This window comes from Plectropomus leopardus, chromosome 15 (genome assembly GCF_008729295.1).
Source record: "Plectropomus leopardus isolate mb chromosome 15, YSFRI_Pleo_2.0, whole genome shotgun sequence".
Classification (NCBI taxonomy): Eukaryota; Metazoa; Chordata; class Actinopteri; order Perciformes; family Serranidae; genus Plectropomus; species Plectropomus leopardus.
Genome location: NC_056477.1, coordinates 4,453,416 through 4,525,504, shown reverse-complemented (window position 1 = coordinate 4,525,504; position 72,089 = coordinate 4,453,416). Strand labels below are relative to the sequence as shown.

Here is a 72,089-nt window from a genome sequence, read left to right as displayed (position 1 = left end):
CAGATAACAGTCAATGTATAAAGCAGTTGTTATGGTATGTATCATAAAAATTCTTTATACAAAAGGAGCAGATACACAAAAATATTTAACACATTCAGTGCATCAAAAAAAAAAAGTCAATGGAAATCAATGGTTCCTTTTATATAAAACCAACTGCAAATCATTATTTAGCCCACAATAACTTTATGGAAAGATCTAATCTTATCGACAGAATCATTCACCATTATAAGTCGTGGAATAAGAATGTGCTTTAAATTAAAATGCAAAATGTATCAGCTGATCTTTGCCAGACTGAAATTTCACCACTGAAACTGCTGCAATGACAGTTTTCTTTCACCTACATTTACCAAAGCCATACTTAGTGAGCAGTTTTCTGTCATTGCGTATATATAAATGTGTATTGTAGGTAATTTCCTAAACTAGTCTGTGATTCATGTCCTGTTGGCTTTGTCAAAATCATTTCACTTTACGGTAACCATGGGAGATTATACCAGAAACACACTTCTCTTTTTGACGGGTAGTTCAGTCTCATGCTTTCATCACAAGGAAGGAATTTTTTTTTTCTTTAAGTTAAAGGAAGTTTTAATCTTCAATGGTCAAGGCTGGCGATAGCAAACAGCACCAGCTAATCTCTTTTACGTCAGTTTAATTGTAGTTCTTTAATGCAGCTATTGTACAATTACAGCCACAGCAGTAATGTAGTGGTGGCTGATAAGGTGCATCACTAGATCAATGGGTAGGAGGAAATACTCTCAATTATACAGTTGGTTCCAACCGAGCAATTTGATTGGTCAAGAAGCATTGCATGAGTGATGATACACCGTATAACATCACTGGGACTGTTAACTTTTAACTTTTCAGTCGTTCAAAATCAGTTAATTTCAGTTAATTCTGCTCACACTAACGGCCAGTAGTTATCTAACATTACTGTAGATTGTATCAGTGTTTGAAGAGCGAGGAAATCCCTGTCTGACAGGCATCATTGCTCCAAAAATACCTGAGCAAAATGATGCAAAAGCCCTCAACCTGCAGCCCAGGAGGCGCGGCTGTGATGGATGGGTTTTCACTGGTTCACTGGGAGTAAACCAGCTGTCACAGATGTTACATGGATGTGCAGTGAGACTTTATTGTAACTTTCTATGATTTCTTCTTAAGTTACTCGTCTCCTTGTTCCCATGTTTTTGAAAGAAATCCAGGTAATTTGCTCAGTTTTTTAAATGGTTAATGTCTCCTCCTCCCTGATATGTATAATCTCTGCAGCAGTGGCCCGTCCAGGAAACTCCAGAGGATCAACTCGCAGGAGGAGCTGGACTTCCACGACTCATCCAGCGGTTCGGACCAATCAGAGCTCTATGGAGCCGACAGCCTGGGGGAACTGGAGCTGGACAACCCAAGAAGGACTTCAGGCCGGGACCAAACCTTTGGGAGGTTGGTGAGGTCGCTGCAAGTCGACCAAGTCCTTAAAGATGTACTAGGCCGGATATTCAATTTGTAAACATGCTCACCAGCAAAAGTTAAAGCAAAAGCCAAGCCCAGATTTACTGTCGTGGGGTGCTTTTTTTCCCACTATATTCGCGTTTTTTTTGGGGGGGCTGTGTCTCTTGGATGCATGCTGCTCATGGTCTGGCACCTGGTCTTTACCTTTTAATTAATCCCTGACCAGCGGTGGACAAAATGCACATCTCTGCTAAAGTATAGATACTCCTGGTCAAATATTATTCAAATACAAATGAAAGTTTCTGAGTCAAATTATTACTTGAGTTCAAGTACCGGGGGTACTTGCTTTTAAAGATACTTAAGTATTCAAAGTAACACACTCAGAACTGCATGATCACAGTTTAAAGACTTGCATTTTAGAAATAAACAAAAGTTGTCCACTGACTTCACAGCAAATTTAACTTTACATCTATCTTTGTAGAAATGTAGTAAAGTCAGAAGTACAATATTTGTCTTTTAAATGTAGTGGAGTCAAAGTAAGAAGTTTCCAAAAAAAAACAAAACCTCAAGTTTAGTACAGCACTAGCACCAACACTAGTGCTGTGGCAGTACTACATGCCCTTAAATGTCAAAATAAATACAGGCAGTCTCATACATCATTTTAGTTGGTCATCAGTGACATTTGAAAAAAATGACTTCCTCATTAGTCTACACATTGTTTTAAGGAAATTCCTGCAGAGTCACATGTAACTCTTCTCTTATCCTTCCAGAGACTTCCTGCTGAGATCTGAAGAAATGTCGACCAAGAAGCAGTTTCGATTCCAGCCCAAGGCCTCCTGTCCGAAACCATCCCGTCAAACTGGGATCAGGTCAAACTCAAAGGTCACCGTGCCCAAACCCTTCCAGATGATGCTGAGAGAGGAGGAGAGGAAGAGGCACAAAGTGCGGACACGCTCGGAGATCGAGCTGGAGAACACGCTGCTGAGACGCGAGCTGGAGGAGCTCCAAGAGTGCCAGAAAAAGTTCCGGGCTTCACCAGCACCGGCGCACATCCATCTGCCTCTCTACGAAATCATCAGCCGTCGCTCCAGCCAGAGATCCAGCCGGAGCCGAAGCAGCAGTAGACACCGTGACACAAAAGGTAACCAGGCCTCTGCAGCTGCTGCTGCTTCGCCACAGCCTTTCAATTTCCTGGAGAGAGAGAGGAGGAAGAAGGAGGCGAAGATTGTGGCAGAGCTCGGGAGGCTGGGGCCGAAAGAGGAGCGACAAGCCTTCAAGGCCAGACCGATGCCCAGCTCGGTGTACGGCACCAAACACAGACCAAACAACAAGACCACGAGCCGGCAGTTTGTAACCATCTACACGCTGGAGAGGGAGGCCACGGAGGGCCAAAGTGATCCAAACTCAGACCTGGAGCCTGACGTGCTCGTCTCCAAGTCAGACGTCTCTCCTGACTCCTGCAAGCCTCAGAAATGTCCGTCTTCCAAACCGGTGAAAAGGCAGATCGAGCTGTCCATCGAGCTGGTGAAGGAGGGGGAGTGGTCCCGCACTGACTCGCTGACCGCCACCGCCAGCAGCGTCCACTCGCCTCTGCAGACAGGTGACCCCGAGCCTGTGCTCTCTGACGAGACTGACTGCATCAGCGTGTGAGAGACGGCGTGCATAAAACAGAAAAACGGCACAAACGGCAGAAACTCATAGCTACAATCTAAAATGATTTTGTAGATTAACCCTTTAAAACCTGAGCACATTGACTTGATTTCTTTCAAAAACATGGGATGAAGGCAAAAAGGAACTTCATAAGAAATGACCAACAAAAACAGCAAAAAAAACAAAGTGATTAACTGAAGTGCAAAATAATTTTAAAATGTGTAATTATTTAAAAAAAAAAAAAAAAGAAAAGAAAATGACCTATAAGAAATGCATAAGTGCATAAACAGTTTTTCCCTAGTCATTTTTGTCACTTTTTACTTACTTTTTTATCATTTGGGGGGATTCTATTTTTGCCAAGTTGCTCATTTTGTGTTTTTTTCCCCATGTCTTCCAAAGAAATCAAAAGCACTTTCCTCAGGTTTCAGAGGTTTAAATGCATGTGAAAGGCATCTGAACGCAGCACATGAAAACTGATTCGATCCACATATTAAAGGATTATTGAAATGCTGCAACAGAATAGTAATGGTTTAGGTATTACATTACTGTAACAAAGTATGTGTTGTTTGTTTAATAAGTACGTTGAGTTATATGAGCTCTTAAAAGTAAATGGGTGGCATTTATAAAGTGGTTTTATGACCTTCAGACACACAGACACACACACACACACACACACACACACACTGACACACAGATGGCATAGAGTTACTGAACCATTGGGAGGAACTTGCGGTTTAGTGTCATTGTTTAAGAGACAGGAAAATTAAATAACCACAGCCACATGTTACAGGTAAAAAAAAAATTCCACATGAAATGAAATCCACAGTTTCTCACCATAACATGTCTAATTAAAGTGTTCATAAAACATTTGACAAAACGGTTCTTGGGAGTTTATGTCTATGTTTGTTTGCAATAGTACATTGCAATGTTTCTTGGCAGATTATAACTAAAAAATTGGGTAAACTATACATCTCTGCAGCAGCTGTCTCATACATAATCTTACCTGTAAGCTTCAGATATAAATAGACTAGAATCAGTGAAACCAAATTATATATCCCTAAAAAGATAACATGTGATTGTTTAATCCCTATTGTTGTAGTTAATTTGGTGCACTGCTATGGGGATCATTGTCTGCCTCTCTCTCTGCACACAGAGGTAAGACTGTTTTCTGAACTATCACGTGATAATCGGTAAACAAGGGGTGAAAATTGTAAACACTTTCCTCCATAGCACTAACAGGGGTTAAAAAACTGCGACAGGGTACCTCAAATGCCAATGTCAATGCAAGACTGAGGGAAGAAACGAAAGCAGTCTTATCAATATTTTTCAAATGACAATGTGCAAACAATGTGACTTTAAAAGGAGTCAACTGTAATGATGAAGCTGATGAATCTGCAGCTCCTCTTGGCTTTATGGAGCTTCGTGGTGCATCTCATTATTCAGCTGTACTGTTCTGGTTCACTCTCACTGCTCTCAAAGCACAGTTTCAGCTACAGCATGTAACGGGTGTGGTTTGGACCCAGATGCAGTACACCGGCAAACAGAAACAGTTGGTAATAATTTTTATTTTTACCAACACAGACAAGGTACGAAGCAAAATGAATTGAGCAATAATGAGCAAAGTTCGTTCTTCGGGCGGAGCGCCCAAACAGTCTCTGGAGGTCAGACGGGGAGAAGGGACGAAGCTACTACTGCACACGATGTCGGCGAGGAGTAAGCCTCGTAGTCCGACGAGCCGGCGGTTCGTGTGGAGGTGCCGTCGAGGGGAGAGCGGAAGAATGGTCGGAGACAGGGGGGGGTTCGTTGCCAGCTGAGCAGTCCGTGAAGGCAGCAGTACTGACGGGGAACAGGCAGAAGAATCGTCGGGGCCAGGCAGAGAAGTCGTTACCAGCTGAGCAGATCAATTCCAGAAACGCTGAAGCAGAACACGAGGTCGGGGACGAAAGGCAGGTAGGTTTACCGGGAGTCAGACGAGGAGAGCAGGTCGGGGACGGGCTTCGGGAGATCTGGCAGAAGAACGCTGGAAAGTCCCGCATGACGCAGTAAAACAATCAGAATCAGAATCAGAATCAGAATACTTTATTATTTATTTATCAGAATACTTTATTATTTATTTATCAGAATACTTTATTCATCCCAAGGGAAATTCTGGCAGTAAGTGAGAGTGCTGGAGAGGCTTTTATGCAGGACTGATGATCATGAGCTGCAGCTGCAGCTGAGAGGTGAGCAGAGCTGGCTAATGAGGTGGACAGTAGGTAGAGTGGAGCAGAGGGGGGGTGAGTGGAAAGTACTGGCAGAGGAGGGGGATGAGAGACAGGGACCGTGACACAGTTGGCAGATATTTTCCTAGAAAAAGTCCTCTGAGGAGATAGACAGTTAAAGACTAGCTGGTGAACGCAGTGAAGCATTTGGCCGCGATGGACACTGAAATCAGGGCTAAAGAAAGTGAATGTTCTTGAACGTTGGAACGAAATATGACTCAAAAAGTTAATGTTCCTCTTTAGCTGCTTCTTAGTTTTCATCAGGGAAACTTGATGAAAAAAAAAATCTGATTTTGAGTCAGTGTGGTCACAGGTTGTTTCCACAGAACCCCAAAGCCCCACACACAATCAGATTTTTAAAAAAATGTGTACCAAAGAAAAATCAGGTGTAAAGAAATGAACTGGTGCAAACTGATAGCAGTTTGTTATAGGATATTAATCAATCATCATCCACTGACACAGTGGATTCATTTCTGAATGCCAGAGGCCCAGAAAAGAGCCATAAGTGTCAGAGGGTCCCCCTGGCCTTCAAAATTTCATTTAAATCAAAACTTACTGACCAGCAAGAGAGACAAAAAGACCACAAAGAGATGATACGGAAGTGCACAGACATGAAATAACTACAACAAATGGGCAAAACAACTATAAAGTGGCACAAAACGACAAAAAAAGACATAAAATTATCTCAATAAGACACAAAAATGGCCTCAAAGTGATAGAAATTAACATTAAGGTGACACAAAATAACTACAAAAGGGGCAAACAACCTTAAAAAGACACAAAACGGCCAAAACAAGACAGAGTTATTTTAAAGGGAAACATACCAAACACAAAGAATGACAAAATAACCACACATGGGGGCAAAACAACCACAATAAAGAGCAAAAGAAACACAGAATCATTTCAAAGAGCCACAAAATGAACTGAAATGGGAAGAGAGTGACTACAGGGGACCCAAATGACCAAAAATTATCTCCAAGAAAAAAATACAACTAACGACAAAAAGGAACAGAGCAACCATAAAAGGACATGAGACAACCAAAAGAAGACAAATAGAGGAACAAAATGACCATACGGTGATATGAAAGAACCCAAAGCAGTGACAAAATTATTAAAACAAAGAGACAAGAGGCTCTAGAAGAGACACATAATCACTAACAGAAACAAAACAACAAAAAGGAACAAAAACGAAAATATGTATAACAACTGTGAGCAGGCAAAACCACAAAGTGTGCTTGTCTTTGTCACAGTAAAGATAACTTTTGCATATCTGTGCCCATTGTCTCATAATCTGCCCGTGACTGATAATTTGATGGATTCTCCTCATGGACCACAGCTACGCACAGCATATCTAAAATACACAAACTGGTGACACTCTTTCTTCAGCTGCCAACAGTCCACTTAATATTATCATTATGATTATTATTAGTAGTAGCAGTAATGGTAGCAGTTTTAATACAAATAATAATAACAATAAACTTTATTTGAATAGCACCTTTCATACAAGAAATGCAGTCCAACGTGCTTTACAAAAAAAAAAAAATGACATGCACCAAGTGCTTCACATGAAAAGACATAAAAGACGTAAAGTCGATAAAACCTGCATGTTCACGCGGATAACACCCACTTAATAATACTAGTATCAGTAAGATAAAAAAAAGATAAAAATAGAATGCACAGTATACCTAACATAAGATGGAAAAAAGAAATTCAGAGATAATATCAATAAGAATAAAGCTTAAAAAATAGAGTGCATAAATGGAAATTAAAGCTAAAAATGAAGTGAATAAAAATTAAGGAAAAAAAACATTGCAAAGAGGTGCAGCAGTGCATGAGTGCGAAGCAAAATGCAGAGCAGTTAAGTCAGAGCTGGTTAAAGTCTAAAATGAAGTTTTTAGTTTTCTTTTAAACATATTTAGCGAGGTGGCTTCTCTGATATGCAGGCAGTGTGCTGTGTGCTCCACAGTCCTGAGTTTATTCTCGTGCAGTAGTGTCGCTGTAGTTGCATACTATTCTCCGAGGAGGAAACGACAGACTGACACCTCCCTCGGCGCTCGCCGTTAAACCATGTGATTAGGAATTCAGCCGATTTCCGGAGAGTGAGGAGGGGCGGGTCAGTCGCTTAAATACTGTTACCTACAGACAGAGCGTTCACTTGCCCGCACTCTCTCTTTAAAGGACGGCTACGCTCGAGCAGGATCTTAAAACGAAACAGGACTCTGACCAGATCTCAGACAGTGGAGAATACACGCGGCGCTGCGGGCGAGATGCAGCGAAACGTGGTTATACTGTGCCTTTCTGTCTGTAAGTATTATCGTTATTTATTTAATGTCTGTCTGCAGAGCAATGCGAGTTCAGCATCCGTGTTGTTGCATCAGCACCAGCTCTTCACAGGAAAACCAGCATAAGGTTTTACACGGTGCACGTCCTTTTTCTTAAATTGAGAATTGGGTATGTGGGTTTTTAAATAAAAGGAAAATATGTAATATCTCTATATAAAAGAATGGTCTTTTCAGGAAGACATTTAACTTATCAAAGCATGGTACACCCTTTGGGTTTACAAATATGTGTGTGTGTGTGTGTGTGTGTGTGTATAAACTCTTTTTTTGTGCTAGAGGACAAGATGAGCACAACTTGATGGTGGATTTGTATCCGAACGAGTCGCTAATCATTTATTTCTATATATCCATAAATAAATATTTGTAAATCTGAGTGCTTTTATCTTAGTTTGGTGTCACGCTGCAGATTTCCTCGACTGCTGTTTTCAGATAGTGAACCATGGCTCATCATGGTGTGGGAAGTGTGAGAGTGTCTGAAAGTAGTATGGTCTCTGTGTTTGTTTGTGAGGGGGAGGGTGTGTGTGAAGTGAAGTGTGAGGTGAGACAGCATAGGAAACTAGTCACACGAGGACCTTTGTGTCTGTTTCTGCTCTGTAATTGGCTCCCACAGTGGGTTAGACCATGATTTATGACACCGTGCTGTTGTGCCACTGACACAAATAGTCAAATAGTGGATTTGTAAAACCAACAATCTGTCTTAACACAATTATTTTTATTGTTATTATGTTTTTGGACTGTCCGTCTGTACATCCTAATGCCTTTTGGGAATTCATTCAAATTTGACAAAAATATCCACTTAGATTCAACAATTAACTGAACAGATTTTGGTGGTCATGGGTCAAAGGTTAAGGTCACCATAATCGTGTCTGTGTCATTATTGTGCATGTTAAATCTAAAAACCCCTTGAGAGATTTTTCTCAAATATGGCACAAACTTTCTCTTGGACTCAACAATGAACTGATTAGAGTTTGGTGGTCATAGGGTAAAGGTCAAGGTCACTGTGGCCTTGCACCCATTCCATTCTCTTGAAGGCAATATCTCATGACGACCTTATGGGAGTTTCTTCAATTTTGTCACAAAATAAATTTAGTTGGCGTTGTAATTGTAATTTTGACTTCTTTGTGAGACACACAACCTCCCACCGCCTCACCAAAATGTCAGAATTCAGTTCCTTTGCATTTCAACCACGTGAGACATCCTTCCCTTCTGTCTCCTCATCAAGATTCAAATTCGTTTGTATTCTGAACTGTGATGAGTTTAACTCACACCTTTGATAAGAGACCGAGGGGTGTGTCTCTCCACAAGCATAAAATGTCCAGTTTTCCCCATGCTCGGGGTCTTTCTTCATCCTGACCGCTCACATGTTGATTGACCTTTTCTTTGCAAAGGAAATAAATCCTTGTCGGCCGACAGAAGTCTCTATTTCATTCTTCACCAGCAAAAGCAGCAGAAAATTTCCACCACAGCGTATATCACCTCTTTTTTTGCTGATGAATGTTGTTTTGACGGTAGCTCTTCTTCATCCTCTCATGTTGGAGTGAGGGCAGACTCTCGAGGCATAATGGTATTATAAGAGCATGTGAGCCGAGGCTGGCTGGTTAGAATACTAATTTCATTAGTTATCTCTGCAACATAATACACAGATATCTTTGACATTATGTCAGAACTGTTACTTTGTCATATTTTGTTGATATAAGTTCATTAATTGCATGTCTTAAACATTTTTTTCCCCAGACTGTATCCTTAAAGCAGTGCAATGCAGTGCTCAGGACCTTCCCTGCAACGTCACTCGGGTGAAGGGTGAACTGACACGCTACAGTTTCCCAGAGTTCAAAGCAACTGACTGCATCTATCAGTACTTAAACAGCTCCGTAAGTTTGACACGACACAAGTTTTCTGTCTTAAAACAATCGTAGGACAAAAGTATCCCACACGCACCTTTGTCCTTGCAGGAACCACACAGGTGTAACTAATAACTTCACTCAGTTTTTCAAAGTTGTTATGACTTTATTGTCTTTCATATGTTGACTTTAGCTAAAAGTCATCGCCAATCACGGCGACGATGTTGATGAAGTGGTGGTGAGGAAAAGCAACCAGACTCTCGTCACCAAGAAGTGCTTGAAACGGATCTACTACAGGCGCGACTGCATCTCTGAGGTATGACGCTAAAAAACATGAACTGCACACAATGCAGATGTGCAGAGGTCCAAAGTAGAATTCAATACTCTGAATTATGCAAGATTAAGTGTCCCTGTCCTAATAATATTGGTTATGTGTGATGAGAATATTTAAGAAGTGTATTTCCTTTTTGGGAGTTACATATCAACATTACATAAGTGCATTTTATTGTGAAGACTGGCTGAAATGCATTAAAATCAAGTCTTTCTGCTCAGGGGACACCACGCCAAGGGACCTGCGAGAGTGAGTATCACTCCCTGTCAGACTTTGTGTCTGAGGTGTATTTTAGATTTTTCTTTAGATTAAAATTATTCTAATGACACTGTACATTTTTAATGTCAAATCTTTACTTTAATTTACTCAATAATCTGAATTAAAAATGTCTTTTTTTTCCTTTTTTTTTTTTTTTATTTTTTTTTTACAGCTGACTGCACTTGGCCTGAAGATGAAAAAGGTAAGGACAAACGAAGCGGTAAGAAACCACAATTTTTTGTCATATTTGAGTCAGAAATTAGTTACATCCTGTTAGACAACAGATTCAGAAACGCAAAATGATTTGACATGAGCCAAGACGCCAGAAGTGTTAATGAAATTAGTATCTGCTCAGTCTCACTTCTCGTTTGTTGTTTGGTTTTGGAGTTGAAATGTGAGACATTATTTTTGTAAGCTTCCAGAATGAATCACTATTTCCTGTTGACTGTCACTGGAGATGTGAAACTAAGGTGTTGCAATCTCAGAGCACTTTCATTTATTCAGTCCATTCATAAAAAACTAATGGCTTTTTATATTTTAAGGTGTATCCCTCAGCCCTCAACAGTAGAAAAAGTGCACAACAGTTCAACAAAATTAAGGGCGGCACCATGGAGGGCTGCAGGGATGGCGTATTTGTTGGTCAGCACTTAAGTTAACATCACCCTGTGTCCCTCGACAAAAAAAACTGTCATATATTTCCGTTGGGTTTTGGATTGTTGCAGAAAAAAGTATCATGATAAACAACTGTTTATGATGCTGACACATTTTGTTCAGCAAGATGTCGCAAATGAACGCTTTCCCAAGTTTCCCAAATCAAACACTCCCACGATGTTGTGAGGACAGAGTGTGCAGTTGCATGTCTAAGAACAAAGAGGGCCTTTGTCTGTCCTCAGGCAGCACTGACACAGCACCTGTTTACAGGTGTCCTACAGTGAGAGCAGAGCAGGGAGGGGAGATGATTAATGCAACGGAAGACTAACATATGGATGTGTCTTGATACATTACTAGACACCTGCTGGACCAATTAAGTGATTAATTTGCCATCAAATGCTGGCACGTGCAGAGGGGGGGCAGAGGGTGCACCTGCCCCTTTTCCTCTCGATGCCCAAAGTGCCCGTTTGTCGAGTATGTGTGTGTGTATGTGGTTGCCCTCGGTCGGTCACATGATCCACGTAAACGTGCCCACACTTCGTCACTCACCGCCCAGACGTGCCCAGACCATCTGGGCACGTCTGGGCGGTGAGTGCCAGACGTGCCCAGTGGAGCCCTTTTCCTTCGCGCTGCTAATTATTTAACAGCTGATAGCCCAATGACTCCGGTGAGTAGGATGTGCAGCGATATTTGTTTGTGCACATCTGGTGTATTCTTTCATTGAAAGATGACTGACGAAGTAAAGTGAGCATGAGCAAGTGAGTGTGTGCAACTGAGTCTGCACACACTCACCTCTCATGAATGATAGCCGAGTTAATGACACATGCTGAGTCAGGCTTCTTTTTGTTTCTATATGTTTCTTTTGTCTTTGGCCGAGTGCATTAGAGAGATGTATAATTTTACTGTAAGTTGCAGTGGTTTTCCTGTGTTTGTAGAGGCAATGAGGCATAGGCTATACTGTATGTTATTTCAGTAAAACTATGCAATGTAGCCTACATATACAACAATAACAATAGTAATAATTAGAAGAATTTGAATTGTGATTTTCTCAACCTCTTGTTTAAACATATCAGTACACTACTTGTTTCTAGTTGTATACACACAAACTAAATATATTATGCATTAGTATAAAATGTAGTTTTATAAACTTTTATAACTTTGCTGTCAGTCAAACTGAATGAAAGCCCAAATACATCTAAATACATGATTTTTATATCATTAGATTCATTTTTACTTAATTACTAGTGCTGCGAATCAGCACCATGGAGCAATTTCATGTTGGTTATAGAGTATATGCCTTGAGAAGGAATGAAATGTCACTCTCTCTGTGTGTGTGTGTGTGTGTGTGTGTGTGTGTGTGTGTGTGTGTGTGTGTGTGTGTGTGTGTTTTATGTGCATCAGATTGTAGTTCATCTTCGTCATATTTCATTCTGCAGAGATTCCTCACAAGGAGAGGACAGTGATGTATGTTGAGTCCATGTTACATTCTTTACGAATATAGTTTGCTACCATTTAACCAGCTATACTGTAAGGTATGTTTCTCTATGGTGCTTCAAATACGTGCTCCATGTGCCCCGTTTAAACTTTGAGCACCTGCCCCTTCAAAGGTCTCTGCACGGCCCTGATCAAATGTTTACAACACTAATTTGTGGATTACACAGTGCACTGTGTGGTATCATGACTAAGCCTTTCTTGCCTCCCAGTTTGAATGCCTATGCATGCTAGAGCAGTGTAACAGTGAGCTCAGCAAGAACACAAAACTATTTTAGACATGATTGCATACCAAACTAATGACGAGATGCAAGTGGGTGTAACTGGATGAAAATCTTCTGCAAAGGGGCCAACTGAGGCACGTACACGTATAAAAATCCACTTACTATTAGCAGATAGTTGCTTAATGAAAGCTGTTATATAATTAATTGCAGTTAGGTTAATATTTAATATATTTGTTCTGCTCAGCTTGTGTGATTCATTTTCAACCTTATTCGTAAATTAACGGGAAAATGCTGTTTCAGATACGGGTTCATAAACCCGTTACAAATAATATTTATGATCATTATGTCAAGGCTGAAAGTGAACGAGGGCAGGTGTGTTTCATTTCAGTCCCCTGCCAACTTTCCCTCGACTTTCCGAGTGGCCTTCGTGTCACGTCAGCTGTTATGTAATACGAAGGGCTTAGGAGTGCCGGTTTCAAAAAAATTTGCATATACAACGATACAATAAAAAACTTTTGCAGATACACCTAGACTCGCCTCCGTGTGGACATGGCCTTAGAGCTGATGGATAAAGTGTCAAACAATCTTCTTTTGACAGGGATTTCCCAAACTGTCGGGATTGTTATTGGTGTCATCGCCGTGCTGCTGCTGCTGCTGCTGCTGGGGTTCCTGTACTTCTGGTTCAAACACAAAAAGTGAGGTATTATTTACCATCTCTCTCTTAATATGTCACTAACTTCCCTCATGTGGCATGTTTCCTGATGCTCTTTTTTGTGTGTGTATGTGGACGCGTCCCTCATTAGGAAGACGTACCATCCGCCCAGCCAGGATGATTCAGAGAGTGGAGCGAGTCAGAGAGATTCGTCGTTCTACTTTGCTACAAGGGGTGAAAGTGTTTTATCAATCTTTCCTTTCTTTGGTGTGTTACAGAAGAATCATTATTGACTCATGTCCGGTACTTTTCTTTTTCAATATATAATCACATTTGGTGCAAAAGTAGACATTTAGAGCGTTTTCTCACAGAATACAGTAGCACCCTTAAAGCTGGGGTAGGCAGAAAAAAAGACAATTAATACACTGTCCTCTGTAATAAGCCCCTCCCTCCAAGATATTAACATTTTCTCTCCATCTATGAAAAACTTTGCCTATATGGACACATTTAATTTTGAAACAAAACATCCTCTCTCTGAAATGATTGGCCAGAGTCTGTCGTCAGCCTAGATTTTCTAAAAATCCTAAAAAAAAACCCAAGAGGAGATGCAGAAGTCAATTTTTCTGTAAGACCACTTTAATTACAATAAGCTAAAAATTAAGCACCCTACCCCAGCTTTAAATCCACTCCTGTGTTATTATATATTCATGCTAAACAATATAAGCTTTTTACAGTGTTTTTTCTACTTTTTTAATAGCAGTGTGCATTTCATTACGACATTTATCTCATTTTTGTCTTCTGTGATCATGTTACAGTCACTATGTGCCTGTTATGGTTTGGGTTTGATTATCTGTTGACATAGATGAACTCACTCTCTGTTAACCAGCAATATGTGAACATGCCACTGCTGCCTGAAAGACTGGAAACACTGTTTTTATATATTTTACTAGTTATATGTAGGATCTTATCTATAGTTAGCTATAGTTATAGCTATAGTTTTAGTTTTAACAAGTTATCCATTTATTTAATCAGCTATGTATAAATGAGTGTGATTTCTGAAACTACGCTGAACAAAACTTTAAAGGCAAAACTAGTGTTTTACGCACACTGTAGTAATGGTGCTGTTTAATCAAAATGTGTATATGCCAAACATGAATTATTTTAACAAATCTGTCTCTTGTTGAGTGCATGAAAAATTCTTAGATCTTTAACTTAAACTCGTGAAAAAGTGTTTTGCGTTAAAGTTTTGTTGTTTAGTGTATGTCGCATAAACAGTTGTGAGACAGTATTTCAAACTTCTTTCCACTATAAGCTTCATTTTACTCTTTCATCATTAAGCTAAAAAACAAAACCAGTCGTTGTATTACTAACAGTTTTGGCCAATTATTTAATCAGTGTAATGTTTTTGAAGAATTCATGGAGTCTTCCATAAATGATGCAGTCACAGAGATGAGACTTTTCAAACAGCAGGGCTCATCTCTGCTCTCCGTTATGTTAAAACCAACAAGCTTTTCTGTCGTCCTTTGTATTTTATTGCAAACGAAGCACAAACTGTTCGAACAGCCATTGTATTAACTGTAAAGCCAATAGTTATTAATTGGTGCACAGATGAATTTCGGCTGTGGAAGCTGACTCTCTGCGGCACCAGTGCGTGCTCTTTGAGGACCTAATTTCCCCAGGAGCCTGTATCACGAAACAATCCGTATGTCCAGTTTTCTCAAGATGACCTAAAATTGGTGGTGTCACGAAACTGGTTGTCAGCAGATTCTGTAAGCTAAGGGGTTAATCAGTCCAGCTCTTAGCAGGTTATTGTCAAAAAGCTTTTATTTACAATAAAAACATAAGAATCACAGAGTTCAGAAAGAGCCAGTGTGTAAGATTTAGGGGGTTTTAGAGGCATCTAGCAGGGATGATCAGAGATTGAACTCAGCTAAAATTTATCCTGGTTAGAATCCCTTCAGTATTCCTTGTTTAGGAGGTTTTTACGGGGAGCTGAATTATCCGCAGAGGTCCCTTCCTCTCCAAAACTGACTTAAGCCGGTAAAAGTCGCAGGAAAAAATCACGTTACAAATCAACGATTCTCCTTCACTGCTCGGCATGTAGGAGGTGGGCTGTTTGTTAATGTGTCCTCACCTTATTTATTTCCCTAAAAAAAATTAAGATACAGAGGTTCAGACAGTTTTTACCAGGAGCTGAATTATCTCCAGAGACCTCTTTCTCTCCAAAACAAACAGACCAAGTCATTCAAAGCTGTGAAAATAGAGCAGTGTCATGTTACAAATCAGTGTTTCGTTCATTCTGATCGTCGTGGGGGATCTTCTAACTATGGTGGCCAGCACAAAATGGGAATGCTCCTATCTAGAGCCAGTGTTTGGTTCGGTTTGTCCGTTATGGGCTACTGTAGAAACATGGTAACATGGCGATCTCCGTAGTTGAGAACTACAGTAGCTCTCTATGTAGATATATTTGGCTCATTCTAGGGTAACAAAAACATGACAATTGCTATTTTCAGATGATTATACACTTAAGATAATAGACTTATTATAGGCCATAATATTCCATTTCTAGCAACTTTTGCCCCGAAACACTAAAAACTGGACCTTTGAGATTGTATGATAGCAAAAACTGATTATTCAACGATGCAAACTGATACAAAATAATTGCACAACTTGAATACATTAAGAAATTGTGGACAAAGTAGAATCAGTATCCTCATATTTAAAGTAAGGCTAAATGGGAATATCCATATATTTTTGCTTTTTTGTCTTATTAACAGTGTTTGACACAAAACAAGTTTGAAGTATTGTACCAGAGTTTCTGCTGCCACAGCAGAAAGGAGAAAAAATCATTCAGATGAGATCTACATTACTACATTTATAACTTACTGAGCTAATGGTGAGCAAAGAGTGTGCAAATTTGTCCTTATAAGGACAAAGATAGGTGGCTTTTTGCTTTGTGATACAGACTCCAGATCCACTCAGGACACATTCCAGCAACCCGATTAACCTCAACATAAAGTCTAAACAAACCTCAACTTATCATTCCTATACTTTTGCTTAAGCTACACTCTACCTATATCGATATCTCCATATCTATATCTATCAATATAATTATATGATACATGCAGCTGCTGTATGTAACTCTGGAGAAAGACGGTTGATTGTTAAGTCTCATTCACATGTCGTCTAATACCGACAACTTAGGGTGAGTTTTTGGACTGAACCACTAAAACAAAGCTTCAGTATTTGAGCCCAGTTCTCATCCAAACTAAGCTTCAAAATATGATGCTGTAGGTACCCTTGTGTGTCAGTTTTGGACTTTCAGGGTCGGCGTGCCAGTTAACGCTCATTAAATGTTTACAGTCCTTTTCACTATAAACGTACAGCATATGTAAAACACTTACGTTTACTTAAGTTTAAAGTCAGTGGTTAGGTTAGCAAAACATAATTTTGATTAAAAATAAGCTTGTTTGTGTCATGTAAAGTCATATGCTTCACCTACTAGCACACTGTGTCTTTATTAAAATAAATTGACTTTTGGTTTCGCATGGGAAACAAACAGCAGGCTCCAGGGTGAAAGTCCAGGGTTTATTTGATCTGTACAGACTCCCTCGTTCTTTGTACTGCAGTAGTTTTACCGCCTGGTGCATGTCATAGCACTGCAAAGAATGTCTCTTTGTCGGTGTTGAACACGGATATCCACTGACAAAGCGGTGGTATTTGACGAGTAGGGTTGCTGCCCGCTGCATCAACATTTGCCGCCACCCGGTGTACATCACCCTGCAGCAAAGGTGCCTTTGTGCGTTGGTGTCTGAAACTGAGATCTACTTTATTTGACCATTTTAGACAACAATCAACCATCTTTCTCCAGAGTTACATACAGCACTATTACTATTTTTATAGTAATATATTTATATTTATATTTATATTTTGGAACTTTACATTTTATAGCATTGATTATATTTATCTATAAATACATTGCTGTTCGATAATTTCAAATCGTCTGCCAAAAAACACTTGATTGGGTCAAGTCGAAGACTGAGATGACTTCTCTACAGGTTGTAGAAAGTCCTCTTTACAAACATTATTTTATGTGAAGGGTTTGCTTTGTACAAAAGTTCAACCAGACTGACAAGTGAAAGAGACACACCCACCCCGGGGGTCCTGACCCCCGATAATAAGTTTACTGTCTGAACTTTACAGTTTTCTAACTGTGTTAAAAGAGTTATTATTACAGGAAAGAAGAAAAACATCCATACAACAGTTAATTCTTAACTTTTGAACAGCAGTGTATTTAAATAAATGTATTTTAAAAAATGACGCAATACTGGGCGTTGATACAATGTTGTGTACAATGTCATGAAATCCAGCGCTAAAATCTGGCTGTGTGGTTGCACCTGTTTTTTTAAAGGCGTTTTAGTTTGTGGTGCATTTGATTGCATTGTGAGTGGATAATGTACAATCATTGTATGTGTTTTAGTCTTAAATAATATGTCCATTATAAGTTAACTCTTATTCTCTCTGTTTACTGTCTGCCTTATGACATTTTACCATTATCTCGCATTATTCACTGTGTCAGAACTGTTTTTGCACTTCATTATGATTTGTTTTTTATTATAAAAAAATAAATAAAATGTCCATTAGTTGAAAAGGGAGTGTTTTTATTGTTTTTATTGTTATACAACAGCAGCGGTGTGTTCTTTTGTCTTATCTGTCCTCTCTTCGCGAGTGAAAACGGGTTTGGTGTTATCTCCTCTCTGTCTTGTGACAGGAAGTGATTCATGCAGGGGTTTCTTTGCCTGCCAGGTCTCTGAACGTGTGCATATGCACGTAGACACCTCTGTGTCATGTGGACACTGAGAATGTAAAAAGAAAAAGAAAAAAACACAAGAAACACTGGTTTATTTGGCCGAGTACAATTTCACCAAAAACTGAGTTGTAATTTAAGTGCACTGTTTCCTCTGCAGACTGATCCCAGTCAGAACAGAAACTTCCCCTCTTATCTTAACATGTTGAAATAACTTTAAATGCTCTTCTTGAGATAAAACCTCAATGTCTGGGTAAAGTACGTGTCATAATTGTTGGAAAATACTTTTTGAAAACGGCTGGAAACTGCATAGTACTGCATTGTTGAGTTAGACCATTTTATTTTTCACCGTTTCTGTGTCCTGGACCTTTTGGGCAGGCCTAAAAGCATGCTCAATGACGTACTGACGCCATTCTTAATGTACAGTTGCACTCAAAAATATTTAACCCCCCCTTTCAATTTAAATTAGCACAACACAACTAATATTACAAGTTGTTTCTCACTCAAATGCCACTTTTAATGACTACTGCAGTCTCAAAATTATTCAACCCCCTAATGATAAGCGTCTTTAGTACTTAATAGATCACCCTTATGCTGTTTTATGTAAACTTCAGGATGTAAACGTAAAAACAAAGTGGCATACCTTTGGTAAGTTTATTTTTTAAAAAGGCTATATTAATTTAGTCAGTGGAGACTTTAAAAGTGGAAATATAATTCTAAGAAGACTGTGAATATAGCGTGTCGTATTTCGACATGTACGTCCATTGACATTCAAATTACGCTAAAAGCAAAAGGCTCCAAACTGCTCTTGCTGTCAGTTGTGGGAAGTCTGAACTATCATTCATGCTGTGTACTGTAAATTAAATAAATAAGATGATATGTCTTTGCAAATATGTTGGGTTTATGTTATTGCACCCAATTTAGATAAAAAATAATAATTTAAAGGTTGTCAAACATTAGTTTAGTGGCCTGACTGCAGTAACTGAGGATCCGTGCCATCGTTTGCTCTTACTGTTTCACTGTGTCATAAATTCACGGAGTCGTAGAATCATGAATCAGATTATTATGTGTCACCGTGAAGTGTTTTGACATCCAATGAGCACTGAATGAACTCTTGAATGTGTCAAACTTGACTTCCCAGATTGTATTTCATGTATCATCGGCAGTGAAAAAAACGCCCAACTAAATGACACCCCGCGCGTGGTTTACCGCAGGGCACTTTTCAGTCTGAACAGCGGCTTTTTCCCGTAAATCAATCTGTCGAAGTTGCTGTAGGTGTGAAAATAAATTTCAAGTTGGCTGGAGAGTTAACAACACATTTTTCTGTGGTTTGATAAACTCATTTGATAAACTCAACCGACATTTATTTTTGCTTTATCCGTATTTTAAATGTCTCCATTTTCTTTTTACTGACTGAATAAAAAAAGCAAATAAGCATGTTCTATAAGCATGTTACGTCACCTCGGACGGGGTCACAACGGGAAGTTAAAGATTTACAATGCTAAACACTCCCACCAGATAAAGTGACAGGAAAAGCCTGCCCCAGATTCACTCTTGTTTTGGTGTTTTAGCTCCCTCGATTTGCTTTTTTTTTCTGTCTCTGGCACCCGGCCGCTACGTTTTTCTAAAACCCCAACCTCACCTGAGCGCTGTGGGGGTATATGGACATAAGTGCCGAAACAGAAAACCTGTCTCAGAAATGCACGCGCTGTTCGAGATGCTCCTGATGTTGTATAGCACACACACAGAGTACACATAACATTATTGTCTTAAAATGTACATAACTCCACATTTTGTGTTTTACAGAAATAAGTTTCACACCGAAAACTGATTCACAGGAACAAGCCACCATTCACAGACGGATAGATAATCAGACGGACAGACAAGCAGCAATATAAGCAGCTGGATAAATACTGATAAGTGATTTGCTTGCTGCTGCTTGATTCAGTTTGGAGGAAGTCTTTAAGATTGATACTCTGGGCAAGATGGATATCTTTGCAACATCTCAAAAAAAAAAAGCCAGAAGAACAAGCTTGTCAGGGGAGGACTCAAGTGTATCAGTGTCATTCGGTGCACACACACACACACCAGGCTGTTGACACTGCACGCTGCACATGCCTGTGTGTTTATCTAATAGAGCTGGGACGGTTCACTCAGGTTGATGGTGCAGTGGAAATCCCCTCCCCCACCCCCCACCAAAAAAACCCACAATATGACAGTGTTCAACGTTGCCTCTTTCGAAACAAAACCTCTGTATTATGTCTTCAGTATCTTTGTTGTATCAAAATTTCTACTTTCTCACTTTCATTCACAAACTCAGATGCGTTGCGTCCACAAGATTAGATCGTTATGTTCTCTCATTTCATCAGACTTCAGCAGTTTTACTCAATCTGTTCTCATATTTCTTAGACTAAGAAGAGTTAGATTTATGGTAATTTCTTCCTCAAAATACAGAAGTATTGCACAAATCATGATTTACCGGCATCGCACAGAAAAACAAGACAGCTAAACGTTAACAAAGTCACGTGTCTGTAACTGCAGAAAAGGTCAAACATCATTCATAAAAACCGCAGTGCGTTTTCACATTGTTAGGTATGTGTGTGTGTGTGTGTGTGTGTGTGTGTGTGTGTGTTGCTAAGTAAACAGTGATGTGTTGTGAGCTACTATTGCTTTGAAGACATCTGGGAACTCCTTTTTTTGAGGGGCAATGAATCAGTGAGTTGTGTTCATGTGTCAGCGGATCTGAGTGAGTAATGGAAATGAGGAGAATAAGGAAGTCATTTTGACCGTAGTCAGCTTACACTGTTTACTCTTTAAGTATGAAGTTTGTGTGTGTCTGCTACAGTTGTGACCAGAGGCATTTTTACAGTTTTGACAGGGACCCCAGAGCACGACACAGATCACAAGAGGCAGATTTAAGACAATATTTACTGTGACACTGTGATAAAACAGCGAGGAGCACAGGCAGGCATGCAGGCAGTGACACGGGTACACGAGGAGAAGCAAGGACCTGCTGGTTGACCGAACAATACAGGCGCCTTTTTCTCGTGGGCGTAATATGTCAGTAATGACTTACGGGAATTTCTGCATATTTGATAAAAACATCCATTTAGACTCAGTGATGAGGTCATTGGATTTTGGTGGTCAAAGGTCAAAAATTGACTTCCCTAAACATATTTTTGGCTTACTCAAGAGTTCATAAAAAGTATGTATATATGGAAAAGGCTCTTAAGCTGCAAAAAGGAGATTTGTCAGCACAATTTACAGACCGTGTCTTTCTATAGAAATTTATAGGCTCATGTGAAATATGTGTGTTTGGCTTTTAAACATCTGTGTGATACATCTACTGCTATTATGAATCAGAAATTTTAGAAATAATCCCAGTACCAAATAGATGTAGGAGTGTGAATGACTGTAACTGTAACTGCTGAGCTCAGACAACAGTGTTGGAGGGAGACACCATAACTTTAAGTGGATAAAGTCCACTTTTTTGTGGTGTTTCCCAGTATCGACCGGACAAACACCCACACCAGAGGCTGCCTGCGTGCCTGCGTGCTGTCCTATGATCATTTGTTGAATGCAGTTACTGCTATTCAAAACTGTACTGGTAATATTAAAGATTCAACTGGGTGAAGATTCAACTTGTGGGTTTATCACCACCACACACAGCATTTCCTGTCCTTCTAAACGAGTCCAGGACAGATACACATACATCACATACATCTAGAACAAGAAACTTTGTGGTGCTTCATTTTATCCACCTGATAAACACCCAGAGGCAGCCTCGGTGGAAGTGCAGCCAGCAGCGGGAAAACTTCTCCAGAGCGCTGGTGTTTGCTTATTAAAAATTGTGGCCCTTTTTCATCAATAATAATAATAATAATAATAACTTTACTGATAAAACACCTTTAAAAACAGAGTTTATCAGTGCTTTGACAAACAAGGCAAAGCTGAAAAGCAGAAGTAAGAGAGGTTTCTTTCAGAGGCAAACAATGCCGAACTAAGGCGGACAAAATTTAAATAAGACATCAAACAAGAGAAAAAAAATTACAAAACCAAAATACAATATCAACCCATACCAATACGAGTAGACTCAATTCAAAGAATATAATATTAACACAAAAAATAATAGCACTAATAATAGATTTTAAATTAAAACATAAACAAAAAAAAATCTAAAGGATAACTTTAGGGTTATTTTTTACCCTGACCTTATTTCCCAATGTTTCAGTGTCATAGTGACCAATGGGAAAAAATGATTTTGAAGCTGGTTCAGTATTTAGCGAGAGTGCTGCAGCCAGCAGCCATAGCAAAAAGACTGCAACGTAACCACTTCGGGCACGTGTCGACTGTATCCACTTAATGGTGTCTCCCTCCAACACTGTTGTTTGAGCTCAGCAGAGGGAGAACAGGGTCGAACAACACCGACTGGGTGTGATTATCAACCAGAAAAATGTCCAATGTCAGCTGGGACAGGAGCAGGAGAGAGCCCGAGGAGAGCAGAAGGAGAAACCAAGGAGCCAACAGGACTCTGAATGAGTTGGTGGGTATAACCCAGTGACAATACAGAGTTAAAAGAAATCAAAAATGTAATTAAACAGTATGATGTCCCTTTACAAACAGAACGTGAAACATCCCTAAACTTATTCATCACTGACACACTGAACTTGAGGTTTTTTTTGATACTTCATTTTTTTTTTTTAAAAAAAGACATTTACATAGAGACATAAACATAGACATATCATTTCCAACACAATAATAATAATAACAACAACATTAACTATAAAAGAAATCTATCTAGTGACATGAGGTTGTCCTTATGCATTGCCCTGATCTGAAACTACATCTCCTAATCTGTGGTGTCATTCACTTTTCTTTTATACTTGACCCATTTTTCCCACTTTGATTCAAATTTCCCCTCCTGGACCCTCAATATGTGTGTGAGTCTTTCCATCTCATATATTTCCTCTATTATACCCAACCATTGCTCCTTTTTAGGTGGGTCAGCTCTTGCTGGCTGCCAACAGTACCTTTATCAAGTATCTATCCCGACCCTGAGCTGTAACACCAGGCCAGTCTGAGGCACCTCATGGCCTATTACCCCCTTTAATATTCCCCATACTCCTTTTCCCAGTACTCCCTTAACTTTTGGTATTTACAAAATATGTGTGTGTGGTCCGCCGCCTCCTGTCATAGCCTCCAGCACGCATTCTGCTCTGGGGTGTATCTCCCTTTTGTCTTTGTGGTTATGAAGAATCGTACAACAATTTTCCAACCGAACTCCTTCCATACTCTTGACCCGGTGATTGACTGTTGCACCCGACACACCTTATGCCAGTCTTCCTCAGTTATCTCAATTCCAAGTTATCTTTCCCACTTTTCTTTTATATACAGGGTTGAGTTTCCCCTACTCTTCAACAGAGCCTGGTACAGAGCCGAGGTCACTCCACCCATTTTCCCTTTATATGCATCAATAATTACTTTAATTACCCCATTCTGCTCTGTGTTCTTATCTATTCTTATTTCCCTTCTATAATAACCCCTTGCCTGTAGATGTCTAAAATAGTCAGTTCTGTCCAGTTTAAATCTATCTTTTAGGTTTTGAAAACTTTGCATTTCTCCTTTTTCTATCATTATACATATTGCTGTGATGCTTTCTCTGGCCCATCTCTTAGAGCTCCGATCTTCTTTTCTCGGCTGAAATTTACTATCATACATTAACCACCTTAAATCTTTGTCTCTTTGTCTAGTTTGTATCTCCTTATTGTTGTGTTCCAAATATTTAGGGTGAATTTGGTAATTGGGTCTAGTAGGCTTTCCTCTGAACTTGAGGTTTCTTTGAGTCACTGCTTAAAAAACTTAACAGCTGAAGGTGGGTGCTGTCTTTCTTATTATGAGTTAACATCAGTTAAATTACGAAAATGCAAAGTCATCATCACATGTTCCTCCCATTCCATCGTACTGTAAGTTGAAAGGTTGCTGAGATAACAGTGATGTGTTGTGCGCTACTATGACGGTGAAGACTTCTGCGAAACAGGTCCTTTTTTGAAGAGGCAATAAATCAGTGGGCTGTGTGTATGTGTGCAGTTTGCATGTCAGTGTTTGAGTGAGTAATGGCGATGAGGAGAATGAGGACGTCAGTTTGGGACCCTATTCAGCTTACACCATTTACTCTTTAAGTATCAAGCCCTTATTTTTTTTCATTTATTAACTTTTTGGTTTTTATTTCAAGAGAGTTAAATGGATTAAGAGAAATTTCATTTTTTTATGCTTTTGTGTCTGCAGCAGTCGTGACCAGAGGCATTTTGTTTTAAGGTTGTCTGTATGTCCGTCTCGTTCTTGTGGATGTAATATGTCAATAATGAATTTCTTCATATTTAGTAAAAACATCCATTTAGACTCAGGGATGACGCGATTTGATTCAAAAGTTGACTTCCCTAAACATGTTTTTGGCTTACTCAAGAGTTCATAAAAAATATGTATATATGGAAAAGGCTCTTAAGCTGCAAAAAGAGGAGATTTGTCAACACAATTTACAGACCGTGTCTTTCTATAGAAATTTATAGGCTATAGGCTCTACTGCTATTAAGCATTGGAAATTTTAGTAGTACCAAATAGATGTAGGACTATGACCACCACACCCATTGTGCTCCCATCGCCCATCGAATGAATGTAACTGTAACTCCATGGCAACCATGTGGTGCTTCTCAAAATCGACCAGGAAAACATCCACGCCAGAGGCTGATTCCTGGGAAATGCATTAAGCAGCAGACACACTACTGCCATTGTCGTCCTTGAAACAGCTAACAGCCAGACTGCATGTGTGCGTGCGTGTGTGTATGTGTGCATGCATGGACTATGATCGTCTGTTGAATGCAGCTATTTATAACTACACCGGTAACATTAAAGATTCAACTGAGAAACCTTGTGGGCATATCACTACCACACCCACAACACTTCCTGTCCTTCCAACCAGCTCCTCCAAATACCCAGAACCAGAGGCAGCTCTTCTGAAGAAACGCAGTAGGAAAGTTTCCCCAGAGGCCTGCTGTTTGCCATAACAACAGTGTTAACAGCCAGACAGACTGTGTGCATGAGAAAAATGAAAAATGCATAGTCATAATGACTGTCTATGTATACTTAAGACTGTGGCCTATTGCATTTTTCTTATTAAAAATAATAATAATACTACCAGTAGTAGAAGTTGTAGTAGTAATAATAATGTTTTTATTTGAATAGCACTTTTTAAAAACAGAGTTTATAAAGTGCTTTGACAAACAAGGCAAAGCAGAAGTAAGGAGGGTTTCTTGCAGAGGCAACACAACTATAAGAGTCGAAAAATAATGTCAAACTAGGGCCAGACAAAATTTAAATTAAACTTAAACAAGAGAGAAATAACTACAAAACAAACACAACAATAACAACCCATACCAATATGAGTGAATATATTTCAAAGAATCTGAGCAGTTAACAGGGAAATAATAGCACTAATAACAGAATTAAACACAATCAAGACAGAATAAAGAATAAATCAAAAGAGCTAAAGAGTAACGTTGGTATTCCTTTCAACCCTGACTTTATTTCCCCATGTTTCACTGTCAAAGTGACTATTTTTTGGAAGTTTTTGAAGTTGGTTCAGTATTTAGCGAGAGTGCTGCAGCCAGCAGCCATAACAAAAATGCTGCAACGTAGGAACAGTCAGAGGGAGAAACCAAGGAGCCAACAGGACTCAGTGACAGTGACAATACAGGGTTAAAATAAATAAAAAAGGCATTAAAAACAGTGTGTTGTCCCTTTACAAACAGACGGCGAAAGATCAGCCAATCAGGATCGATAGTCCCTCCCCCAGCTGAACTTGATTGACAGGTCCCGACGTCATTGCGTCATCCTGCGCGTGTGTACGTGAGGGAAAGCGGGGAAACAGCAGATATGATGGCGACAGGAGAGCAGAGTAACCGGACGGAGTTAAAGTTAGTAGAGAAGATAAAAGCGAACGTATAAACAAGTTAACGAACCAACACAGAAGGTAAACTAAAGAGAAGCGACCGGGACCTCAAGAAAAGTCCGTTTTTCCGCCTCTGTTTATCTCGGTAAGCTAGCGAACCGAATGATGCTAACATTGCTAATTGCGCGTGCAGTGCTACATTGCCTGAACGTTTTTTGAGTGTTGTGTGGACGTTTATCGGCCCCGCGCTGTTGTTATTGATTGTTGATACCGTTTTAAAGCATTAAGCTGTTGATTAGGAGCCTTTATACATCAGAAAGCAGTGACCTGGTGCTCAGGTTAGCTCAGTACAGCTGCATTATGTGCGTTTCAAAGATTAGCTGAGTGAATTTCACAGAAGAGAAGGTAATTAAAAATACCAAATTGGTTTCCATGATGATTTTTAGTGTGAAAATGTGTTTGAATTCTGCTGTGGGTATATATAACATTTTGTTTCTGACATATGTACTTTCATCAGTGTATGAAGGGTGTAGTAATGAGTCCTAAAACGCGGAAGTCCGTTAACCTTTTAGCACTTCCGGTTCCCTCATCTTAAAGTCTATGGGTTTTCAGTAAAATGCCTTAATTAAGGTCTGTGGTTAACACAGGCTGAAAATATTTAGAAGTTTTGTTCTGCAATATAAAATATGTCTGCTTAAACATGGTTTCTGAACTCTTAAGGTTTTACTCATCTTAAAAACAGCGGTTGCTTCATCCCGTCACCACTCTGTGAGCGTTGCAAATGTAAGAAGAGCTATTTGAAGCATGCACTGCCTACCATTTTTCTTACATAGGATAACGTGTAGCCTGATGCTATTGCAGATGGTTAGTATAGATTAGTACTACAGTGTGTGATGGTATATGCTGGTTTTACTGTATAGTGATTCAGAAATTGTGTTGAAATGGAAAGTTTTGAACTAGAGTGTGATAAATAGGCCTCTACATGTTAGCATTGAGTATTATACAGCATGTGGTGTTACATGGTTATTATGCTTTAGTATTATTGTTGTACAACATATAGACAAATAAAAAAAATCTTAAAGTCCTGTTTTCAAAAACAGGTCAGTACTTATTGACAGAGTGAGAACCACTCAGAAGTTCCCTTTCCATCGATGGCGAGCCTCCCAGTGTGATCCTGACTGGCCGCAGAATCGACCTATCGCATACTTCATCTGGTGGCGGTGCCAGTCGCCTGGACTGCTTGACACATTCATCAAAAAGTGCATACTCTTCCAAAACTGTTGCAGGACCCATGCCAAACATTTTTAAAGGAGAGCCACTGACAGTGGATTGACCAACACTAAAAGTGATCACAAGCAGACAGACTTAAAGCACTATTGACAAAAACCAAGACTCATTTATTTTAAAGGACCCCATTTTTATTTTTACGTTTATGCAAATATATTTTAAATTGGTGCTTGTTAATTGGTCTAAGTAAAAGTTACTGTTCACAACTTATCTCTCCTGGTACTTTCGTTTATGTGCATAGTCTATATCACTTAGCTCCCTCCAAACACAGCACAGTGTTACTTACTCATAGTGGGTTATATAAGTAAGCAAGGCTCCAGTGAAGAGCTTTTCTCTCCCTGTTCCTCCAGGAGGACTGCATTTAGAAAGGCAATTTACTCTGCTGGCCTTTTCCTGATCATAATAAACTTGAGTTTTGTTGCTGCACCTTCTTGCTGGTTTCTCCTCCATTTATCATTATCACCATTAAAGTGTTTGTTTTTTCCGGTGACATGCTCAGTATTTTAAGTGTCTGACAAAATAATGGACTGGACTTAGTAAGTAAGATTTAACTAGAAACAGCCCTGAAATCACTTTCATCAAACCCACCTGGTTCCTTTTACATATAGAGTGATTTTAGTGTGGACAGAGCCAGCATGTTTTCTCATCAAACTTGGTAAATTAAAGGTTTATTTCACCCAAACCAGAGTTGATGATTGTTGCATCAGTGCAAGGATAAACCAAGGTGGCTTCTGTGAATTTTCTCAACTATGAATGAAGTGTGTTTTAAATTGACCATAACATACATGGCCTCTCTCCAAATTAATAAAATGCTACTAATGCTACTACTACTACTACTACTACTACTATTACTACTATTACAACTACTACTACTAATAATAAATAATAACAATAATAATAAATAATAATTACAATGATAATAACAAAACAATTATTATTATTATTATTATTATTATTATTATAACACCATTGTACACTGCTTTTCATACTATGAAAAAATACCAGTATTAATTTTGTTTTGTTTTATTATCTAGTTGCTGCCTTGTTTTTAACTGTTGCTTTTCTGGAAACCTTGTTAAGGAAAGTGCTACATAAATGAAGTTTATTACTGTTATTATCTTTATTAAAAAAGCCCAGCACCAGTTGTTTGTTTAAATAAGTCTGGTGGTTTGGTTATAGTGATTTCAGGACTTTTTGGCTGAGCTAAAAGGATCTTACTCTCTATCAAAAAGGTTTATCTTGCTTTTAATCAATCCCATAATGTTGTTGTCTTATAATAACTATCCCAATCTGTCAGTGGCAAAACAAGCACTTTTAGTGGATGTAAGTTGACAGTTCTCTGTTCTTAAAAGTGGTTATTTTACAATGTGATGCAGAAGCCCTTTTTATGCGAACCAGCTTCATTTGAATAAACAAAAGTGTTACAGGTTGCTGCCACCTCCTGGTGAGATCCTGAACACAGCTCATCACGTCAGTTTCATCCGTGTTCAAATGTCAAAGTCACATCAGTTTTGTGAATCATTCTGTAAATGTCAGATGTTGTCAGCTGCAGCTCTTTTGAGACGTGTCTGAGTCCAGGAGGCAAACGTAGGCTACTAAAGATGCAAAGACACAAATCATCAGATAGATTCTAATAATTAAACATTATTCATTTAAGCTGAAAGCTTGTTCAAGCCACTTAGCCGTTTCCCCAGTGTTACACGACAGGGGAGAATATAGCTTGAATTTTATTTTTGGTCCAGAAAATCCCATCTCTGATCCAAACCACCATCTTTCCTTAACTTCAACCCCAACTTTTTTCAGTATTTGCACACATATACAACAGCAAAAATAAATAACAACAGAAATAAAACAAGTAACGTGAAAAATAAAATAGATAAATCATTAAGCCAACAGACAGACAGACAGACAATACAGTAATATTTACAATGAAAAACATAAAGCAAAAGATGGTTTACATTTTTAAAATGGAGTAAAAAGAAGTAAAAACGTATTTTTTTCCACACTGTCCTGCTCCCTTATTAATTTAAACCTATACAAAAAAAATCTGTGAATATACCAAAATACCCCAAATCAAATGTTGACGTTTTTTTATTATTATTTACAGAGAAAAGAGGAAGATAAACTAGGAAAAAAATAATTAAGCAAACAAATAAACACCTGGTGATTTTAAAACCACCTTTTCATCCCCGTACATCGTAAAAATCATTCTTTTAAACTGGTTTATGTTTGGACACAGTTTTAGCTCCATATTTAAACTGTTCACAGCTTCACTACACAGACTGATACACAAATACTTTTACTTTATGTGACAACCTGTAGAGAAAGAATGTGCGAATTACATTTTAAGGAATTACTAAAAGATGACAACAAACAAAGTTTCAAGAATATATGTTATTATATAGAGAAGTGTGATGAATATTTCTGTCTTACACTGAAAGAATAAGAGGACAGATCATTTGTCCACCAGATGTCCTCAGACTCTCCCTCCAGTCTCAATCACCTGACTCTTAAATCCAGCTGTTCCTCTTATCTAAATTACCCCCCTCAGTGTGTATCGTCCAAAGTTTTCACCTGTTCCTGCTCACTTGTGGATACTCGGTTACTTCTGTTGGGACCATGACGCCAGTAAGCTCCTTTATCTTCATTTTATCAGCTGTTCACTCAACTATTCCTGTCTGCCTCGATTATCTGCTCCTATAATTACTGCCTGACGGATTTAGAGCTGACAAACAGTGTTGGAAGAAGTGTTCAGATCTTTACTTCAGCTAAAGAAGCAATACCACAGTGTAAAAATACTCTGTTACAAGTAAAAATCCTACATTTCAAATTCTTACGTAACCCTTAGGGCCAGCTTCAATCAAATCACTTTGCACACAAAAGCTATTTTCAAATATTATACATTCACATTATATTCTCTTTTCATTGAGTTCATTTTTTTTTTTTGATAAAGATCAAATAGTCACACATTTTCAGAATTTTAACCCTTAAATGCCAGGTTTTTGTCATGATGCCAATAAGTTTTTAGATGAAAAAAAACAAAACAAAAAATAAATTATTTTCAATATGATAAATGCCAAGTTGTTTTTTTTTTGTTATTATCACAGTCTAGGATATGCCATTGATTAGCAGCAACATTAATTTTTCTACATTATTTTATGTGCAGTATCAAATATTAACTCATACCACTCTGCAGACAAAATGCACTTTTCAAACTCAAGCTTTAAAAAATATTATACATTAATATGATCTACTTTCATCATAACGTCTTCAGTTCTGTGTCCCTCCACACTTTCTCTTCCTCTGCCACTCGTTTCAGACCTCCCTCCTCCTCATAGCTCTAAAACAATCCTCGGAAATGACCCCCAACCACCCAGCCAGCCAACCAACCGGCCCCCGCTCCCAGTGGAAAAGTCCCCGTCTCTCTCAGCCTGGACAGGAACCATCGGCGTCCCCCCTCCTCTAACTGCAGCTCACTTTGACTCACTTTAATCTGCCTCAGTGGTTTAAATGAACAAAAAAAATCACACCATAAAGTGTCAGAGTGAGACGTCTTACAACAACTGAGATTATGTTTCACTGCCAAAAAAACATCAGTTTACAATAAATATTAACAACTTGAGCTCTAGTTTATCATTTGTTTATGATCCAACATAAAGATGAAAACATACAAATATAAATATGTTTTTGTGTCAAAATACAAAACTGTCATACCATCTTATCAACGTGGTTCTTTCCACAACATCCCGTGATCTGAAATCTATAACTTCTGTTGTCCCTCATAATATCTGCGTGTTGCATTAATGTGTTTTAAACTGGACAGCGAGGAACTTCAACCATGATTGCAAGCATTTTTAGTTTGTAGTTAACTTCCTTCTTGTTGGAGGTTGTGGTGCATGATTTTTGGCACATTTAGCTTTCGCAATAACCCTCAAACCAAATCGTAACCCTCAAACAACCCTCTGATGAACTTCTTCAGTCTGCAGGTAGAAAACTCTCCAACTGGTCCTCGCAAAGATACAAATACAGCAGCACACACACATGCACGCACACACAGAGAGGAAGGAGGTCATTTCTCCTGCAGCTCGCTTCCTCCGCTCTTATCGCTTCCACAGGAAGAGGATGAAGACGGACCGAAAGAAAGAAAAAGGGGAAGGAATGTAGAGAAAGAGATGAAACGTGTGTTACTTCATATACACTCAAATATACTTTTTACTGCACTACATTTAATATATGATCAATAAATTAAAAAGTAATGTATTATTACTCATTTAACAACTCAGTGGTTTTAAAACCAGTTTCATCTTTACCATCTGCAGCATTATGGTGATAAGACATTAACGCATGAATAATTATAATCCAGTTATTACTCTGCATAAGTGCTTTTACTTTTGAAATTAAAATTTGATGTATGTACTTAAACTTAAAGCTGGGGTAGGCAGAAATCTGGAAAAGGGTGCAGAGAGGGTTGTAATGTTGGTGTTGGCGTCAGACACCCTTCAAGCAGACAGCCCTCGTCACTGCGATGTGTCTAGGCCCTCATTGATCCTTTATTTCGGCTGATTCGGCTGATGCTACTGCTCTGATGGACTTTCACCTGGAAGTTCGAAACCAAAAGTCGATGGAGTCATTTTAACGAGTGGTCTGTAGCGGCGGCCCGGTGAGACGGAGGACACAAGGCTCAAGCTAACGTTGGCTAAATAAACGTGAACTTGAAGCCGCAGCCGTGAGTCTTTAGCTCTGATTATCAGAAAGCTAAAATATTAGCAACATCTTCTCTCCATCTCTGAAATGCTTCACTGATATTGACTTTTGGTTTGTTTATTTTCAGACTCTTTTTGATAAGTCCTTCCTTCTCCTTTGGGTTGCTTTGTAGTGGAGGCGAGTTGCTGCCAGTGCTGGATAAGCAACTTTTTTGCAGGATTCTTCACTTTCACCATCTGAAGAGATGCAGCGTGCGTCTGCATCTGCAGAGTCAGCCGATTCTCTTTCCAAAGCTGTCAAATACTGCTGCTTTTGCCGTGCTTTCAATATAAGATCCTGACACCAAAAGCCATATTGTGCATTTGTTTTGTGAGCATAATACACCGCTGAATGGCATGAGGTTAAACGCAACCTGAAATGGCATAATATATCTGTCTATCTATTAATCTAATAAACCCCGGACTTCAAATCTGAACATGATGGGGTTTTTTTACACTTTATTATCCACGCCCTTGTTGCCTAATCCTAACTATCTCTGCCATCATGTGCTCTTCTTTACATCCTGGCGTTGGTTGTCTAGAGCGTAAAATTTAGATGCAGAAGTTCTCTGCAAAGTGGCAATATCTGAAGATTTAGGATGAGTGAAAAGCAATGAGTAAAATAGCATTCCCTCTGAAATAATCTGTGATTAGCCAAAGTGTCCTGTCACAGGTTAATTTAATTTAACAAAAAATACTATTTTTTTCTCAGACCACTTAAATTACAAAATGCTAAAAGTGTTTTAGAGATTCCTACCCAATGACACCAAAATAAAACTGCCTACTCCATCTTTAGGTCTTTGAAAGCAGAACTTTAAATTGCATGAGATTATTGTTTCCACTTTTACTTCAGTAAAAGATCTGAATACTTCTTCCAGACGTGTGATAGATGTTATTATTCAAAAAGAGAACAAAACAGAAAAAATGTGGAAAAACAGGACGATAAAATGAGAGATTATATAGATTGAATGTATTCAGGAGGAGAAGAAGAGTGATGAAGGGGGCTAACCAGAGGAAACAGGAGGAGTGGCTCCTCCTCCTCTCTCTCTCTCTTCTCTCTCTCCTCCAGCTGTTTAAAAGCTGCTGGTGGTCGTGCGAGCGTCCACTCAGTGATGTGGAGGGCAGCAGACATGACGGCGGTGGGAGAACTGGTGCTGGTGTTGGGCTTACTGGTGAGCGCTCACTGTGAGGTGAGAGCACGAGACCCTGAGGTGGAGGAGGATGAAGAGGAGCTGGGAAGAAGAAGAGGAGGAGGAGGAGGAGGAGCATTGGGGGGGTTCGGGAGGGCACTGTTGCCCCCTCATCTCCAGAGGCTTCACCCCAGAGCGACTGAGACCCCGCCGCTGGGGGAGGGAGGGAACCACCCGGCCAGAAATGGGTGAGTCCAAAAAATATGATCTTAAGATCACTTACTACGTTATTTCTCTCATTCTGCTGTTTTTCCCTCCTGAAAAAGTTCATTTTTCTAAAGAGAGATGTGTGAAGTGAAAAATTGAGCTGAAGCTTGTATTCAGTTTGTAGTTTTCAGAACATGAATCAGTTTCTCTTTTGATAAGCCTGAAAGTCAAACAGTTAACACTTCCAGCTTCTCAGATGTAAGCCTTTGCTGTTTTTCAATGCTTTTTATCAGGCGTCACCTTGGAAACAGTGTATTCTGACAACAACAATGGAGAAAATAATCGGTCAATGAATAGAAGATTGAAATAATTGCTATTATTTTTAATTTATTCTCTGTATGTACAGTTCTGTTGTTTGCAGTAATATTAGAAAATCATAATTTCACCAGAAACAAGCATGGCACATGTGTAGTAAGAACAAAACTGTGATTAATTACAACATATTTAGATGATCATATCGATCCTTCCTGTCAGGTCCGCTCTCACCAAAAAAACAACCACGTAATTAAACTGTGCATGCAGCTTAATACGACTCATACTTGACAAAGTCTGCATAATGTTGCACAAATATCGAAGGCTGGGCGCAAAGTGCGATGGATGGGTCAAACAAACACAGGACTTTTACCCAAGAGACTGGCATTCGTGTCCTGAAGTCAGGCTTGACCTTTTTTTAATGACAGCATAGATTAGTGTTTGTACGTGCTACGTGTATGTTACATGACATACGTGACATTATTTTAGTCTAAAGTGCTTCTTTAATGCCAAACCATAATGTTTTTTTAACCTAACCAAGTAGTTTTAGAGCAGAACTGCGATAATTCATCACATTAAGGACGTGTTTAGAACTACAAGTGTTAGAGCAGTATTTGTCGTTTTGGGGCAGATCATGTAAGTCAATTTAGAAGTCAGGAGAAATCGACTTGCTCTGTGTTTTTTTCGGTATGAGAAAGCAATGTCCTTTTAGTAAGTCTCTCTCGAACATTTGAGATCTGAGCACCAACGATGTACTTTGAGTATCTCAAATTTATGTAGCTTTATATTTATCCTAAATGACATTTCAGAGAGAAATATTGAACTGTTACACTTCTGCTTTAATTTTGCAGTGACTGGCTGCTTTCAGATGAAAAAATTACGTTCAAAATATATAATAAAGGTATAAAATACGACACATTGTTAACTCCTGTAAACCTCTCACATGGTTTCGTTTCAGTTGTGATTTCTGGCTCAATAACTCACCCAGAAAATCTGAGATTAGAGAAAAGTCCAGAAAGTGAAAACAGATTTGTGTATCAGAACTTTGTTTCTTCTCTTCCATTAATCTTATCATGACCCCTCAGGTTTATCTGGTGACCCTTCGGAGGGGCCCTGACCTCTAGGTTGGGAACCACCAGACTAAACTAGATAACTGTATACAAAGTAGTTCAAGTAGCCTAAGTTTAGGTTGGTGGTGTTTGTGTTACCGGACGTTAAATATGGTTTGTTTTTGTTCAGCGGCTTGTGAGCTGATGTGAGTTTGATGACTGCAAACACCTGCAATGTTTTGTCTTACTATGAATCGTCCACTAATCGTCCTGTCCACATGTCCAAAATATCACTCTCTCACATTAACTTTCACAAAGGCCTCGCTAAAGAAGTGACGCTCGCACAGATGTCCTCACTTTCCCAAAATATTAAAGACTAAAACTTGATTTGGGCCTCACAAAGATAGAACAATAACACGTGCGCACACACACACACACACACACACACACATACACACACACACACACACACACACACACACACACACACACAGAATATTACCACACAGACATAAATGTTTTGACTGCCAGCATGCGTATAACAGGCTGCTACCACCCAGGCTGCTGCCGAGAGACACACGCACGCACGCACACACACACACACACACACACACACACACACACACACACACACACACACACACACACACACACACACACACACACACACACACACACACACAGCCCAGACGCCACACATTAATTTTATGATTTTATGAGTCTCGGACAGACTGTAGGAGTCCCCTCTGTTTGTCCTCCAGGTATTAGACCGAGCCGGTCCTCACAGGTTTCACACTGAGCAGAAAACAATCTTTAACTGCAGTTTATTGTTTCATGTGTAAAGTGAAAATAAAACCAGGACGTTAACGTCCGTCTGTCTGTCCACCACTCTGCTCCAGGCTTAAATATCTTTTAGCTGAGAATAGGTTTACCTGGTTTCCACGCCTCCAGTAATCCTCCATGTTTAAGATCATATTTCTTGCAATAGATTGAGGGTGTAGATTGGGGGCAGTAATTATTTATTGGAAGTTTGGGTATTTCTGCTTTCTGGTAAATTTTTTTGTTCGATTTAGCTGCTGTCGATTTTTTATGTTGAGCTCATTTTAACTTCTTCATATACTGCTGGCTCTCACAGGACAGCTACATTACAACCATATGGTGGTCTTATTGAATATGATGCATTTCTGTCAGTGAAAGCCAGCAGTATATGAAGAAGTTAAAATGAGCTCAACATAAAAAATCGACAGCAGCTAAATCGAACATGCACATTAATTCAGCAGTGGAAAAAACATCGAAATAGGACAATGAACAATGAACAATGAAAGAAGAAATGACCAAAAAATTAGCAATCAGTAAAAAGTACAAGTAAAAAAAAAAGAAAGAGAAAAAAGTTTAAATTTAAAAAAAAAGAAGAAGAATTGACATGGAAGAAGTGCTTAAAAATTAATACTTATGTTACTTAATTTTAAGTTTGTAATTTTGAACATTATAAATATATTTTCCCTAACTTTTTTTCCTAGACATTTTAGATAATCATCTTTATTGTCCACCAGGGTGGAAATCTGCACAGAAGACTGAACAATAAAATGCAGACAATCAGTTAGTAAAACAAACGCATAAACAGGTCATTAAGAAAACATTAACACATAAAATCAGTTCGTATCACTGTCTGTGGTTTAAAACTCATCATGCACTTTGTTGAGTTTGTTAAGTTTGAAAATATTGCACCGGTTTGGTTTAAATACTTGTGGAAGGCGTCTGGAAGCATCACAAAGAAAATGATGCCGCTCCAGGTTTCATAGGGTTAAGTATATTTGTCGATAATAGGCAATGTACTTTTATTTATGTAAGGTTTGAATGCAGGACTTTAACTTCTAGTGGTGTATATTGACAGTGTGATATTAGTACTTTTACTTCAGTGAAGAATCCAAATACTTCTTCTTCCTCTGGATCTTAAACAACAGGCTCATCCTGAGGTTGCAGGATTTATTATTCACCACAATGTACAAAGACAACACTTTGACATCTACTCAGACCAACATTATCATGTTTGCATCTTTAATTGATCGCAGGGGAGTGCTGTTTTATGGACTCCACCTGCATGCACTTCCTGTCTGTGTGATCTCCAATCATTCCTGAAATACTTCACTAAATGCTGCTCCCAAAGGCGACCCATAATCCTCCTTTTCTTTATTAGCTGCGTCTGACGAGATCTAAACACGAGAATGTGAGAGATGAAGAGATGTATCTTAATGGGACCTGGAGGTTTAATGTTTGCATTTTTTTCCTCCTTTATTGCTAAACCTGCTTTTTGTATTACTTGTGCTTGATTTTTAGTGGCAAGATGTTGAAGTATGGATAAAAGTGTAGTAGGGTTCATAAAGATAAATGTGATAGGTCACATGATGCTGTGGATATGCGCTTGTCAGTAGCAACTAGCTCTCTCAGGTATGATGCAGCAGGCGCTATGAGAGGTGTTATTGCGTCGCATAACTCTTCGAAAGTTGAGCGGATCATCTGGAAGTTTTGAATCCACAATTTCTCCGTGAAATCTTGAACTATCACCTCCCAGAAATCCCTCATACGTGGCCATAAGGGGCTCGCCTTTCCATTATCACTCGCTTAACACATCTACGTGGCCTTTGATTGGAAATAATGACGGCTCGTGTGGCGGCTGCAATAGAAATAAACCTGCTAATGTTTTGAACACCCATCACCATGGTTACTGGAATGTTATAGCGACAGGAGAAGTCACATAACATCAACAACATTTTTCATTAGATTTAGGAAGGAAAAGTTGTTCAAAAACGTGTTTCTGATACTAAATAAGAGGATTAAGTGTCTGGAGTGTGTTCACAAAGGCCTCCGTCATTATTCTGAACTACATCCATACATTACACTGCAGGACTCGTCCACAGTTTCCCCGATAAAATGATCCTCGAGGGCTTTTAGCAAAACAACCCTCCATTAGCTCAAAGACCCCCCCGCTCTTTAAACTGCTGCTTTAATCACGTCGTTCACAAACGGAGCTCTTTGTGCTGCGAGTCGCCGCTGTGTTGCTGTAATGGAGAGCAGCTTTTTCAGGTTTGCCGTGTTGTTTTTAGCCGCAGCGTTATCATTGCTGGCTGAGGAGAGAGCGGGGGCACACGTGCTACAGAGGTCAGAGGTCAACGGGTAGTTAAGTGCTGATGAAGTGGAGGTGGACAAGTTTGTCATTTGGCGGCAAGAAGAGAAAATCTGAAGCTTTAAAGGAACTTAAAGAAACGTTCTTCTCCTCCTGAAACGGTGTTTTAATTTTTTTATTGGTTGACTTTTTTGTACTCTTATAATGTCTAATTTTATTTTAATGCCAAATTTTCTTAATTGTTTACTGTTTTACCCACCAGCTGGTTGAAACATCGCAATTTGCTAAAATCTGGTGCATTACATCTCCCCTTAATTTAAATTAGGTTAATAATCTTTTCGCGTTGTCCCTGTTCCAATAAAAAAAAAAAAAAAACAACCTTTTAACACATCAGTTATCTCACGCTGCGTTTGGGCACCTTTTACAATCATTATAGCCTCTAAAACCTGAGAAAAATGTTTTGCACGTTCTTGAGGTCATTTTCTTGTTTGTTTTGTTTTTTACTCATTTTTTGGACCATTTTTTGCGAAGATGCTCGTCGCCCTCCAGTGTTTTAGAGAGAAATCAAGCCGATATGCTTACGTTTCAAAGGGTTAACTAGTCATCCGTCATTGCTGCTTCTGTCAGCTGTCAGATGTATAAGAATTGCCAGAAAACCATCCTGGCTTGCATACTGCAAAATCCAGCCAGATGCACGAGAACATCCTGGTATTTTTGGTGTACTGCATCTGACATACTGTGAATTGGGACGTACTAAATATATTTCTGGCATGTATGGTAGTATGGGTACTGGCATGCAGAGTTGCTCTATTGTCTCATCTTGCGTCCTTCATCCTCTTCGGCTGCTTGAATCGCTGCTGATCTTTTAATCGAAGGCCTCGCTGAAATCCTTTCAAAGTAAAAGTTCACCCATCTTGAGCAGAAGAAGAAGCTCCAAAAGCAGGCAGTTTTCAGATCAAAGTGAGCAGAAGCTGCAGATAATGTGACCATGAAGGCATCATTTACTGCTCATTCAGCCATTATCAGGACACACAGCTGGCAGATGAAAGGACGACACTCAGCGTCCAAAGAAAAAGATATAAAGGCGGTGTTGTTGTTATCAGACTGAAGATCATGCAGGTGGATCAATTCTGCAGCTCAGACGGTGAATCTGAACATGACTAACAGGCAGATAAGGTCTTTTCTTGGAGAATGGGGATACATATCTGAGAGCTGATGTTTAGATCGAGAATCCTCAGGGCTTTTTTGATTTGGTATTCACTGAAGGACAAAAAAACCCAGAAAAAGTAAATAAACAACTTTAATAACAACAGCACAAAAGCTGGAGAGAAAGAAGGACGTTTGTCAGTGTGTCAGACACACAGATAAATATGCAAAGTCTGCAGGCCACATTTCCTTTAAACTTTCTGCAGATGTTGCTGCTCTCCCTCAGATTTTCATCACTCCACGACCTTTTCCTGTAGCGCCCCCCTCAGGACAAACTGCTGATATCTGAGTGAATCCTGCCGATCCCTTAGTATCATCTACAGATCCCTCCAGTCCTCTGCTCTTTGTTTGGTCCTCATGGATCCTTTGGTCTTCAGACGTTGGCTCACTCACAAACATCTTTCACATCTGAACTCTTGGACCTGCAGCAGAAACCCTGCAGCTCCTCCGTCTCTCTCAGGACGAGTCTGGCTCCCGCTCTGAAACTCAGATCTCTTTCTTACACGCTCATTAAAACACGGCTAAAAAGTGACAGTTTTACAGACCGCAGCTGTGTGGTTGTGACGCTCTGAGGCTCAGCCCCAAATAAAGCAGAGATGTCCTCTGGGCTGTTTGGACAAAGAGACGCTGCGTCTTCCACAATGACTGACAGCACAAAATTAAACCAAATGACTGGACGTTTGTGTTGGAAAGTCTCCACAGTTTCTCTTCAGTCTGATTTGTTCAGCACAAACCAGCAATTATTTTGTCATCTCTTGTAACTGTGGGACCTATTTTAATCACGAAAACACAACAACAAAAGAGACATAAAATGGCTACAAAGCGTCATAACTTTCAGTCTGGGGTCTTTCTCCCAGGCTTTGAAATGTGGCTAAATACATACAAAAGAGATCAGCTCCCCTGCAGAGACATGAGCTCCCCACAAAAATGATACATAAACAGTATTTTGTCAGTGAAATGTTCCTTTAATATTCTCTGTATAAACTGAAGTGTATTGACAGTAAATTTATGCACAAAGGGTGTATCATATGTGTGCGCAATGTGTCCATTGCTGTAGAATATTACATAACGTGATTTTATATTAGAATATTTGAAGTTGTTTGTTTTGCATTTATTTATTACCAGGACTTTAAATGTGATTTTGAACACATTTTATTTTTTTTTTCTTCTTTTTTTTCTGTTATTATTAATGGTCCTGTTATATATATATATATATATATATATATATGTGTGTGTATGTATATATATATATATATATTATATATATTATATATTATATTATATTATATTATGGATGCTCTCACACTGTTAGAGAAGATGATATATTTTATTTTGCAATAAAAAAGGGGGCTGAGAAGTATCTGAGTCATTAATAATATTTGCCTTAAAATAAATAATACAGATTAACAGGACCATTAATAATAACAGAAAAAAATAAATACATTAAAACAAAGTGAATCACTTGTTTAAAACAGAGTCTGGAAAAGCTCTTATCATCTATTAAATTCATTTTGAAAAATTGAAGCACTTTAGGCAAATACTTTAGGAAACTGCAATCATTTATCACAAAAGTAACTCGTGATATCAGCTAAATATCATCTTCTCTAACAGTGTGAGAGCATCCATGTAGGATCCTCAGTGATCCAACATAAACATCCCATCATATAGTTTATGATCAGATTTTTAGAAGAGGCGTCACGTTGGTCAAACAGCTCGTGTCTCATTTCAGAACAAAACTCCTCACAGAACATCTTATCAGTAAACTTTAGAGGAGGATCCCAGAGGAGCTTTGTGCCAAATCTGTCGAAAATCGGGTAACTGGCAGGTAAACATCATCTGATAATTTGCAGGGTTTTTACAAATATTTTTTCTCAGGCTGAAAAAGGACAGAGGAGAAGATATCTCAGCTTAAGCTGCGTCATGTGAAGGTGAAAACATGGACAGAGAGAGAAAAGCTTTAGCTGCTGTGAGTTCAGTCTGACAGGACAAGTTAAACTGAAGATGAAGATTAAAGATTTATTCTCTGATGTTGTTCCAGCGCCCTTAAATCTCTACTTTTCCTCTCAGTCCACTCCTGGTGTTTTCTAACTCACCTGTGCGTGAACGAGCTCTGAGCTGCCAACGCTGCTTACTATCAATTATACTCTGCATAAATATTTTACTGTTGAACGCTAGTCACAGGTCAGAGGTCACATGGATGGTGTGTTTACAGAGAGCAGGACTTTGACACTTGAGACCGGGTACAAATGACGAGGAGGGACCTTTTGTCCATAGCTCTTTGTGTGTGTGTGTGTGTCAGGAAGTGACACCACAGGAAATAACGTGGGGCTTTTCTGAGCCAGAGGGGTTTGTTCACATGTAGAAACAATGGATTTATAATTATACTTATGTGTAATACTCTCACCAGATCCTGTTTCTACCTCGTTACTGCAATCTGTTTGCTTACTTACTGTTTTGCTACCTGTTTACATCTCTGTATTTAGTACTTCGCATTACACCTATACATTATTACATGCCTGTTTACATTATAGTTTATTCGCCTTCCAATGACGGTACCTCTGTCTACCAAAATATATTTGAAATGTTATGTTATATTTCATCCCTATGTTGGAACATCTGCACTATTTAATGTTTTAGATTCTCTTTTTTTGTTGATTTTCTTTTCTCTATACATGTTTAATGAGCATTGGCGCATATTCCCCAATGAAATGACTTTGCTCTTTAAAAACTAGGTCTCTGGAGAAACACAGTGAGTTGAAGCTGTATTGCAATGGTTCCCAAATACTGGTATGTGGACCAGTACTGGGCCACATAATATTTTCTACCAAACCACAAGGAAACCATATGACTCCGCAAAAAGAAAGAATTGGAATCAGCAATGGGGTGCCACAGGTGTCTATTCTTGGCCCACTGCTATTTACATTATACATAAATATCAATCTTCTTCCTAATCAGTGTTTTGATATCAGTGTTCATGCAGATGATGCAGTTTTATATCCCTAACCCAGCCTTTAACTCATCTCCATCTTTTCCAATTATCACTTATTAATAATAAACTTGTTTGAAATGCAAATAAGCCAAAGTAGTGTTCTTTACCTTTAAAACTCTACTGTTAAAAATACTTAATAGCTCTTCTCTCATTTAAATATACATGACTCAGTGACGGCATAACCTCGGATATTTCATATGCACACACTAATCTTTGCAGAACTGATTTAGCTGTCAGTCATGTAAAATCAATGTTTTTATGGCATCAAATAACCAAATACCAAACTTATAAAAAAAAGCACTGTTGAACATACAGCAGTGTGATAAGAACCATTTAAAATGACATGGGAAAATGTTATTGACTTTCTTCTGTGCTCTTTCCTTTCAGTTTCAAGCTTTGAAGTGTTCTCACTGATAAGATGTGGAGAACGATTAGACTTGGTAATTATCTCCTTCCCCCGGTCCAGAACAACTTTGTCAATATGAAAAAAAAAACAGTTTGTGGTCGACCCACAGAGTTAGATCAGGAGGAGGATCAGTAAAAAAAATGTATGAAGTAGAGCAGAACCACGCTCTGTCTGCTTTAAATGGTTTCTCATGATGAGGAGGATTATCGAGCCGCTCCAAAGCACATCAGATTACATACACTTACGTGTGCATGCTCTGGTTCAAGATGGAGAATATTTGACTGTTTTAACAGAAAATAGAGGGATGTTGATCTCTGACTGAAAAATGGGATAATGTGAGTCCGTGTTTGTTTACTGAACGTGTTTGGAAAAAGAGTCACTTCCAGGAACAGGCGGATGATTGTGAAATGTGAAAGTGGAGCTGAACTCTCAGAGCTGTTGGTGACACTCAGACGGACTCAAGCAGACAGGAAGTGATCAGGCAAACAGTCCAACGTCAACATTACAACATTACAGTGAACACACACCAACATCATGCAGGGGCGACTCCACACAGGATTAGACGGAGGGGGCAAGAGGTAAAAAGCAAACGGGACAGTGGCCAATGAAAACAAACAGAACCCAAAAAACACCAGTTCAGCGACGACTGCACAAGTACAGAAATAAAACACACACATAAAATCAAACACGTTTCATTCCCACTGATCAGTTTCCAAATAGATTTTCCAAATTGATTTTCCTTTCAGACAGGTTCAGATTTTAAATGCTGTTTCCAGATTGTGTTACAGTTTAGCAACTTGATAATGATAAAATGAAATAATAAAAAAATATGTTAAGACTTCCTTTAAGGTACAGGAAATGAATGAATGGCAACTTTGAATACTCTAATCTGAAATGATATCAATATTGAGCTGCTTTTTGCAACTCCAAATATCTGCTTTGTGGTGGTTTTGCATCTCTTTGTGGTCACTTTGCATCCCTTTGTAGTTGCTCTGTCCTCTTTGTGACTGCTTTGCATCTGTCATCATTTTAAGTCCTTTAAATTTCACATCTCTCTGGTTGTTTTGGATCTTTCTGTTGTTGCTTTGCATCTGTTTTTTTTTGGCTTGACATTTCTTTTTAGGCAATTTTATGTCTCTTTGTAGTCGCTTTCCATCTCTTCATGGTCGTTTTGAAACTCTCATCGCTTTGCATTTGTCTCGGTTGTTTTGCTTTCTTGTAGCCATTTTGAGTCTGAAGTTATGTATGTCTCTTTGGGGTTGTTTTGCATCTCTTGGAGGTTGTTTTACATCTCTTTGTGGTTGTTTTGCATCTCTTTGTGGTTGTTTTACATCTCTTTGTGGTTGCTTTGCGAGTCTTTGTGGTTGTTTTGTGTGTCTTTGTTGTTGTTTTGCATCTCTTTGTGGTTGTTTTGCATCTCTTTGTGGTTATTTTGCGTGTCTTTGCGGTTGTTTTGCGTGTCTTTGCGGTTGTTTTGCGTGTCTTTGTGGTTGTTTTGCGAGTGTTTGCGGTTGTTTTGTGTGTCTTTGTGGTTGTTTTGCGTGTCTTTGCAGTTGTTTTGCGTGTCTTTGTGGTTGTTTTGCGTGTCTTTGTGGTTGTTTTACATTGCTTTATTGTATTTTTTGTTATTGTTGTTGTTTCAGTCTCTTTTAAGTTGTTTTAAGACTCTTAAAGACATCTGCTTGACTTTTCAACCAAAAAACCTGCACACAGAGACTTTTTGGTCCAGGGGCCCCAGGCCTCGCCACCCCTGTCCACCCATCTTGATTAGTGATCAAGTGTTTTCCAGATAATCCATGAGTTTTTAAGTGTAAATGTGTCTTTTGTTTGTTGAATGTTCCAAAGCCATAAATTAAAAACCCCTCTGGGCTCTCCACTGTGACATCATGGAGTGTGTTTCTGTGCACACACACACACACACACACACACACACACACACACACACTGCTGTCACTGTGGTCTGTGGTGAGTCAGAGGTTCTGCAGGGTGACCCCGTCAAAACACCAAACACACCTTATCTGACGTCTGTGCCCCCGTGACCTCATAGCACACTCGTGTTTATAATCGGCTTTATTCACCACAGCTGCCCAGTGCCTCTGAGTGACGCCTCCGTGTGTGTGCGAGAGAGTGAATTTATTATATTTAAATTCATTTATAACACCTTGTCCTAAGATCTTTATGTTCAGACTCAAACTAACCGTGAAATTAGCTACTAACAAGTATTGTGTGTTCATGCATGTCTGATTTATCTTCTTCCTCTGTGCCATAGAGCTCCCTAAAAAACACGTCACCGAGCCACACTGTTGGCACAGCGTGACAGGTTTCTTCATCACCATGAACACACACCGCTGTTTATTTTGACTCCGTCTCACACACACTGTCCTGCTGACACAAATTCTCACAGAGCACCAAATGTGGATTAATGCGTTGCTGAAAATAGACCCCAAAAAATACACTTTTCCCTCCTGTTTGTTTGTTAAAAACAGGAGGAAAAAGTGTTCAAGAACTTACTGAGATGTTTTTAAAAACATGAAACTTTATGTGTGTGTTGTTAAAGATTTAAATCTCCAGTAGGAACTAATGGGAGAGGAAGTCAGCCGGTACTAAGAGATGGATTAACATGTTAACATATTAAGAAGAAAAATATATATAAAATTACCAGCCTAAAACTTACTAAAATAACCAAAAAGCTTGTTCACCACATTAAGTTTAAATAAATATCTGCACATATTTTTGTATTATTGAACAAATACAACTCCCGTGAGACACACAGCAACATCTAAGAATTATGGGAGCTGTAGTTGATCAATGCATGTAAAATAAGTCTAAAAGTATTGTAGTCTGTTAAAGGAATAGTTCAACAATTTGGAAAATTCGCCCCTCCTCTTCCTCTCTGAAAGCCTCTTTCTGTCCCTCCAGCAGCTCTGAAGCTCACCGATTCATGTTATTTCTGCTTTGTTTTATCTGCACAAAAAGTGTTAAAACCAAATATTTGTCAAACTAATTCTTTCAGTTAACTGTTGGTGGTCAGGTGAGGTGAGGACAACATGTTTGACCTTTGACTCCAAACAGGAAGCGGCCAATAACAAACTGCAAGCAAGAAAATTCTTTTAAGTGACGTCGTCTGTCGACTTGAGACAACATCAGCGTCCTGACTCTGTGTGTGTGTGTGTGTGTGTGTGTAGGAACTGGTGTGCTTTCGTGCAGAGGCGTATGGTTACCATGGCGGTGGTGTGTGGAACAGAGCAGTACACCATCAAGTCTCAGAGTCGATGTCCGAGCGGGACGCCAGACTGTCATCTGGTCATGTGAGTAAATAATGATAATCATATGTGTCAGTGGTGAAGGAAGTATTCACATCCTTTAAGTCCAGTCTGAAGGATTTAGGGACATATATTGGAAGAAATGGAGTATAATATAATAACTTGCAACTTTAACTGTATAATTCCTCTGTTGCACCTTTTTTTATTGTATTTTTACTGTATTTTCCATTAATTATTTGTATTATCCAAATTTAGATATAAGGACTTTTAAAGGAAGAAGGAACTTCTTTAGATATTTTTCCAATACAAATCAAAAGTTTCTAAATTCTTTTAACCTTTGTTTTTCGCACGGATATTATTTATAAATAACCCAAACTAATTTCACTGCCAATCTGCAGCTCGATCTGAACACTTTCCTCCTTCAAAGATTAAAGCTTTGGGGTAAAAAAAGCAAATGTACATCTGAAGTAAAATATGATCAGAAGTGACAGAAATAGTTAATAAAAAATACCAAACTAACAGACTGGAACGTTTCCTGAAAACTGATCCAGAGTCCCAACATCTCCCCTAAAAACCTCATTATTTAAATTAGATTTTAAATTTTCCACTCGTTCGCTTCAGCTGAGGCAATGAGGACGCGATAAGGAGTTCATACAAACTATGTGCACTCACGAAACCCCATCAGATCATTAATCTGCACTGTTTGACTTCAGTTCCTGGAAAGTTTCTGGAGAAGTGACGTTTTAATTCTGACCCGACGACAAGTCTGACATCAGATCCCCGTCCACTCGTTCCAGCAGTTTTCTGTCTCAGCGATGTTTTGGATCTTTTAAATTCAATTTCAGGTGTTTTTTTAGTTTCAAATTTGACCTTGTGGAGTTATTTTACCGCCGTGTGTGCGCGTGCATGTGTGTGTGTGTGTGCAGGTACAAGCAGTCCACTCGGCCGGTCTACAGACAGAAGCAGGAGATCGTCACCGCTCTGCTGTGGCGCTGCTGTCCCGGACACGGAGGAGACAACTGTGAGGACACAGGTGGGTCAGCAGGAGCATCACTTTGCTGTTACTGTCTCTTGTTGCCGTGGTAACAACAGTTAAGTTCTGTAACTGTCACGTGTTGCAGGACATGAAACGCACGTCACACTGCATACAGGTGTTGAATGAAAGATTTTTGGGGTGATTGTTGTGTTTCAAAGTAATAAATATCTGTAAAAAAAAAAAAACAACTGTAAATGTACAAATACAGGACAAACAACAGAAAGGAGAAGAAGCAATTCAAACACTGACAGTTTTTCGTACCGCAACATCTTTGTCAAACAAACATCCATGTCAACAAAAACTATGCAAACAAACAAGTTGGGTATGTAACAATGTTTTTTAATTTAATAATTTCACAATATTTAATGTACAAAAATAATGTAAAAGTATTGTACAATACACAATTAAAGACGAAAAGCTTTTAAAGTTGCTGTCCAGTCTACGCTGACATGTGAGCATGTTTTAAGAGTCAGTTAAAATGTTAAAATCAGACAGACAGTCATTAATACGAAGGCCATAATGTTTGGAGCTCGTCCGAGGGACCACTGATGTGTCAGTTTAACTCGTGCTCGATGATAAATTTAATAAACTCAGATGCTTGTGTGGGAAACGAACCAAACGTCTGGTTTCAGTGTGTTTCTGAATAGAAACTTGACCCTTCATACAACTCTGCTCTATTTTTCCCCACAGGAGTCTATTTTTACAGAAACGGACAAACTTTGGTATCGCTCCGGAACTTAATGTAGTCCAGATTGTGTGTGTGGGAAACCGCAGTGTTTACCAGATATCTGAGGGAGGACGTCCTCTCTTCTATTCTCAGTCTCTCCTTTTGTTCCTGTCAAAGTTTATCAATGAAAACAAAAAAGTGCTTTCTTTTGATGCTTAAGCTGTCAGTCAGGAGAGGATTTACATATATATATATACTGTACGTGTGTGTGTTTGCAATGTGTTCAGAGCTTGATGTTTTTGTCTCTGACAGTTTCGGATGCACAGCTGGATTCTGCAAGTCTGACTGCGATCGAAGGATCTGAACCAGTGAGAACAGAGCTCCACGCGTCAGGTACGACGACACTGCTCACCTCCACACGTGAATGCAGGACACACACACACACACACACACACACACACACACACACACACACACATGCACGTACATCCTTCATTAATAGTGTCAGAGCAGTCTGACTCATTCGTGCCTTTTTTAACAAAGTTAGGAAGCGGTGAAGTGCAGAGTGACACAACGCTTCGATAAACCTTCAGCTCAGGTCAGGAGGAGGTCTGCCCTCCCTCCCCCAGGGGAAGAGGGTGTGGGCGAGCCGCTCCAGAAAGGCGTAACCACTAAGGTCAAACCCCCCCACAAACAGTGACTCACACTCTGAATATGGAGTACCAGTACTGTCAAACACTGTACGGAGAGGTCAGAGGTCACAGCGGCCTGACTGTGGATGAATGTTTCTGTGACCTGGTGAAATAAAGGAAGAGCGCTGACGGGACGTTTGTTTGTTTTAACTTCAGGTGACATATTTGAGATTCAGAGGTGAACGCGCTGTGTTTTTATATGTCGGCCCCTCACTCTTGAGGTGCTGACGACCTTCCGCTTTACATTTCATTTGGATGAGCTCGGCTCTGTGTTCATCTGTGCAGGAAACAATCACCCGAAATGTCTGCAAACAGCTCAGTCCAGAGACGACGCAATCACCAGAATAAATTTCAGGCCTAAATGCACCAACAGAGCGGTTTTATAATAAAAAGGCTAAAAAGTGAAGCTATTCTGTTGGCAGAAATAATGTCTGAGGGCTTTTTTTTAAGTAGACGTTGAGTTTAAATATTTGTTTTCATGTCTGAAAAACCGTGGCGAGTGGTGTTTAAAGTCAGTGTGACCATTGGTACCATCCACAACTTTTCTCAATAGTAACACGAACATATTTGATCTAATGTGTAACGAGCTTTCTTTAGACTTGTTCCTATTTAAATCTGCACACGTTTTGATTTTAAGTTTCCTATTTATTTTACTAATCACTGCAGATCTCTGCTGTACTTACTGAAGCGTTGCTCAGAGGACTCTTTGTCTCTTTCTGCCGTTTTTTTTTTTTCAGCCCGGCCAGATCGTTGTACAGTGTTTTGTTTTCCAAAGTAACATCGGTAGTGCACATAACATGAAATATTTGTGCAATGAGTGACACAGAGAACTCCGAGAATCAAAACAGTCGATGTTTTTGGAAAGAATTCAGACTAAAATAGACCTTTGGCCTTTAGAGGCTTGATTTAACAAAGAAAGGCAAACAAAGAGGCAGTTACATGCACACACACACCTCGACATGGTACAGTCCGCTCCCACCACGCCTCCGATTGAACTGATTTCCTGCGAGCTGAAGTCGACGTAATTAAATCATCAGCAGAGCCGCGGCCGAGCAGAAAAGGACTGGACACAATAACAGGAACATAAAATACAAACGCCTCAGAGGTGAGTCATCGCAGTAAACTTTACAACCTGCGCGCAGATCAGATCTGCAGCAGGTGTTTCTGTGATTGTGTGCACCTCCTGCACGCCAAGAGAGCCCAGACACTGTTACACATTTTAAGACAAACACCGTCACATGTTGAGTCGAAAACGTCATGAGAGTGAAAAACAGTGTGATAAACAATGAGCTGAAATTCAATCTAGAGATCATTAAATATTCAGCAGATCATTCGATACCAGAGACACACAACGCTAATTTCATACACTGATCATGTTTATATGTACAAAATATTCACAAAACCCAATGCCAATATCACGGTGTATCTTAATCAGTCTTTTAACGGTCTGGTTTTAATGGTTTACTTAAAGTATATATTAACACAACTTTTTAGTCTTTCCTTGTGGTAACTTAATTTTGTGTTTTTTGTGTTTAATATTGTTTGTTTTGGAGTTGTATATTTTGATTTTGTATTTTTTGTTCTATGTTGTCGATCTGTAACTTTTGTTGCTGCCTGTCTTAGCCAGGACACTCTTGAAAAAGATATTTTTAATCCTAAGAGGATTTTCTGGTTAAATAAAGGTTAAGTAAATAAATCAAAAATGACAGTTCTTCATAGCTGTTTACGTGGCTGATGAAATTAATATTCCACTTAAATGCTCATTCACATGCAGCCGTGCTGACTCCAGTTAATGTTTCCTAACATGAAGTTTATCACGTCAGATTATGGAGACGTGGAACGGCTGGAGCCACTTCTGCAGCTTTGCACAGCCTCCTTCTTTCATTTCTTTACCATCTTCTTGAAAAACTCGGTGTTGCAATATTTATGCATACCCAAAAACCTGTTGATGTCAAAAATTGTCATGATGTGGAAGTGTTTCAACCAGAAATGAAGGCCTTTTTTGAGGGGGGGCATTTCTCCTTCAGCTTTGCAAACTTTTGCTTGAACCTATTAATGAAAACACGGAGACCTCAGCGTAAACAGACGAGAGGCTGTGTGCTGCAAACTGCGCTACAACCCCAGTTTAGGGGCGTATTTTGAATAATAATAACTTTATTTATATAGCACATTTAAAAACAGAGTTTGGTTTTTTTTTTTAAAAAAAAGCAAAGCAGGAACATAGACGACAAAACAACAATGGAAAGCCAAACAGCCCTAACACAAGAAAAAAGTTAGGATAAAATTAAAATCAGAGGACATATAATCCAAGATGTAAAATCAAAATATAAAACCATACAAAGACATAAAAGAAAAACAACAACAGAAGCAATAAAGCCACAAATAAAATGAAATAAAATAAACAAAACAGAAATTAAACATGTAAAATAAATAAAAATAATAATAATATAAAAAAGAAATAAAAAGACTACATCACATAAAAATAAGTCTATAAAATTGTCTTTTAAGAAGTGATTTAAAGAGAAGAAATCTATTAAAACCCAAATAATACTGGCATATCCCAAATGTCATAAATGGAAATGTTTCATAAAAAAATGTAATTTGCAGAATCCAAAGAGAATATGCTGTTTACATGAACTGCATTAAATTCGTCATATTTGTAATAATAGTGGAATATTAGCATGCATGTAAATGTGGCCACTATTATCATAAAAATGCACATTATAGGCACTTTAAAACTAGAGTGGCTGCCACGAGGCTTAGCCACTTCACTCTGTCTTTTTAGAAAACGTTTTTTGTTCTCAGCCGTAGAGTTGAAAACGCTGAAGGAAACAGATTCGATGACGCTGCAGGACTTCCTCCTCGTTTTTGTTTCATCTCCAGTGTTGCAGCAGGAGCTTTGGTGTGATTCTGCCCTGTGCGCTGACTGCAGGTCACTGATATGGAGCTCCTTGTTCCTGCTGTCGCTCTGACTGCAAGTTTTAACAATGAACTCTGAAATCCCCAAATACATCAGCCTGTTTCCCATCAGCCCCCTCTGTCTCACTCTCTACCTGTCTGTCTGACTTCCTGTTGAGCTCTCTGTTTCTCAGCTCATTTCGACAAAGCTTCATTGGTTCGATTTTTTTAAAACACGTGACCAAGGCATAAACATGGTAAAGTGAATAATAAATGTCAGTATACAAAACTGATATATACAAATCACTCAATATTTCTAGAAAGTCTGGATCTATGCTGCAAAATTAAGGAGTCAAAGGAGTGTCAAAAAACCTGTAAAAGAATAAGAACATAAAAGAAGGAATATAAAGAGTAATAAATAAAAGAATAAATATGTAGATGAATAAAAAAAAAAATGCTAAAATATAAACAAATACATAGAGGATTGAATACATTAAAAACATGTAAATATAGAGAAATAAATAAAAGTACAAAATAAATTCATAAATATACAAATAAAATAAAGAATAATTAATTTCTGATCACATTCATTTGATGTATTATTTATGTTTTTGGGTTTTTTTTCAGAATTTACATACATATTTCTGTATATTCAAGCTTTAAGTGTGCAGGAAGGCCTGCCCAGAGCCAGCTGACTGACAGCTTAAAGGAAATGGCAAAAGCAATCAATAAAATAATGAGGAAAAATAAAGTGATAAAAAATAAATTAAAAAAAATATATTTAAAAAAGAATAAATAAAATAAACTATTAATATGCAATGAATAATATACTTTAAAATATGTATATATTTATAAATGATATATTTTAAGATACTTTTAATGTACTTAAAAATATCTATATTTAAAGAAAAAATAACAAACACATTATTATGCTTATAATTATTCATTTATATTGTATTTTTTGTCTTTATATTTCCACATCTAATTATTCTTTATTCATTTTTATAATGATTTCACATTTTTTCTGAATTTACTGATTTATTCCTCTTTATATCTCCAGTTATTTTCCTTTTCTATCACAAATGTATTGTTTTTTATGGCACTCAAATTATTCTATACTAAAGTTACTGATAAAGTTTAAAGAATACACTGGTGTATTTTTCTAGTTGTTAACAAATACATTGAAAGTCCAGCTACTTTCAGCTTTTTCTCCTCTGAATTTGTGATTTTCTATCATCTTCAGGTTTGCGGCTCCACCAGCAGCTCCACCATCAGCGCAGCGACCCGAACCGAGAGCAGAATGACCATCAGGGGCCGTACGACGCCGGCTACCAGGACAACCAGCAGAACGCCACGCACCCAACACCGGACCCAGAACACGGTCACACCCCTCATCACACATCACACAACGCCAAGAACACACATGACCACCGACCACAGCCCCAACACCCCCACCACACCTCCACCACGGGCAGGGACGCCACCTTCCTGGTGAGTTTTGGTCAAATGTTACTCTGATTTTTACTCGTAGGCAGTATTTTCGCAGTGTGGTATTAAACAACGTTAGTATTTAGTATGTCGTCTTTTTCCTGGCGTCACCAGTCAGCCTCCTCGCCTCCGGGAGGTCAGACAGACACACACTTCCTCCGCAGGAAATCCTCTCTTTCTTCTTTCTTCCATACATTGTGTGTGTGTGTGTGTGTGTGTGTGTGTGTGTGTGTGTGTGTGTGTGTGTTAAGATGACACTATATGAGCCTGCACCTCCTGTGTCACCAGACCACAGCATGTGCATTACATCACACACACACACACACACTTCCTCCGTCCCTCTGTGGAGCTTGTTTGGGGATCAGCCTCACATTCAGGTTCCCACAGTGCTCTTTTCTCTCTGACCTTTGACCTCTCTGACCGGCCAGCATTACATCATCCTTAAAGGAACATTCTGCGTCATCCGTCCCTCCGAGTCAGTTTTTCTGTTCAATTTCAATTTCTATCTTTGCAGTAACAAAATGGTTTCACTTCAAGTCAGCTTCAACAGTCCAAATATTGTGGGAGGATAATCATGCTCTTAAATCTGTGTGTGTGTGTGTGTGTGTGTGTGTGTGTGTGTGTGTGTGTGTGTGTGTGTGTGGATTGCTTTGAAACTGAAGAAACATTTAAAACGTGAAGATTTTCAGGCAAGTCTGCAGTTATAAGAATTTTTTTGTGCCTTCGCTCCGGCGATAGCCATGACTGATGGGGTTTTTTGGGGTTTTTTTTTTTTGAGGGGGAGGTTGTCCATCCCTTTGTCCGTCCCATTCTTGTGAACGCAAACAGGAATTTCTTCAAATTTGGCACAAACTTGGACTCAAGAATGATCAGATTAGAATTTGATGGTCAAAAGTCACTATGAAGAATGACTCGAGGGAATTTCTTCAGCTTTTGCACAAACGTTCACGTGGACTCAGTGATAAAACTCATCAGAATTTGGTGGTCAAAGATCCGTCACAGTGACTAAGATGCGTTCATCTCATTCTCTGAAGCATTGACTGTATAAATAATCCACGTAGCTCCTCTGAGCTCCCGGTTTGAAGCCTTGAGTTCGGCATTTTGGCCATCAGCCAGACCTCTCTCCAGCGCTGACACCGCGTTCAATAGGCGCTGACAGGAAATGACGTATAGTGGATGCATAAGTTAATATAGCTGATCTATTTCAGCGATGTATCACTCTCTTATTTCTAACGTGTCAGCTGCACAGTTTGCAGCTCTGAAACTTTAAACTTGATGCAGCAGATTTAAACGTTATAATCAAGAACTACGTTTAGGTTTGACACTGTCCCGTAATGAAGGAAACATAACAATCACTAGTTTTTTGACAAATCAAAGTGAAATTAACTTTACGAACTGAATAATATCTGTGATAAAAATACCACGAGACGAATCAGCTGTCATATAATAGCAGCATAAAAACAGACTGCAGCAAATCAGAACTAAGCATAGAAACATAATAAATGGTTACGGTTCGGTATGATTTTAAGGAATCCTTTCTAATTGTGTTAAATTAACATCATCCTGATGAAGAATATAGAGAGAACTGTTGATGTATGATGCAATCTGTGTTTTTAAAGAAGCTTCTTTTAGAGTCACTGTTGACAAATTGACCCGAAAACATCACGGACACATTCGGTCGTTCATCGAGAGTCACAGCAGGGAGAGTGACGCTCCTCAAAGAAGCTGTGAAAGACGCTTTTCAGCTGATTTCAAGTTTAATCTCAGATCATAACCTGCTCCTGACCAGGTTAAGACACCCAAGTTACCATGGCGATCTAGGCGGGTCAAAAGAGAGCCACCTTCGTAGTACAGGAAACCCTGGATTTAGACTTACATAGCTAAGGCAGTAATCTGGCTTCCTGCTGCAACCCTCAGTTCATTTGTAATTATTTATTTCAAAAATATTACTTGAAAAAATCTAGAGGTATTTAATAATGTGGTTATTAATTTTGTTTTGTTTTTTGTATCACAGGAGATGAATGTTTAGTTAAAAAAAACAAAAAAACAGTGGGGTTGAAGGGATGTTTGGCGTGAAACTGAAATTAAATTTTAATTAAATTACATATTAAGCGAAGAAACCTGTCGATAATCATTGAGGTCCTCAGTCTCCTCGGTTTTCTCGTGCCGTCTCCTCCACAGTTTGTTGTCTCTGTTTCCCCACGAGGCTCATTAAAGTGTCGTCTTACCTTTTTAATTGTGACATTTACAACAAAAACCAGGAGAAGAAAACAGAGCCACAGTTGTGCAGCAGACGCTGTTTTGTCCGAACAGGAAGTCGACTCGGCTCCGGCTCCGTAAATCACACTGACAGTCATTAGATAGAAACACTGCCAGCTGACCGGGGCGTGTTGGATTTTAACCACCAAACGCCCCCGCAGCACCGCCCCTCCCGCCCTCCTCCCCGCAGCTGGAGGTGACCTGGAACTTCCTGTCGCAGCGTGGCCTCACTGTACCGTGACCTTTGACCTCAGGACCCTGCAGCATGTGGGAGAGTTTGGTTATGTCGTAATGAAAACAGGTTAAGATGATGAAAGTGTGTGTGTGTGTGTGTGTGTCTGGACTGTGTCTCTAGAGGAGAGTGACAGCAGTGACCTGAGGCAAACACACACTCATGTTTGTGTTTCTATACCTGTGGGGACCCTCGTTGCCAGGATACATTCCTGACCCCCTTCACCCTAAACTGAACCTCAACCTGACGTGAGGTCTGAACCTTCAAACGGCTCTTTGAAGACGGGAACACTAGAGAAAACGTTCTTACTTCTTAAAAGTTCAATTCCTAACTTTTTCCTTAGAAAAACTCTAAAAACCAGAGCTGACGAGCTAAAATAAGCTGTGATAAAAACAACAGGAACTGCAGATTAAAAAACTGCGGATCAATAGCCAGACCAGATCTTTTAGCTCCCTCCATCAACTCTCTCCAAGATCTCCCACCATCCCAGAAAACTCTGAGCTCTCAAAGCTGCTTGAACTACAGGTTATAAATTGCTTGTACCGTCACTGAATCAAGCGCTGATTAAAACTATAAAAACGGTTAAAACTATGAAGCACGTTAAATACTTAAGATCACGTTACTGCTCCTATTTCCTGTCTAAATTGTTTGTAGAAATCCATTTTAATGCCTTGTTTAGCTTTAACTCACTGAGTGCCAGTGATGTATGTATATTTCAGTGTGTTTTTTGCGGCTGGCACAAGGGGGCGCTCTCACGCTCCCTGTGTGTAATTTTGGGGCTGCTGGGATTTGTAGTTTTAGTACAAAAGACGGTAGTTCAAAGCATGAAGTGGAGTAGCCGGGATCAGAGAGCAGAGTGATCTGTACGGAGGTGATTCAAAACTACAGCAACGAAGCAACAAAGCTACATCAATTCAATATCGGCATAAAATGCCCCCCAACGGAGAGGGTCAAGTGGCCAGTTTCGCCAGCAGACGCTTGAAGAAACTCTCATGGATCTCAATCGGAAACAAGGTGCAAACAAACGTTTTTTTCCATGACGAAAAAGAGAGTTTCTTCTTTCATTTGAGCTATTCAGCGTTTTCAGAGTCTTTGTACAAAATATTATTTGGGTCTTGAAATTTGACTCAAAATGGCCAGAAAAGATGGCACAAGCTACTTTACGTTATATAATAGGGCAGGCGCTCAATGAGTTAATAGCAAAAGAAAAATGTGAACAGGAGAAACAAACTAAGCAGCGGTGATAAAATATAAACCAGCGGTCTGATACTAAGTGGCGTCTTTCTCTCCTAAAATGTTCTCAGAAACATGTTTTATCTCACAGATTATCTGTGATATGAGATTGTTTCCTGTTGATAAACAGCCAAGCTCACATTACGTCACCCGTCACTGAAAGTGTTAATTGGTCTTCTACGGTGCAGTGCATTCTGGTAGTTGTAGGTTTTCTACTTCTTTAGCTAAAGCCAATCCCGCAGTCTTTTTTCTCTGTTTTCTCTGGTGACGTAGTAGTTTTTACTGCATAGACAGACTTGTAAGTCTGCTGTCTGTTACTTTCAGAGTTGTCTTTATAGTTAGATAACAGACTTACCGGCCCTTTGCTGAAAATATTTTTCCTGACAAATGTTCCTAACATGGATAATGGAGGTTGTTGCACTGAATTATTCAAGAATAAAGCCTCTAAGTTATAAATACTTGAAGAATTGTTTCTGCGGCACACCAAACTTTGCTTTCCACTCATCAAACGACATCAGATTGTGATACTTATACATGTCTTGTTCAGTCAGACTTGTTTAATGAAAAGACCATCTTTCCAGCAGTGAAATACTCCTTCACATGAAAGCAGAAGTACCAGTGTCTAAGAAATCCTCGAGAAATGCATCCTCACAAAGCAGGGCTGGTTTTTCTGTCACTACAAAAAGTTGATTTTTTAGAGTTTCGTTGGTCTCCCAGGACTCCCACGCTACAAACATATGATGATTTTAAAGATGCATTGCCGTAGATTAAATTACTCAACAGTGCATAAAGGAGATAAAAGTAGCACTAAAATGCAACATACACATTCATGTGGCAGAAATATTCATCTAAAAACATCTATATTGTAGTAAAACATTGATAAAGGACATTGTACTGCACTTTGAATTGAAGTTTTAAATGCAGATTTTTTACTTGTCGTGGACTACTTTCACAGTTTGGTTTGAGGACTTTCGCTGGTCATAAAGTCAGAGATAAATGGAAACTTTAATTCGACCAAGCAGCTGCCGCTGAAGTTTAAAAACGATTTTTAGCATTAAAAGGGTTGCATGTTTGAAACGGCTCCTACTTTCTCATTTAGAGCCTCTGGATCAGCAGGACAGATAAATAGCAGGAAATGTAGGCACAGTTGGGTTTGTTTCCAGCTCCAGAAATAACAACAACATGCAGGATCAGATGGATCTGCGGAGCCCCGAGGCGTCTCAGACCTCCGATGAATGAGGTCCAGCTGGAGGGCCGCAGCGTCCTGCGGTCCGAGTTTTGTTCTGGCTTCACTCTGTCTGTCTCTACTGAACCAACAGAAACAAACTGTGAAAACGCATCTAATCTCTGAGCATCTCTCCTGCTGGAAACTCAGCTTGTGTCAGTTTTGAGTCTCTGACAGCCCCTCTGCGTGTCAGCAACATCAACATCAGTGTTTTGGGAGGCCTCGCAGCCATTTAGGCGTTTTAGTTCCCCTGCTGGGGTGTTTTCCAGGCGCTGTGCTGTGCTGTGTTTATGTTCCAGTTTGGAAACTGGTTCCATTTTAGAGCGGAGCCAACCAACTACTGGTCCCCAGAGAGCCATGAATCACCAGGGAGTGTGTTGAGATTAGCGTTGTGTTTTTGTGAACGTGGGTGGTTGTAAGAAAAGCTGTCTGCAATCATATTTCTATTTTAGCTCCACTAAAAAAATCTGGTTCATATTTTCCCACAAAATTAATCCCATTATGGTGATCTGTCCGCAGTTTTTTTAGTGAGCAGCAACTGTTTTTTAATGGGGACAAATAGTTTTAGTGAGCAGTGGATAGTTTTTGGTAACAGCTGATAGTTTTTAGTAACAGCTGATAGATATTTGTGAGCTACTTATAGTTTTTAGTATGCAGCTGATAGCTTTTTAGTGAGCAGCAGGTAGTTTTAAGTATGCAGCTGATAGCTTTTTAGTGAGCAGCAGGTAGTTTTAAGTATGCAGCTGATAGCTTTTTAGTGGGCAGCTTACAGCCATTAATATGCAGCCGATAGCTTTTTAGTGGGCAACTTATAGTTTTTAGTATGCAGCTGATAGCTTTTTAGTGGGCAGCTTACAGCCTTTAATATGCAGCCGATAGCTTTTTAGTGGGCAACTTATAGTTTTTAGTATGCAGCTGATAGCTTTTTGTGTGGGCAACTTATAGTTTTCAGTATGCAGCTGATAGCTTTTTAGTGAGCAACAGGTAGTTTTTAGTAACAGCTCACAGTGAGCAGCTTCAGATGGATTTTTTAAAAATCTGTAATTAAATGGTTTTTTTTTTGTTGTTTTGTTTTATTTTCAGTCGTAGATGTGGTGGAGGATGCCCTCCCGTACCCAGAAGCCCCTGCTGCCCTTCCGGTCCCCCACATGATGGCCTTGGTCATGTCCCAGCTGCAGCCGGTCCTGGAGGGCTTCAACCGCTCCCTGGAGCACCTGAGCCAGCAGGTGGGAGACCTGGCCCGTGACGTAGCCCAGCTGAAGAGCAGCCAGCTGCAGGCGGAGCTGCAGGCGGAGCTGCAGGCGGAGCTGCAGGCGGGGCCCCCGGACCCCTCCGAGCTCGACAAAGCTGCAGAGGAGCCTCTCAATGACAAACTGGATGAGGCGTTTCAGCACATCGGGGAGATCCGGAGACAGATCGAGAGCCAGCGGATGGACATGGAGAGCAGGCTGCACTCCCAGCATGCAATGCTGCACTACAACCTCACCAGCTTTAAGACGGACATCGACATGAAGCTGAAACGCCACCAGAAGATGCTGCAGGTCCGTAAACAACAGGGACAGTTCTCTAATGAGGATCAGTGATGATTACTTCAGTATTTATATCTCTCTCAATTTTCAGTTCATGAATTCATCATTTACTTCATGCAATTTTAATCAGATGTTTCCAGAAAGTAGAGCCAAAATTTAAATTCTCTGATCAAAACTCAGCCTTTCAAAACTGTTTTTAATGTGTGAAATAATATTGTATATATCTTATTGCTCCTTTGTATCATTGTTTTTAACCTAAGTAAAGTTTTTTTGAAAACCATGAAAAACACTCTAAAAAATAAATGTATTGTTATTATTATTATTATTATTACAATTTCAAATAATTACAAAAGATTTTTTATCTTTCTCTGGTAGGCAGAAAAGAAAACTTCAATCTTTTTTGTGCCACCATGTTCTTGAAGCTGTAACCAGCAGATTTTACGTGTTAATGATGATAAACGCCATCACAGCAGTTTAACGCCTGTCTCTGATCTCAGGTCAGCCTGCAGGCCATGAACGCCACACTGACGGAGCTGAAGCTGGACCAGGATCAGACCGCTGAGGATCAGATGGACGATCAGCCCCCCCTCCCTCCCTGCCTCCCCCTCACCTGCTGCCGCAGCACACGGACACCTCGGTGCTCTGGGAGGCCATCGAGCGGCTGGACAACATGGTGGTCAACAACACGGTGAAGGTGGGTCAGACTTTTTTTATAAACAGCAACCAGAGAAATTATATGTAAATTAACAAATAAATTCTTCATCATGTTGCTGCGCAGGTGGACGGCCTGATGATGGAGGACGTGGACGTGACCTTGGGGGACGTGCAGCAGCAGCTCAGGCGGGACGTCAAGGATCTGGAGAAGGAAATCAACCGGACGGCCCGGACCACTCAGATCCAGTACATGGAGACGGGGCTGGAGGTAGAGGCCGCGAGGGGAGGTGGTGCTGAGGCAGGTGGGCGAGCTGACGGGGAACCTCAGCCAGCATGGCGTGCGGCTGCATCACTTGGACTCGGACGTGGACTACCTGTTCGACGCCATCTACCAGCAGCACAACTCGTCCGTAGACTGCGACTGTAAAGGGCTGAAGGCTGCAGTGGCTCGACTGGAAAGGGGCGTGGCCAACGTGACAGAACTGGCCAATGAGAACAGATTAGCCCTGGATGAGGAGAGCGAGGGAGGGGCGGGGCAGTGGGGTGCGTCCGGCGAATGGGAGCCGGCGGTGGAGGCGCTCCAGCGTGACCTCCAACAGGTATGAAGAATAAACTCTTTAAAAATGTTTAAACTAAAGACACTGACATGTCAAAAGTGCTTAATGTTGAATTTTAACTGGAATAGAAAGTTTCTATTGAATTCAGCTTTAAGCACCTGCTATCAACAGTCGTGTCGCGTCAAAGTCAGTTCTCACTTAATTGGTATTTTACTACTTATTTTTATTTATTTTTTTTTAGAATTTTATTCTATCTGACTGCTCTGGAGCACAGTCGAATTCATTGTTTCTTTGTTGCTAATTCTATTCTATAACCTGCATCAAAAAAGTTTTCCTCCTGTGTCGTTTTTTTAAACATAAAAATAAAAATATATATTTGTGTTTCTTTGCCAGCGATCGCCACGGCTGGAGACTTTATGTTTTTGGGTTGTCCATCCGTCTCATAAATGCAATATCTAAAGAAGGGAATTTCCACAAATGTGCAAATGCGCTTAAGAATAAAATGATAAGAATTTGGTGGTCAAAGATCAAGGTCACAGTGACCTTGCGCAGCAGCAGCCAGCAGCCATAGCCGCAGCCGCAGCCGCAGCAGCAGCAGCAGCAGCAGCAGCAGCAGCAGCAAGCAGCAGCACTGCAGCCGTAGCCGCAGCAGCAGCAGCAGCAGCAGCAGCCAGCCGTAGCCGCAGCAGCAGCAGCAGCAGCAGCAGCCGCCGCCGCCGCAGCAGCAGCAGCAGCAGCAGCAGCAGCAGCAGCAGCCGCAGCAGCCGCAGCAGCAGCAGCCGCAGCAGCAGCAGCAGGGGGACTCTCAGTCAGATACTGATCGGAGGAAAAAGTGACAGATGAAAACTGTGTCTGCTACCTGAGTGGCCCACAGAGGCGGTAATTCTAGTTTTAAACATAAAAGTGTATATTTGTGTGAAGGTTTTTGTCTGCAGTAGGAACCGGCGTGCTCTGAGCTGACCACAGACAGGAAGTCAGACAGTATTTAGGGCTGCACTTACCTGTTGTTTTTTTTGGCTCTGCAAAGAAAAAATCAGAGAAATACAAATTTTACTTTGAGATTAAACATCCTGTTTCCTTCTCTCTTTCTGGACCTGCAGGTGCGGGAGTCTCAGACCTCTATGAACAGTAAGATCAGGACTCTGGAGCAGAGCCTGAGCCAGCTGAGCAGCTCGGTGACGGTCGGTCTGGCCGAGGTCTCCGGCTGAAGGACGCGGACACGAAGCTGTTGGGGGACATGCAGCGCCTGTCCGCCTACTTTAACTCTCTGCTGAAAGACGCCATCAGGCACAGTGCCGTGCTGGACCTGCTGCTGGGGGAGGAGGTGCTGGAGTTCCTGGAGTGGCCCGTCGAGGACCAGGAGCAGCACTCTATCCCGGCCCTGAAGGAGGAGCTGAGGCTCCTGCAGGAGCAGCTGAGAGGACATGACAAGACAATCACATCCCTGCTGGGCGACAAACCAGGTAAGAATTACCAGGAAATGTAAAACAACAAAAAAAAATACTGCTAAGTGGACTTTAAAGGTACAAGTACACATCAAAGAACATACTATACTATGATATTTTTATATTTTTTTAAATTACAGACCTCGATCTGATGTTTTTATGGTTCTTTGAACATCGTGCTTTAACCCCCAGCTCCCGTTTTTAAGATTATATTCTTGTCTCCTTCTGCTCCCAGAAGACAAAGAGGAGGTGCCATCTGCTGATCAGCCCTCCCACCTCCTCCCTGAAGACTGGCTCCCTGGCAGCATGAGGAGGAGCAGCGGTGGAGTTCCAGCAAGGGAACGGCAGCTCCTCCTTCACCCCGGGGGGAGGCATCCGGGGCACGGAGGAGACGGCAGCGACCTGTGGAACCTGGAGAAGACGGTGGAGGAGGGAGCTGGAGCTGAAGGTGCGCCAGCTGGAGGAGAAATCCCGTAACGCTTCTGCTGAGAGGGAGGCGCCGCCCAGAGGCGTGGAGACGAAACTGCAGGCAGAGGTGATGTGGCTGAAGAGAGGGCTGGAGGAACATCTGAGGGTGTTCAAGAACGTCTTCAGTAACGCTGACGTGCTGGCCGGGTCCGACGCCACGCTGGAGCTCGATAAACTGTGGCAGCTGGTGAAGAACAAAGACGGGAAGAAAGAGAAGAAGAGAGGAGGAGGAGGAGGAGGAGCGGGAAGAGGAGAAAACCATCGGAGCAGGAGGGATTCATCGGGTGAGTGCAAATTCAACTCAGGATGGTTCTCCTGAAGGAGTAAAAAGTTAAAGAATGTAAAAAGAAAAAATAATAATAATTAAAATAGTGTAGTATGTTGTCAAAAATAACCCAATTTGGCTCTGAGAAAAGATAAAAGATAGAGGTCCGCATGCCGGGGAGCTCCCCTTAAAGGATTTTATTCTGCGAAAGAAGTGACGTTTCGAGCTAAAACGTCTTCCTCAGACTTAAGTCGGACTTCTGTCTTTTCACATTTTGGTTTATTTTGGCTCCAGCACCCACTACGGGATGTGCGTGTCTTATTTTTGAACCAATTTGCACAAAAACGTCGTTGTATACGTAGTATGTCGTCGTCAAAAATGACCCAAAATGGGTCAATCTCTCTAAATCTCTATTCTCTGTCGTAAAAAAGTCGTATCGGTATTGAAAAAATAGACAAATATAACGAAAAAGAAGCAAGGATATGTGGAGCTACCTGCTGCATCTACATGTGCTGCGGTCGTCATAGCGACGTGTAGTATGCCATAAAGAAAACTGCAACATTTCTGCAGTCCAGTCTGTACTAAAATCGAATAAAAAAACGAAGCTTCCCTTGTTCAGACTCCTGATCCAGCTTTTCTCCTCAGGTCTGGGTCCAGTGCTGTCCAGCCTATCAGGAGGCTCCCTGCTGCTCACGGCCGGATCTCCTCTGCGCGACTCCCAACGGCGTCATCGCGTTTGAAGCGTCACTGAACCAGGGTCAGTTTTACTCTGACGCCGGCACCTTCACAGCTCCAGTGAACGGGATCTACCTGTTCGTCCTCACCATGGACCTGAGGCCGGGCCCCGCCCGCATGGTCCTGACGAGGGGGTCGGGAGGAGCTCCGGTGTCTCTACACCACCGGGAGGAGGCGGAGACGGGGCCAGTCACCGGCGTGGGCCTCCTGCCGCTGAGGGAGAGGGAGGAGGTGAGGTTAGAACTGAGAGGAGGAGCGTGGACGGAGTCAGAGGACAATGTGTTCACCGTGCTGCTGCTCCATCAGACCACCTGAGGGCGCTGTGGACCAATCAGCTGGCAGACAGACGCTGATCAGAGACTCAAACAAGTCAACGAGAATTTAACGTTTGCTGAATTCAAGATGGTGGAGGTTTTATTCCAAAGCACCTTAGAGATTCATAAAGGGACAAACCGTGCCGATAAACCTGCGGACTGCAGGCTCAGATCTAAAAAACCAAATCTCCAACATGTCAAACTAGAAGACATCTGCGTGAAATTCAACTAAACAAAGATAAAACTGAGTGTCTTCAGTTTTCATGTTTGCCTCTTCTAACTCGCTCTAACAGAAGTGTGTGTTTCCGTCTTCACGTGTGTTTAAGGACACAGCTGGAGTCCTCCTGAGCCGGTTCAGCATGAAGACTGGAGGCAGGGGGACACTTAAACCTGCTCCGCTGAAGCTCCCCGAGTACATTATTAGAGCAGAAATGTAAAAACCAGCTTATTGTACAATAAACTGTTTGACCACATAAATAACCTTAAAAGCACAAATTGTAGTTTTTGTGTTCCTGTTTGCCGAAAAAGACATTTATAATGACGACAAGACTGAGAGTGACGATTAAGTGACTTTTATGACCTTAAAGAGATTCTGACCGACTAAAACAAGACTCCGGACAACTCAAAAATGACTCAAAATGACCACAAACAGATTCAAAACGACGACAGACAGAGACGCAGAACAACACCCAGAACAAAGAGATGGAGAGACTGAAAATGAGTACAAAACTTATAAAGCAAGACTCAAAACACCCAAAACAACTGCAGAGACTCAAAGTGACTAAAAAAAAGATTCAGCACAGTAAAACAGGACCTACAGCAAAACTCAAAACAACCAAAAAAATCTAAAAACAATACCTACAAAGAGATTCAAAACTACTAAAATGAAGCTCAAAATTACTAAAACAAGACAAAAAAATGACTACAGAGATGCAGAACAACACCCAGAACCACTACAAAGAGACGAAGACTCAAAATGACGACAAAACATTTAAAAAAAAGACTCAAAAAAAACTGCAAAGACAATCGACAAGACTGAAATTAGACTAAAAGCAACGTAAAATGACAAATAATTCCAGCACACAACTCCCCCTAAAACGCCCATCTGTTTCTTTTTGTGTTTACATGAAATAAAAGAGATAAAATATGATAATCAGTAATTATTTTTTTTAACTCTGAGTATAGCGACGCTCGCCTTTTCCCCTGTTTGCGGTCTTTATGCTGTCGGAGCCGAACCGCCTTCTTATTTCATCTTCAGAAATCCAAAACAAAGACGTCCGTTTACTGACAGAGCGGTTACAGCGAGGACATAATGAGACAGAAGTGTCTGACATGTTCGCCGATGTGCTGTTGACCTCTAAGTGTCTCTTTAACCTGAAGTCCGCCTGAATAACCTTCAGCTTCCTCATCTTCGTCCTCAGAGACAAACGCGAGCACAGATCAGCTGCTGCGACAGCTTCTGTGTGAGGAGGAAAGTTTCACACGTCTGTAAAAGTCGTCACGTCGTCTGTGTCTTTCAATGTTTGACTTTACATAAAGAAAATATTTGTATGTGTAATGTTTGTAAAGTACCGGCATAAAGAGGTAAAAACACACAGAGCAGTTTATGTATTTATATAAAGGGACAGCTGAGCCGTTTGCTGGTGTTCAAAAAAAAAGTCATGAATGTGTTTAAAAAAAAAGTCAGATTGTAAAACATTTATCGAAACTGTAACTTAATAAAAATGGTTTTATCTACACAAGTTGCAGTATGATCTACGTTTATGGATACTTTTAATTTGAGCGTGACTTTGTCCTGCAGTGGCACCAGAGAAGAAGTTAGGAGGGTTATTTTAAAGTGAAGGGTTCAGCCTCCGGGGAGCCGGAATATATATATATATATATATATATATATATATATATATATATATATATATATATATATATAGATGTGGAGAAACTGTTCTGTAAATGTTTGCTGGTGATTGAAAATAGCTGCTCAGATTGTGTTTTTGTGTGAAAAGCTCTTTATTGTCATTATACAGTGTATAACGAGATTGGAGAGCTTCTCCATTCCTTCAGTGCAAAAGTACAAAAGCTTTTTACAGAATTAAGTACAAAATAGGTAAAAAAAAAATAGCAATAGGAATAAGAATAAAAAAATAGAAATAAAAATAAAAAATAGACTTATATACAGCTATGTACATGGGTGTGGAGGTATAAGTTAAATAATAAATATAAGTAGAGCGACTCGGTGTATTGCACGACATATTGCACAGTATGTGAAGTATATTGCACAGATAGAAAAAGCCTTAAAAGGCATTTAATTCATTAATCTAAAAATAAGGCCTGGATCGTCATTAAAATGTCTTAAATCAATCTTTCAAAAGAGTTAAAATGATAAGACAAAAAAGTAAGTTTAAAAAGTTTTTTTATTTCTGACGTTGCATGGTGACATCTAAAAATAATTGGAAACATTGAAAAATATTTTTGAAAAATAAAATTTCTTAAACTCTTCATGGTGGAAATAATCAAACATACAGACTGAGACACACAAATTCGATAATATAAGTCGCCAATAAATGCTCGATTTTTCCCAATTCTAACCAGAACTAACTTTTTTAGTGGACCAAAAATAAAATGTTTTTATGATACAATAATTATCTTTTTCATCAATTTTTTCTTTCATTTTGGGTTGTTGTAAATAGGTAGGTATAAGGTTCCTTGCCAGATGAGGGGGAAAAAATTCCAAAAAGAAGTTTATAGATAAAAATTATAAGACAACACAACTAAACTTAAAGAAACATGTATTTATTTCATTTTTTTCTTGAGATACTGACACTGGCACCTGACACAGATATCACACACGTGAAACCCAACGTCCTGAAAACTTAGAAAGGTAATAAAATCCTAGAAACATTCTAAAATTTTAAAAACCTAAATCCTAGAAATGTCCTAAAATCTGAGAAATGTACTAAAATCCCAGAAACCTGCTAAATCCAAGAAATGTCCTGAAATCCTAAAAAAAAAATCCTAAAATCACAGAAATGTCCTGAAATCCAAGATACATTCTAAAATCTGAGAAATGTCCTAAAATCCTGGAAATGTCCATAAATTTGAGAAACCTCCTAAAATCCCACAAAAATATATGCACTGGCCTTTTGTCATTTTGCAAAAGTGGCTCAACAAAAAGTACAAAAACAATTCTGATACCATTAGAAACCAACTCTTATTTTATTTTCCAGTTGTTTTTTTTTTTTTTTTGTATCCATTAATTTGTTTGAAATTTGGGGGAGTATAATAAGCCCAGCAGATGGCAGCCTGCAGCAGGAAAAAGCTGCTGCAAACCTAACGAAGAAGAAGAAGACCGTACTTGTCCTCCTTCTTTCTGTCCGTGCAGCTGTTTCTGTCCTGTCCACGCGCGTCCAGCCCTGTTTTAAGTTCATTGATTTTTTAAAAGCACATTTTTAAACATTTAAAGATGTCAGAAGATCTGCGATCGGAGCTGGAGAAATTCCTGCAAACGCTAAACATCCAGACGACCTGCGTGGAGCACCCGCCGGTAAAACTGAAACCCAAAAAATATGTTTGTACATCAGCTGATAGAGTCCAAACTCCTAAATCAATATGAATATTGTGATTGTCTTAAAAGAAAAAATAACATTTAGGATATATTGTAGCTGGGAAATGAATGCATCGCAGGAATATTCCACACAACTTTCTGTCAACAAAACTCTATTGAATCCCGTTTGAAAACCACATTTTTAGTTTTCTTTGCTTACTTTAAATTGTTAATAAAGTTCAAAAATGTTTTTGGAGATCCTACATGAAATTTTACAATGCACACTTTAATTCGGCGTTATCTAATACCCTGAAATACACTTATTGTTGTGCTGTTTTAGCTGTGGGATTGATGTGTTTTTACGACAACATTACACTGTTCATGGACACGTAGACGCATTACAAAGCTGTCATTTGAATTGAATCAGAGGTACACTGCCTGTTACTTATATGCCGAATTTACCATGAGATTAATGGAAGCAGAAGTGTTTTGGAAATTTGTTCCTGCAGTGATGTATTTGTGCAGAGTGAACAAGATAATTTAAAAAGCGATACGTTTTTGAATGGAGTCTGGGCTGACAGTCTCTAAACTTAAAAAGTTTCCTATCAGCGATACTTCGACGATTGTTTTCTTAAATGCAAATCTATTTATTACTTAAAACTTCACCACCTTCCTGGATGTTTTTAAATGCACAATTTAATTTTAATTAACTTTGTTTTGTAGATATTAGCTGGTGCACAGTGAACTAAAAAGAAAACCTAATTGAAATGGAAAGAAAGGTTTTGTGCAATCCCTGTTACAGTCTGTGGTGCAGTCCTGAGTTTCTGGTTTTAAGAAATATGAAACCTTTCTGAACAAAGTGTACAAATAGTTTTGTATAACCTGTCTGACACGTTTGTGCTGCAGGAGCCTGCTGTGACCTGCAGGTGGCGCTGACAGATTGTTTATGTCTGCTGTGCACCTGTAAAGTTATCCTGCTTCTTACATATTTTTCAATTTGATCTTAGTTTCTCTGTTCCTCTCTGATTATTGTCGTTTTCCTATAATTTTATGGAGTTTTTGACGTTTATTAAAATCCTTTATTTAGTAATGAATATCCTCAAAATGCACAACAGTTATTAAAAATTTGGTTGTGAAATGTACAAACATTGTCAAAACATCAGTAATGTTGTTCTTGTTTAAAGCATTACGTGTAACTCAGCATTTAAAAAGACTAATAGATGAGCAAAAATAAGAAAGATGTGATGTAGAGTTTGTATATTTTTGAAAACAATTAGCCAACTTGTAATTTAACAATTTCTATTAAAAACATGAAGAAAATAAAATGGGCAGTTTAAGATTAACTGAACTGCAAATTGGCATTAGTTTAAAAAAAAACAACAACAAACAAACAAAAAGTACAAAAAAATTACCTGAAAATTAGCACACAAAAAACAGAGTAAAGTATAATTTTAAAAAATTATCTTTTTTTTAAAGAGGATATGACCTGAAAAATATGTGCTTTAAAAGTGATAATAATTCTGTAGCGTAATTTTAAATGTTTTATTATGGTACATGTAGTTTTCTTGACATTTTTAATTTTCTAAATTGACTATTTTCTTTGAGTTTGCGTGACATTTCAAAGAATTCAAACCAAATTTGAACACGGCACAAAAAGTGATGACGATACAGGTTTCAAACGCTTAAATATGTCGACACTGCATATTTTAATTTATGAAACCTAAAATGATGAGAAGATTTATCAGGTATTATCTTCAGAGAAGACGATGAATGCCTGACATTAGAGCTGATTGAAGAGCAGTATTTGGTGGCTGCAGGTGTTCACGGTGGAGGAGATGATGCCTCACCTGCAGCAGCTGAGCGGCGCCGTCTCTAAGAACCTCTTCCTGAAGGACAAGAAGAAGAAAAGCCTGTGGCTGGTGTCGGCTCGCCACGACCGCCAGGTCAGCTCGCATCTTACATCCGCCATCGATTTCATCCATCCGACCTCTGACCTTTACACCCTCATGTTTTTTTTCTTCTGTGTCCCATAATCCTCTCTGTTCGTCCGCAGGTGAACCTCAACGACCTCGCCAAGAAACTCGGCGTCGGCAGCGGCAACCTGCGCTTTGCAGACGAGGCGATCATGTTGGAGAAACTGAAGGTGAGAAGTGGTTCAAACGAGAGCTGTGAAACAATCATTTAAAATTAGATTCTTCTTTTTTTTTTTTATATGTTTACGATTCCATTATTTTACATTTCAGAACAGTTTAAAAGTGCAGATTAATCATTTAAGACCTGAGAGAATTAGCTTGATTTATTTTTATTATTTATTTTTTTAAAAGTAAAAAAGCTCGTAAGGAATTACCCTGAAATCAACAAGACTTAGTTTTTTTTTTAAAGTACATGGAAATTAGTTTTAAAAAACAAAATAAGTCAAACAAGACTTGGAAAACGTGCTGAGAATTATAATAATTCTCTAACAAAATGTTAGTAATGTTATGTAATTGTGAAAACTACAAATATAAATTTTTAGTTGAAAATGTGGTCTGTTCCAATAAATTAAAAATAAAAAATAATGAAAAATTTATATAAGCATGAATATTTTTTTCATTATTTTTTATTTTTAATTTATTTCTTTATTTTTATTTTAATTTAATTAATTTTTTCTTTCTTTTTTTAACTATTTATTTATTTATTTACATGATTGAAAGGTCCTCATGTTCATCCGGTTGTGTATTTTGGTTTTGTACGTTCAAATAAACCAATAAAAAGAAAACTACACAAAAATATCACAAAATGAACAGCTGTTTTCACATTTTCTAACCGGTCGCTCCAGCTGCTCCCACCATCAGAGGACTGCTGTCCCCATATTTCATGAACCAGTACAAACTGGTCCGGGTGTGCGGTTAGTTCTGGTTTCTGCTGTGTCGGTTCAGTTCCTCTGTGCGTCCCCCCTCAGGTGGGTCAGGGCTGTGCCACGGCTCTCGCTCTGCTCTTCGACAAAGACCAAAGTGTGAAGTTTGTTCTGGACCGGGATCTGGTGGAGGGCGGCCACGAGATGGTCTACTTCCACCCCATGACCAACGCCGCCACCATGGGGCTGCGACCAGATGACCTGCTGCGCTTCCTCAAAGAGACGGGACACGAGGCCGTCCTGGAGAGCTTCGAGTAGGACGGGAACTTTGACCTGAGCTGGGGTCAAGAGCTGGACCCGGGTCTGCAGGGATCAAACTGGACATGAAAATAACCTGCAGAGGCAGATATGAACTTATTCTGCTCCAAAGATTTAAAAGAAAATGATCAAATGCAACACAGAAGCGTGACGAGGAGCTTTTTTTAGTCACATAAATTCAAACACTGTAAAATTATGATTTAAACACAGAAAGAAATAACGTTTTACAGCTCTTCCAAAACTCGTTTCTGTTTTTATGGAGTTGTCAAAATGTTGAAGATTTATTTAACAGACTTTTTTAGTCAAAGACAGAGACATTTATTTTGGGACACTGAGCAGAAGACCACTTTCTGATTTCTTAATTGTTTTATATTTGTCATGTTCATGTCTCTCTGTTACTCTGTGACCTTTTCTTTATTAAAGGAGCAGACTGTTTGGTTTTACATGTCTTAGTGTAGTAAATATTAATAACACGGTGCAGATCGTTTTCAAATTGTCATCAGTTTGTAGATTGATATCCATTCATGCAGCCTTAAAAAAAATAAACTGCCAGAGACTATAAACCTGCCAAAATAAATGTTCAAACAAGAAGTCAAGGCCCCGACACTTATTTATGATTGGCAAGAATGCAAGAAACATTTTTTTTTTTTAAATGTATGTGATTAACAATTAAAAAAAACCCACATAATTATTAACATAGTATTAATATAGTGATTCATTTTTTATTCCATTAAAGGATCTATACGTCCTCGATCAATGAGTGTAAGTATGAAATTACATTATTGGAATAAAAGTACAAGTACCTCAGTTTTATATTTAACTATAGTACTTAAGTAAATGTACATAGTTTCAGTCCACCACTGTAATAATCTGTCTGTGGACCGAAGTATAGGCTGACAGCATTTCCGTTTTTGTGCTCTTACTTTGACAGTCCCCTCGGAAGTGGTGTGTGTTGTCGGTGTGTCGGTGTGTCCGTCAGTCTGCAGGTAAGAGAGCTGACGCAGCTTTAATGAGAGCAAACAAACGGAGCTGCCGCTAATCTGACGTTTCTCTCTTTAAACTGCACCTGCTGCGCGTTTACTGCGCGCGTGCGTGCGTGCGTGCGCGTTGCTCCCCGCGTGCACGTTGAGGCTGCACGTGCACGTCACATTCATCGTCCATCTTTCTGCTGCCGTGAAAGTGAAGCTGCTGGTGTTTGAAGCTGCAGGCAGGGTTTGCTCTGCGGATTTTCCCCTGTGTGTGTGTGTGTGTGTGTGTGTGTGTGTGTGTGTGTGCGCGCGCGCGTGTGCGTGTGTGTGCGCGTGCAGTCAGGATGGTGCTGATTGTTGTTTTTTTGTTTGTTTTCTGCTTCTGACAAACGACTTCAGCTTAAAGTGTCAAAGCTAGCCTGGTTGTGAGGATTTTAAAGGACCATTCTGAAAGTTTTCACCTCCTCAGACGCGTTTTATTTAGAGGTTAAAAAACAATTAAAACTATTAAAGGGTTAAACTGAAGTTATGAAACTAAAACTAGACTTTTATTTTGGATCATACTTTTATTTTGTTTTCCAAACACTGAATCACTGCAACCCAATTTAAATAAATAAAAAGTTATTGAATGTTTGGGATGAAAATATGAGCAGTTTCAGAACTAAAGTGGGTCTAACTCATAAACACAGACTCTGTGTGTGTGTGTGTGTGTGTGTGTGTGTGTGACGATCTCTCGCTCTCTCTCTGCATTCTTAATGAGTGTGTATTGTTGCATTGTTGTGTAAAATTAGCAAATGAATAAGCGTTACATAATGACGCTCAGTTCCCAGACATTCTTTCACACGCTGTGTGTGTGTGTGTGTGTGTGTGTGAGTGTGTGTGTGTGCGCGTGCCCCTGTTGTTGTTGTTGTTGTTGTTGTTTTCGTACAAAGACATTTTGTTGGAAAAGTCCTGTGTGGGAAAATGTATGAAACATGATAGCTGCCACTGTGCCAACAGGCAAGGCACTGCAGTCACCTTTAAACATGATACTTTAAATATTTAAACCTTCGACCGTGAGCACATTCGTGCAATTTATCCTAAAAACACGTGTAAAAAGTCAGAGAGCAACTTGGTAAGAAATGTTC

At 39.5% G+C, this 72,089-nt stretch overlaps 3 protein-coding genes across 3 annotated transcripts; all 3 read left to right on the top strand.

Annotated features, from left to right (window-relative positions):
• Nucleotides 1-4,891: 4,891 nt before the first annotated feature.
• On the top strand, nucleotides 4,892-30,666 carry LOC121954838. The gene is made up of 9 exons (XM_042502548.1): nucleotides 4,892-5,037; nucleotides 7,527-7,652; nucleotides 9,422-9,558; nucleotides 9,722-9,844; nucleotides 10,081-10,108; nucleotides 10,290-10,319; nucleotides 13,082-13,178; nucleotides 13,287-13,369; nucleotides 30,494-30,666. The coding sequence occupies exons 2-9, from the start codon at nucleotides 7,616-7,618 to the stop codon at nucleotides 30,664-30,666; spliced, it is 708 nt and encodes a 235-aa protein (XP_042358482.1). The 5' UTR covers nucleotides 4,892-5,037; nucleotides 7,527-7,615.
• Nucleotides 30,667-33,028: 2,362 nt separating this feature from the next.
• Nucleotides 33,029-65,041, top strand: LOC121954456 (multimerin-2-like). Its single transcript, XM_042501956.1, is given in 17 exon segments — nucleotides 33,029-33,294; nucleotides 45,525-45,647; nucleotides 46,529-46,635; nucleotides 47,618-47,698; nucleotides 52,139-52,356; nucleotides 52,359-52,386; nucleotides 58,416-58,873; nucleotides 59,359-59,443; nucleotides 59,446-59,555; nucleotides 59,640-59,798; nucleotides 59,800-60,114; nucleotides 61,173-61,275; nucleotides 61,278-61,535; nucleotides 61,753-61,949; nucleotides 61,951-62,269; nucleotides 62,908-62,960; nucleotides 62,962-65,041. Coding segments are annotated over 17 exon segments (3,219 nt in total). The 3' UTR covers nucleotides 63,301-65,041.
• Nucleotides 65,042-66,629: 1,588 nt separating this feature from the next.
• Nucleotides 66,630-70,437, top strand: LOC121954774 (prolyl-tRNA synthetase associated domain-containing protein 1-like). The gene is made up of 4 exons (XM_042502469.1): nucleotides 66,630-66,840; nucleotides 68,658-68,783; nucleotides 68,894-68,983; nucleotides 69,782-70,437. Exons 1-4 carry the CDS (start codon nucleotides 66,760-66,762, stop codon nucleotides 69,992-69,994), a joined length of 510 nt encoding a protein of 169 aa, XP_042358403.1. The 5' UTR covers nucleotides 66,630-66,759; the 3' UTR covers nucleotides 69,995-70,437.
• The last annotated feature ends 1,652 nt before the right edge of the window (nucleotides 70,438-72,089 follow it).

Coding starts and splice junctions, on each gene's coding strand:
- LOC121954838 (XM_042502548.1), top strand. CDS start 7,616: ATGCAGCGAAACGTGGTTATACTGTGCCTTTCTGTCT. Junction 9,559..9,721: donor ATCAGTACTTAAACAGCTCC/GTAAGTTTGACA, acceptor TGTTGACTTTAG/CTAAAAGTCATCGCCAATCA. Junction 10,320..13,081: donor TTGGCCTGAAGATGAAAAAG/GTAAGGACAAAC, acceptor TTCTTTTGACAG/GGATTTCCCAAACTGTCGGG.
- LOC121954774 (XM_042502469.1), top strand. CDS start 66,760: ATGTCAGAAGATCTGCGATCGGAGCTGGAGAAATTCCTGCAAACGCTA. Junction 66,841..68,657: donor CCTGCGTGGAGCACCCGCCG/GTAAAACTGAAA, acceptor TGGTGGCTGCAG/GTGTTCACGGTGGAGGAGAT. Junction 68,784..68,893: donor CGGCTCGCCACGACCGCCAG/GTCAGCTCGCAT, acceptor GTTCGTCCGCAG/GTGAACCTCAACGACCTCGC.